Source organism: Mesocricetus auratus, unplaced genomic scaffold (genome assembly GCF_017639785.1).
Source record: "Mesocricetus auratus isolate SY011 unplaced genomic scaffold, BCM_Maur_2.0 Super-Scaffold_100676, whole genome shotgun sequence".
NCBI lineage: Eukaryota > Metazoa > Chordata > Mammalia > Rodentia > Cricetidae > Mesocricetus > Mesocricetus auratus.
Window position 1 is genome coordinate 10151292 of NW_024429266.1, and position 72089 is coordinate 10223380.

The 72089-nt window shown below is 44.1% G+C and overlaps 1 long non-coding RNA gene across 2 annotated transcripts; it reads right to left on the bottom strand.

Moving 5' to 3' along the window:
- Positions 1-13985: 13985 nt before the first annotated feature.
- LOC110343192 lies at positions 13986-26154 on the bottom strand. 2 transcript variants are annotated; one of them, XR_005874020.1, is made up of 3 exons: positions 25704-26154; positions 16059-16177; positions 13986-14681 (listed from the first exon to the last, which is right to left on the bottom strand). It is a non-coding gene; the product is annotated as an uncharacterized LOC110343192 (long non-coding RNA). The 2 variants fall into 2 exon arrangements; XR_002385397.2 differs by lacking the exon at positions 25704-26154 and adding an exon at positions 16490-16827.
- Positions 26155-72089: the final 45935 nt, after the last annotated feature.

Consider the following 72089-nt stretch of genomic DNA (forward strand, 5'->3'; position numbering starts at 1 on the left):
ATTCCGTGTGGTTGTCAGTGTATACTTTGTGGTTCTCGGTGTAAACTGAGTGGTTCTCAGCAAATACTGTGTGTTTCTCAATGTATATCTTGCCTCATTGAATTGAAATATGACCCAAATGAAAGAGACTCCTATTAAGTCTCAAACCCTGGGACAACTGGCTGAGGTACATATTTAACACATCAAAGTGGATCTGGACCCCAAGTACTCCCAGCACCCCTTAACCTGTTACAGGGCCCTCCTGGCTGGCTCGCATATATTGTGCCCCATGCTGAACTAGGGATCTCTTCCTAGATATTGTGGAGAAGGAGGTTTACTGTAGATAAAAGGGTTAGCATAGCCAGGGGCAGGGACATCTGGGAGGGTCCAAAGTGGACATGACCGGGCTGAGCTGGGCCACGTGGGGAGAAGGGGAGGTGGAAAAGAGCGGGGACCAGGGAATATTGACAAGAGTGCGGCATGCTGGCATGCAGGCAGACATGCTGCTGGAGAAGGTGCTGAGAGTCCTGCATCTTGACTCACAGGCATCAAGAAGTGGTCTGCATCACTGGGCATGGCTTGAGCCTATGTGAGACCTCAGAGCACATCCCCACAGTGACACACTTCCTCCAACAAGGCCACGCCTCCTAATAGTGCCACTCCCTTTTGGGGGCCATTTCCTTTCGAACTACCACAGCTACAGAGTAACTACTTGTCCAAAATAAACAGATGAACAAAGCCTGATTCTGGATGATTGCAACTTTTCATGTAACATATTAAGAGGTCTACATACATTACAGGATTTAATATGGTCATTCTGTGATGCATAAATCCTTACTTGCTCCAGTAGAGAGTTGAGTGTTAAAGAAGTAATTAGCCAACCTGAGGTTACTAAGTAGCTGAGAAAGTTCAGTCTCAAACCTCCATGCAATGTGTTCTTTAACCACAGAGACTTAAGCAGAAACGATTTACATTGACATACCCCCGCTCATTAGCATCAGTAATTGGATCCGCTCGCATATATATTATGGCAGTTATCAAAACTGAAAACCCCACATGAAGTGCAGCTATCGACTGCACATGGCGATACATTGTTGTGCTTTGGACAAACACGCCCTTCCTGTTTTTCCTCTGTTGTCACATTCAACCTAGGAGACACGTGTGGGCCCAAAGCGTGTGGGGTTCTTTCCCAGTAGCGGTACCTAGCAATCAAGTCTGCAACAGTGGCCAGCTGGGTGTTGTTTGACTCAGTTCAGCTCTGAAGCTGTGTGCCTCTGGCTGAGGTACCCATTCCCTCCAGGCTTGGATGCCAGTCGTTTCCCCTGTGCCTCACTGAGGGACTCTAATTGGGCTCTCTCAACCCCCTTATTCATTCAAGCAGCTCACAGAACCCAAGGAAATACTTTTATTTGCTGGTTTTGTACACACACACCACACACAGGATACAGGCTGCCAAGTCCCCCCCCCCCCGTATGTGAGTGACCCTTCAGCAACCTCTGCTGTTCTGTCTCCTGGAAGCTTTCTGATGCTTCCTCTGTGGTGTTTTTGGAGATTTCAAGGCATGGACATAGCTGCTAAACAGACAGGTGGGGAAGCTCAAGGAGGCTTGTCTGTTCAGAATAGCCTTGGACCTTGCGGCATCTTTTCCTCCACTGAACAGGGCAAGGGCATTGGAATGAAAGAAGCACACTAGGAGACAGGGCGGGCAGAGGGTTTCTTCGCAGTCATGCCAAGGCCGGGGGAGATTAGGCTTGGCTTCCTCGGGAAGGGAGCAGAGTTAAAATTCAGGACTGCACAACTCCCTAGTGCCAGATTTCTCTGTGAACCTATAGTGGCTCCCTCTATTGATGTGTCTCTTTCCTTGGTCTCGTCTGTTCATCTCCCTACTCCGTCTCCCTGATCCCTCATGTTCTCCTACCCCTTCCTCTTTCTCCCACCTTCCTCCCCTTCCTCCCATGCTCCCAATTTGTTCACGATGACCCCAACTAGGACTCTAAGCAATAGTGGAGAGGCTGTCTTAAATGCACTGGGACCTGGGATTGATGTGTAAAATAAAATTGTTTCTAATTTAAATAAAATTTATCATAAAAAATCCAGGACTGTGGCGGGAAATAATACATGGATGTTATGTGATCATAATGTCACTATTATACAATGATTTTTCTACACTCAGCATTTGCAGAAACGCCCCAGTCTTCTTGGAGAGGGCCTCTAGGTCCCTGCTTCCTCTCTCAATTTCCATCTCCTTTCTTCCCTTTCCCCACCTCTGGCACCGGAAGCCTGTTTTAACTCATCCTGCAGTTAGCGGGATTCAGTCTGATTCCTCATATGGAGACCCACGAGGCTTGAGGGCATCCCAGAACCCAACTGGTCGCTCTAAAAGCACTTTACGTAACAGAAATAGAGGACTGGTCCACAGACCCATCCTAGAAATCCTGCTGCTGTTGAGAAGACTCCAGCAAGGACAATTCTGAGAACTGTAGGGGGGTCATGACCTTTCAACTTCTCACTGAACTTCAGAGACCCTCAAGCTGAGTGCATGGAATCTGGGCTAGGCACAGATTTTGTGGGAAGCAAATTACACACAGATTGTTTTATTCGCGCCTGTGAGACACGGAAGCCAAAACAATGAAACTTTGGGCACCCCGAGGACATAGCATAAGGAGAGCCACGTCCACCCATGGCTTGCCTTTGATGCATGAATGATTTAAGAAACCACAGCAAGGCTTAGATCCATCAAGACTTTGGACAATTAACAAAACACAGACTCCAATGTGGCAGGACTGACTGTCACCACTGTGGCACCAGAAACCAGACATGCAAGAAACCATGGTACCACTCCTGGTCAGGGGAAGATGCCACGTTTCTGAGGCCCAATGTAAAGTGTCAGCAGAAATGGGTCCCTTTGTCCTGTGTTCTCTCATGTGATTTTCCACGTGATTTTGGTGTATGCTCTCTCTCCCTCTCTCTGTCTCTCTCTCTGGGTGTGTGTGTTTGTTTGTCTCTCTGTGTGGGTGTGTCTCTGTGAGTGTATGTGTGTGTGTCTCTGTGTGTGTGTTTGTCTCTGTGTGTGTGGGTGGGTGTGTATGTTTCTGTGTGTTTGTGTGTGTGTCTCTGTGTGTGTGTTTGTCTCTCTGTGTGTGGGGTGTCTCTGTGTGTGTATGTGTGTGTCTGTGTGTGTGTGAGAGAGAGAGAGTCTGTCTGTCTGTCTGTCTGTCTGTGTGTGAGCATTTGAGAGACAACTCTTGTGATGACCTAGGAATAAGTGACACATGTAAAGGGTGTCTGAATTTCCTGCAGGATGTGGAGATGAGAAAGAAAGGACCTGCTGGGGAAATGTCTGAACTCATTAAGCAATAATAGCTTGTATGGTTATTTCTCTTTGATCTTTACACCTTAGCATTTCCAGAAAATATGTTCGTTTTTCATTATGCTTGTGAAGGTGCTGAGCAAGGGAAATAGTTCAAGCTCTAACTGCTGGAGAATAAAGGCGCAGGGTCTCCAACCCTGGGCGCTCTGGTCTCCCCTCCACCCCAGTGACTCTCCCACTTGTTACAGCCACATGAAAATTACTGCCTTGAATACAATCATGTTTCCTTTTATCAAGTAATTGGGCTTATATAATCATGATTTCCCTTGCTGCCCTGGCTGTTAGAAGTCTGAGTCAAATTTATTAGTTTATTCCACTGACAATATTAATCTAGGTGGCTAATGTGTTTGACATATTTTCTCCTACGATGGCTCAGCGTTTCTGTTTGTTTTAAACTGCCCCTTGGGTTGCCTCCCTTTTCTGTAGCCACATTAGTACCCCTGGAAAGCAAATGAATGTCCTCTTTACATTAGTAAAATTGGAAATGTAGGGGTTCAAACTATTGCCTTACGGAGGGTGAATCAGTTTGATTATTTGGGGGGAAGGGTGGGACTAAAAAAATCACAAATCAAATGGAAGGTGTCATATAAACTGCCACCCCCAAAATAGTCATCATGACTTTTTCTGAGCTCTTGATATTCAACAAAACACGGCACTGACAAAAGTGCCGGGGGCAGAGTGAAAGTCGGTCACCCAAAAGGGATTGTAACAAAGGACAGACAAGACATACCGCCAGAGGCCGGGGGACAGAGGCCTGTCTGTCCAACATTTCCCAAAAACAACAGAAGAGGGAGCTCCAGAAAGATTAAAATGATAAAAACTCTGACTCCAATCTGGTGCAAAAGAGAACACAGACAAATGGGTGGGAAAATGAACCGCAGAGAAGCTTCAAAGTCAAATATTACCCAGAATTAACATCAGGAAAAAGGGCAAGAAGCAAATAACACGCTCCTGGACAGCGAAACCGCGGCAAAGGAGATGCCCCCACATTAGAGCAGCACTATTACAGGAGTTTTGGAAACCAGCAGGGGAAGTTAAGAAAAGACAACATAAAAGGCATATAAGTCATAAGAAGACAAAGTCATAAGTAGGTGAAACAACTCAAGGAAGACTTTAAAATAGAAGAAACATCTCTATAAAACTACAAGTCCAGATGACGTGGAAGAGCAAGTAAACAGAACAGTGCCTGAGAATAAACAGAGAGGAGAAAGTTTAAAAGCATAAAGTATAGAATGCAATAAAACTTGCAAATATCGGAGAAGGATAAGAAGGGGAGGAGCAGGAGGATGAGGATGAGGAGGAACAGTAATGAACATGGCAACGGTAATGGAAACCTAAGCTACGGGGGCCGGAGGGCTGGCTGAGGTTAGCAGTGCTTCCTACTCCCCCAGGGGACCAGAGTCAGCTCGCAGAACCCCCTTTATATGCGGGTAACTTCAGCTCTGTGAAATTGGGTATCCTCTTCTGGACTCCATAGACAACCACACAGGTGAACCCCCTCACACACGTATCAATCTAGGCTATGGAAGAAGTCTCCAAAGAAGAAAGTGAAAACAGGTTATGAGAACTTTCCCCAAAGTAAAAACTAAGAAAAAAAGAACATATTAAAAGAGTGTGCCGGATCTGTGGAGTGTTGACCCAGAAAGACTCATTCTAGTAAAGACAGGGCACGTTCCGACCAGTGGTGGGGAACTGGCTCGTGAGGAATGTGCTGGCCATACGATGGTAGAGGTTTGGGACCGGGAGTAAACGAAGAGATGACAGGCCATGCTGATGTTCTACAAAAAGTAGACAAGAAGCACCTGGCTAAGCAGTGGGTGGTTCAGAGGTAGGGGCAGAAGGCCAAGGGCAGACATAAAGCCATCCTCCCTGTGCACACATCTGGAAACACCCTTTCCCTGAGTCCTACTGAAATATTTTAGGAACTGAACTTGAACTGATCAAGATGGCTAGAGAGACACCAACTAAAGGACTAGTGATGGACACTACTAAACTTCAAGTGACCTGCAACATGAAGGTTAAATGACTCAGTCCCCAGAACCCACATTAGAAAAGAAGCTGGGTATAGTGACACACCCTTATAATCACAGCAGGGGAAGTGAAGACTGCTGGACCCAGCCTGGCCTATTCAGTGAGTTTCAGGGCAGTGAGATCCCATCATGTGGTAGACATCTCCTCCTGAATAACAACTGAGGTTGTCCTCTGATCCAGTCTATACACTTGTACACACACACACACAGAGTCATGTACACATGCACACATACCCATACACACAAGAAACCTTTTTCTATTTAAGAGAAGAGACTTTTGGCAATGAGGGTTTTGAAGGTTTTGTATATGTGAAGCAGAGAGGTCAAGAAAGGACACATACTCTCCAGTTTCACCTCTGAAAGACGTCTAAGACATCTACACCAGTCCAAACCACAGGCACAGGAAGGAGGACTGCATATCAGTGGAGGATGTCAGTTTTACAAAATAGAGAGAGAGAGAGAGAGAGAGAGAGAGAGAGAATGAACAGTAATGAGAACTCACTTAATACTAATGAACTGTTCTCTTAAGAATGGTAAATTTCATGTTGTGTGTATTTTTAAAAGTAATTAAAAGACACATAAGCAAAGGACATTTTTTTTAAATGAGGGTATCAACCTTATAGCATCTTAGTCACCATATCTTAAAGAAGATGATAAACACAAAAAGACTTGGGTTACATTTGGCAGCTAGATGTTTCTGTGATGAAGATACAGAGAAGGGAGCTGGGAGGAGGGAAAAGGCAAGTATTGACATAGGCAGAGCTTATAAGGCCTGAGTTTAAATCATAATCTATGCTTTTGATTTGCATACTTTTCTATATCTCTGTTACTTTGAAATAAAAAGGCCAAAGAAGAGAAAATGCATGTTATGAGTGTAACCTGGTACTCACAATGAAATTAATTACAGCTCCATGTGATTTGTTATATTAAAGCTGGGTTGATAATAGACTAAACCTCTAAACTGTGAGCTAGCCCCAGTTAAATGTTTTCCTTTATAAGAGTTGTCTTGGTCATGCTGTGTCTTCACAGCAATAGAAACCCTGACTAAGACACAAAGCAAGTAGTCAAGTGTAGATGTGAAGGGAAGTTTGCAGTGAACTCTGTGATGTTGGGTTAGAGTCAAAGGACAGCTGTAGATCTGTGACTACATACATACACACACACACACACACACACACACACACACACTGCACACACACAGGTAGATTCAGAAAAATGTAAATTATATAGAGGATGTATGTGTAATTGAGATAATGTAGACTTGAGTTTCCTGGAAGACCAATAGTACTACCCTTTCAGGCCTAGAACAGGCCGAAACAACAGCAACCTCATCTTCACTCAAGTGTGGGGAAGAGTACAAGTGTCAAGCTTGGATCAGCATCCAAAGTTCCACCCAATGTTCCCAGGGACCCCAAGGTCTACCTGTAGGATGAACTTTAAGATGTGAGGATTTAGGCTCTGAGGAGGAAGGAGAAGAGCCTAGGGAAGTCTGGTGGGTGGGAGATAAAACAGCAGACCCTACTGTGAGATTGTCTTTTTCTTTTCTTTCTTTCTTTTTATTTTTGAGACTGAGTTTCTCTTTGTAGTTTTTGGAGTCTATTCTGGAACTTGATCTGTAGACCGGGCTGGCCTCAAACTCACAGAGATCCTCCTGTCTCTGTCTCCCAAGTGCTGTGATTAAAGGCATGTGTTGCTGCTGCCCGGCTTTGAGAGTAACTAACTAACAAAGTTAGCTATGAGGATGAGCAGAGAAAGCCTCAAATCCAGAAGCACATGTGTCAAGATGTCCACTGCCATGCAGAGAAGATAACTGGGTATAACTCGTTCCTGTGTTCAGAATGCTAGAGTGGATAAAACCATGTGACCAAACAAGCATAAATGGAAAGTATGTTTTACTAACTGTTCCTGAGGGCTGGGAATGGAGATAGGTGGTACATCATTTACTTAGTGTATGTAACCCAGGGTTCAGTCCCCAACAATGAAATAGCTCCAAAAACCTTCTGTACTGAATATGTGCATTATTCTTATTACCTGAGCGATGAAGAGCATAGCTACTTTCATAAAACTGGCACTGTCTTAATCATGTAGGCAATCTAGAGATGGTTAAAGTCTACAGGAGGGTTTCCACAGATGTCAGAACATACCATCATTGTACATTAAGCACATGGACATCTGCGGGGTTCTAAAGCGAACATCCTGAAGAGAAGGGACTGGTGTGCCTGAACAGCCTGAAGAGAAGGGGTGAACATGCCTGGGAGACTTGAAAAGAAGCAAGAATGGATTTGTTTTAGATAATCAAGTAAAGAAAATAGTACCCTAGAAACAAAAGTCACATTTGCAAATGAGTTTTCCTTTCTGTTAAATCTTACAAACTGTCATTTAATAAATTTTGCACTGTAACTAAAGCTAAGCCTAAAAATCATTTTCAATTTTCCTTCTTTGAAAGGCATGGGCAAACTTGACTTTTTTTTATATCTTTTCATGATGACATTCCCTCTCCCTCCATACATATATCAGTTTCTACTTCCTTCCGGCTCACTGGGCTTAAACATGAGTAAAGAATACAAATAATTGCATAAGACACCAAGGTGGTGATGACTGACAGTGAGTCTATAGACAGCGCACGCCCCCCAGTAGAGCAAGTCAGAATTTGAAGAGCCAAAGATGACGTAGATGACTAGTGAGGTGTAGCCAATAGTCTGCTAAATTGGTAGGCTCACTGTGACAGCTAACAGCACCCTCACAGAGAAGCTGACCAGGAGGCAGACGCTCCTCTTGCTCATGCTGACATGGGGAAGACCTTAAGGGCCAATTAACAGGCAGAAGCTGACTGTGCCAGAAGCCGCATCAGGTTCACTTGCTACCTTTAAGCTTCTGGTTCATAGAAACCACCGGTAAATGACTGAACTTCAATTAGGCAAGAGACAGTTTTTCTCTTTAGATGGAAGCTACGTGAAGACAAACACTCTGCCTGGACAAGGCAGGGCCGGGTGTGGGCTCCTTTCCAAGCCCCGCGTCCATTTGCGTGCTGACCGTGTGTGGGGAAAGGAAAGGATATTCGAGAAAAAAAAAACTTGAGACAGAGAACCAGAGAAACAATGTCTATCCATTCAGAAGTGCTGACTCTTCTGATGATAAAAAAAAAGTACTGGCAGGAAAAAAATTCATTTATAGGGCTTTTTGACAACTGGTGGATTTGAATTGTGAAAGCCATGAGATACTTGTAGAGCTAAGCTTAAGATCTACTTAAACTAAACATTCCATGTATATCTCCCTTGTTAAAATACTAGCCATACACACTGGAAAAGGTGGTGTCACAGAGAAAACTTTACATCTGAACAAGTGGCTGACAGCTACTGTAGCATGACTTCATGCTTCCGATTCCTAGAATGTTGTCTTTGTATGTGGATGGAACACAGGAGCTACAGTGTACATGTGGAGGTCAGAGGGTGACTGGTAGAGTCGTCTCTCTCCCTCCACCATGTGGGTACTAGGGTTGGAACTCAGGAAGTGAGGCTTCTATAGCAGGCACCTCTTCCCCATGGATCCATATTGTCAGCCCTGCTTCTGATTTTTCACATGTATAATAGAACAACAAAATACCCTAAAAAAACACAGTGCAGGAATCAGAGGTATCCAAGGCATTGTATCTGGGCTCTTTGATATTTAAGGTAGACGTTTGGGATCATTTGGGATACTGTTGGGTAGTTGTCCCCCTGTCCCTCTATGAGTGAGTTTTACTCCCCACATCATTGATGCTATACTGCCTTCAGGACTTGCTTTGACTAATGAAGTCTCAATGAACATGACCTTGACAGAGCTCCAGAATGCATCCTGGCCATCTATTTTCCTGTCCACGACAATGATAGGACGGGGTTGACTCAAGCTTAGGCCCAAATAAACACAGATGGAACGCACAGGATCCCATGTCCGGTTGGATCTAAGCCTGTGGCTTGAAGCAGGGTTTCTTTGCCTTCACCCAGCCTGGATCAGCTAAGCACAGTGTGCTTGAGCACTGAAGAATTAGAAAAGACATCTTACTGCTAAAAAGTCATCAAGGTGATAGTTTGTTTCATGGCATCTTAATATCTCCAGCAGGAGTTATCACTGAGCCATCATGATTTCTCTTTGAAATGAATTCCCTAATTCAAAAGAGAGCACTGGCATGAATCGCTACAATGTCTTTCCCCTCTTACAGGGTTAATAGCCATTTAGCCTTTGATTTGAGCTGCTGGCCAAAATATATTGATAAACATGGTTGTGGCTATGTGGGGGCAGAAGTTTATAGGAATCAAAATTTATAAGGTGAAGAGATATATTTGGAAACATTTTAGAATATTTTCAGTCATGTAAGTGAGAATGACCTTGACTAAGACAAAGGTTCAATTATATGTGGACTTTGAGATATAATAAGATTTCAGTTGGAAAGCAATTGGGGACAGCAGTCTGTCTGTTGCATTCTGGGAAACTGTCTTCACTCTACCAGTCTTTGCCTTTGGAGACATTGCTCATGCTTGCCTTTGGGGTTAGGGATGTGGCAAAGTGACAAAGCAGTGTGTAGGCTGGGGATTGATGAGCTCCCTGAAGACCACTTATCACCAATTCGCTGTAATCAGAGACCTCATTTACACAAAATAAGGACTGACTCAATTACATCTTAATTATAACCTCTCCCAACTTAGTTGGATTTCAACGTTGAGGTCAGCAAAGTCCATTTATTCTAGAAAGATCTTATTATTTCAAAGTGGGCTGGGAGATAGCTGTCAGTAAAGAGCTTGTTATGAGTGTGAAGTCCTGAGTTCAGTCCCCAGATGCCATGTGAAAAGGATAGCAGTAGTGGCATGTGCCAGCAATCCAGGTCCCCGAGAGGCAGAGACAGGCAGAACCCTGGGGCTCACTGGCCAGGCAGCCCAACCAAACAGATAAACCCCAAGTCAAATGAGAAGCCTTGTTTCAAAAGACCAGCTGAACAGTATCTTGAAATAGGGCACTCAAGGGTGACCTCTGCCCCCACACACCCATGTGCCCAAATACACACATGTATTAACACATATGAACACACTAATAGCCCCCCTACTCACAGGAAGCGACAGATCCAGTCCAACGTGAATGATCCAGTACATGGAACTGTGTTAGACTTTTCACAAAGGCGCGGGGAGAGATGCGGAGGGCTTGGGAAGGCTGCTAGGCATGTGCAGGGGACCCCAGCCAGCACGCTGGTGAGTTCGCACATCAGGCGGATGCGGAAACCAGAAGGTCGTGCTGTAAGCTACAGATGTGTGGGTTTTGAATGAGAAAATGAAACAAAGGGAGGATGACATGCTTAATCCTAAAGTACAGGGAAGATTTCTGTTGTAGATAGAAGGGAGAAAGCAGGCGGGAGGACGGAGTTCCGTCTGAACGTGACCTGCAGACTAAACCGGACCATGAGAGGGCAGAGTGGGAGGAAGAGCGAGAGAGGAGCCATGGACGCACACACAAACGCACGCACACACAAGTATAAATAATAAATAAATAAATGTATGTTAGAGCTCAAACACCCAGCTCTTCAATGTTGGAGAAGAAAAATGAGAGGACTTGCAGCTTGGAATGACATAGCTAAGCTGAACCACACACGAGGCAGGACAGGGCTCTGGGGAGGACAAAGCAGGCATCAGCAGTAGCTTCCCGCTGGCTCCCTCGAGCCCGGCACACAACGCACTGCTGCCTTTTCCCCTGACGACCTTTCCAGCCTCGTGAGTGGTTATGCCTTTCTTTATACACATTCTGGTATACAATGTGTGTAATTGCAACAGACTGGATTATGAGTAAGGGTAGCTTCTGAGAAAGACTCTGCCTGTTCTGGGAAGGAGTCTGTGTCAGGTGGATAAGAGGAGAATGGTTGTCTACACCGACAAGGCCAGGGGCTACAGGTGACCCTTTGCCCTCAATCCTCAGTCAATCTACCCTCCACTCTGGAGGGCACACTTGGCTTCACTTAGTCATCTGTTAAAGATAATGTCTGACTTCTTGCTCTAATTGTTCTGCAATATGGATTCCTTTCCTTCCAGAGCAAAAGAAAGGAAAATAAATATGGTTATGAGGCGAGAAGCCCATCCAGAAGAGCAGGTAGGGAACCCATTAACCATCTCCCTGGGGGCTCTGCGGGATTGTCATCTTGCCTGTCCTGAAGCCTCCCCCCCAGACCTATTCCGACAGAGCTGCCCTGGTTAGTGTGTGTGAGACCATGCCTGTCTAAACAGCGTGTTTGTTGTCTGGGTCAAGTGAGCATGCCAGTGACTCCTGGCAGGTGATGATTGCATAAGCAATCCACCAGCACCCAAGTGGAAACAATGCCCAGCACTGCTGAGAGAAGAGAACACGCTAGGGGCAGCATGGGTCACGCGCATTTGGGTACGCACACCGCACCCCCATGCCAGTTGGAAATATTCTCCAGTGTAGTGGTTTTTATCTTACTTTTTTCTACTCTCAGAAGAAATAGGAGAAAAGGCTCCTTCATCTGTTAGACTTGGGGTGTCCTAGCTAAACTGGGGGATGTGTGTTTATTTTTATCATTGTTTATCTTTTATTCTCATTCCGAGTGGCAAGTGCTTTGTTCGCTTTTCTCAGTGAAGCGAGAACAGACTGATTGGCCCTCTGGGTGTCCAGGAACGAAAGGTCATTCATCCACTTTGCAAACACATCCACTGGGCCGGAGAGAACCCAGACAGCCTGTGACCTGAAAACACCCCTCCTGTGGTGCCCCTCCACATTCTGTCCTCTCAACATGGGCAGGCTTGGGGACTGACTCCCGGAGCCACCCTGCATGGCCGGGACATGGGTCGTGGTCTTTAAGCCACACATGGACAGAGAAAACTGTAGGTTCATAAATACACCAGGCAGAGGAAACTGGGACATGATGACAGTGGAAAAGGTTGGAAAGTGGATGGTATCCAGGGAGGGGCCTTGGTTTTCTTTCTTTGGGAGCTATTTTTACCTGGAAAACAACTAAGCCAGAAGAAGACTGGACAGGGGCCTGGAGATGGCTCAGTTGATAAGAAGACTTGTTGCTTTTATGGAGGGTTGGTATTTGGATCCTAACACCCATGATGGGCAGCTCACAACTACCTGTAACTCTAGCTCAAAGCTATCTGTATACCAACAGAAGGATTCTAAACTAAGGGTTATTTTCAAAACATTGGTTGAAGCACCCATGCCCCCAACTCACATAGACATGGGATGAGGAACCCAGAAATGAGTGGATAGTGAATTTCACCACCCCATGATGGTATTTCCATGTCTGTGTACATGCAAGCAGGAGTACCTTCACTCATGTTTGTGTATGTGGAGGTCAGAGGTCGATATCAGGTCTTCCTCCATTGTTCTCCACCTTATATATTGAGACAGGGTCTCTCACTGAAGCAGGCACTTGCCAGTTTGGCTAGACTGGATGACCAGGAAGCCTCAGGCATCTTCCTGTCTCCACCTCCCCTACACTGCTGCTGGGTTCCCAGCAGTCACTTTCCCAGCTGGGCCATCCTCCTGGCCCCTCATGTAATGTGTTCTAGAGTTGCCTAACAGGAAGGAAATTAAAAATGACATTCCAGGCAAAAGGAAGGACAAGTGTTCCTCTTCAAGGACAAGATGGCTCAGTTAACAGAAGAAGCACTTAGTCTGGGTTTCCCTAGTCTTCCCAGGGATAATGGAAAACAAACGATGAAGGGGCGAGAAGTGAACTAGCAAGCCCAGTGCCGGGTTGCTCACGTCATTATACCTGAGGAACCAAAAAGGAACAAATTCACCCTGCGGACGGAGTTCCTGAGCCACAGCATTGAGACAGCCATGCTAGAAGCCTTGAGGAGGTCTCAAGTGAATCCTTGGACCATCCTTGAGCAGGAAAAAGCTGGTACAGGACTGTAACACTGGACTGAAGTGGCCTAGCTCAGAAAGCATGCCCCTCAACTTCCATGTTCCTAGGAGACCTGGCAGGTCAGATTTTGGCTGGTGCAATCCTGTCCCTGAGCCTGTGGTATAGAGACCAGAGCAGCACATCTTCAAGGGTCTCCTCCGCCAGGCTCTTTACTTGTGCATGAAGTGCATGCCAAAAGGACAAGGAAGAATTATAGCGTTAAAGAAATCAGTGTGAACTTGTGTGAAGAGAGAGGTAAAATCCCAAGAACAATAGAATTTTTAAAGGAGAACAACATGCATGCTAGCACAATGCAACAAAAACCAAGCTGAAAGAATTGGGGAGGAAAAGGACTCTTTTAAAGACGTATTTAGAGTATGAATGAGAACAAGAAAAACGCAGCTCCTTTCTTGGGAAGAACACTAAGATTTTTTTTACCTACTTAAAATACATTGAATATACCCCGTTGCATCCTGAGAAAACTGCCAGTCACTGAGGAGTAAAATAAGAGGAGATTTTTCTCCTTTCCATCCACATTTTATAGGACCATAGATTCCTAAAAGGGTCTGATCCAGCCATAGTTGAAGTATGGCTAAGGGCTTGCATTACAGTAAGCAAATGGAGAGATGGGGGAGAGAAGGAAGAACGAGAAAAAAGGTGGGCAGATTAGCTAGAAAAAAATTGCTTATGAAATTCATGAGCCCCTTGAAAAGGGACATACCTTTAATTCATTTTATTTAGTTATTCGTTATTTTGAACTCCAAATCTCAAACTCTTAGTTCACCAGAATCTTTTCTAATAGGAGAGTGACTTTTTCAGATAAAGACGAATCAAGCCAATATTCACTAGAGTAAGTGAAAAAAAAGTAAGCTAACAGAAGCCGTTTAATCTGTGGATTGTGACAAATGCCACCTCAGAGCACCCAGAGGTTCTATATAAGTAAACCCTGCCAAGTCACAGTCTGTCTCCTCCAAGAATATATGACAAACAGCACGTGTGTTGGGTAGATGATAACACAACATTTCTAGGGTGGGAGTGCAGATAAACAGGTAAGCATATTAGTGATTGTCAGCTATAGACTGTGTACATTTAGAAGCAAAGATGCCAATTAGCAGGACAAACTAATCCCTCTGTTCCTCTGTGCCAGGCTAGCACACAATGGCAGGTTACAGGAATAGACTAATAGCAGACCTATAATCGGGCAAAAAAGACATAGATAGCCCAGTGTGCTGGACAGAGCAGTAAAAGCTCACAATGAGGCCAGCAGCATATGCAGATGTCCGGTGGATGAACTCAAGGAGTATCTTCACTGGAGCTGCTTGCTCTATCAGGGACATGGTGAGGTCAGAAATAGCACGTTGTCATGGATGGTGAATGGTACTTCCATTGCGGGGTGTTACAGCTGATACTGTCACTAAGGAAAAACAAAACAAGAGCTAAAGTTCATGGATTTAAGCTGTTGTTAGTGAACAAGACACACAGATCAGAATGATGCTATTTTATTTCACACAGAGTAAGACATGTTTCCTATAATATTATGTGTTCTTATGGATGCCTACCCCTTTAAACAGTACAGAGACTGGACAGGTTGATTAAGTATGTTGAAATAATCTAACACAAGGAATGAACCGAGGAGAGCCAAAAGGCAGAACTACTTTAGGACGCCTGCGCTGTTTAAATAATTCAGAGGGATGACATGAAAAGGAAAGCCGTGTGCTCTCTGTGGCACTTGAAGAGAATGGGACAGTTGAGAGCACATTGCAGAAAAAGACTGACTTAGCCAAAAGAGCTTCTTTTAACAGCTAATTGTTGAAAACAAGTATGCTTAGGAACTATGCAAGACTCTCCATCGCTGCGTGTTTAGAAACTATGGAACACTCCCCATGACTGGGGTTTCCAAGCATATTATCAACTGGACATCACAAACATTGAACACATTGGTAATGTTTCACGGGATCATACCCACAATTTCCTTGAATTAAATGCACATTAAAGTGCACAGGGCTGAAGGAACTTTGGGTAGAAAGAGTGGTAAGGGAGCCTGGCCTTCCATCTCCTTCATGAATAAAGGAACAATCATTAAAGCTCTTTCAGACAAACAGGTTTGATTCTAATGCACTCTGGAAATTTAAAATTCATTTTCACAGTCCTTAATCAGTTAGGATAGCATAGACCCCAGCAACTAACAAATCCCAGATTTCCATGGCTTCATACAGCTCATACTACATATATCTGTCTTCAGTATAGTGTCTTGAGAACTACAGCCAAGAGCACGACACCCAACATCATCTTCTGATTCTCTTCTGTTTTCCTATCTCACAGATGTGCAAACACTAAACACTCACACACACACAGATACACACAGACACATACACACACGAGCGCGCGCGCACACACATACTGCAACACCACACATATACATGCATACACATGTATACACACACAGAGGCACTTACATGAGCACACATGCATGTATACACATGCACACACAGTACATTGTGCACTGAGACTCATGAGACTTCCCTTTTTGAAACTAGTCACAGGCTCACTTGACTACGAAGTATGCAAAGAGGAAGAGACAATGCGTTTTTTCATTTACTCATAGGAGAAAAGCAACTTGTGCATTAATGTGTGTATATTCATGTATTGCAGCTGTGCATGCATGTGGAGAACAGAGAACCACCTCAGGGGTCATCCCCCAGGCACCACTCACCTCCTTTTTCAGACAGCGTCTCACTGGCCTGAAGCTCACTGAACAGGTTAGATGGGACAGGGACTGACCTGTACCTACCCAGCACTTGGGTTGCAAGCCTGCCGCCTCACACTCCTGGTGTTTATGTGGGTTGTCAGAATCAGACTCAGTTCTTCTTACTTGTGTGGCAGGCACTTCACCAACTGTCTCCCCAGGCCCTGAGAAAAACAGTTTTAATGAGCAATAACTAAGGTTGATTAAATTACAAATACATTCCAACTTTCACAGAGCAAAACAAACAACTAGAGGATCGGCACTGCTTCCTGTGCTGGAACCGGCACTGCCCCTGCTAGGAACGTTCTACATAGCCCCGAGAGGCAGCTTCTCCTTTCCATGCTTCAATTTCTATAAAATAAGAACAATCTTTCTGTATCTCAGGATTATTGATTCAGTGCCACGATACAAATGTAATTTCCTATAGCATTCAATAAACATAAAAACGGAATGTATAATAAATAAGTGTTCTCAACCTCAAACCAGCCCCCTGTGTGTCCGACACGTCTTTTGTGATTGTTTTTATATCCTTTGAGTTGTCTTCCATGTCTTCTGAAGAAGTTGTTCAAAGCAGTTGTCCTATTCCATGTCACACAGGCAGGCAGAGTCACAGATAGTATTCTGAGGATACCCAGAGCGGGTATTGGGTTCAGAAACAGACAGTCCCAGCTCCCGACCTATACCACGACATCTGTGTCCCCTCTCTTTGTTTGGCACTCACTACCCTTCCAGTCAGTCACTCTACACTGTATCGGCAAGGACAGCAGAGAGTGTGGGCTACTATGCAGAGACCTTTTGGCAGTCTATCAGTCAAAAATAACTCTAGTGCACTGGCCTGTCCCCATGAGAGGCCACATGAGAGAGGCTGGGCACATGATCCAGGGGGTTTGAGTCACAGGAAGCCCAGATGTTCCAGGCACCTGTGCTCTGTGTGCAGATGGCTGCGTAGTAAGTGTGGCATCTGGGAATGTGGGCCCAGGTCCACTTGCACCCAGTCGGGAGAGAGTCCGCTCTGCAGGGGCTGACTGTGACTTGGAAGGCAGAGTGGAAAGTCTGGAGGCACAGGTCAGGGACAGTGTGTGGTAGAGACAGATTCCAGGGCTGTGCCTGCCAGCGATGTCTTCCTGTGGGGAGGGGTGGGGCAGGGCACAGTGGTCACAGAAGAGTAGAGGGGAATCCTGACAAGGTCAGGAGTGGTGCATGTGCCTACATCCAAGATATGCAGCCAACACTTGCCAACATAATCAGAAAGGTCTATCAGAGGCTCTGCAAAGATATCAAAGGCAGGATCGTACTATTTGTAGTGACTTCCTTTAAGGAACTCATACATTCAGGTTTTTTGTTTTTTGGTTTTGGTTTTTTTTTTTTTGAGGGGGATAAAGCACAAAATTGCACAACTAACAACAAGATAGCCAAAACAACAAGACACTATAAAATAGCATTAAAATGCAGAATATTGATGAAGCGGAGTTCAGAAGTGTGTGTAAATTATTGAGCAAGGTTTCATGGCCTTTCATTTATATTGCGGCCTAAAATTGTCCTCTTACACAATTCCAGTGACTTCCACTCCCATGTAAATAGTTCATATTTAACTGTGAAGAAACCTGTGCTTTGGGCAAGCCAGTATTCCCTTTGCACTCCTGTAGTTCCAGTCACCTGTAGGCGGCTGGTCTGTGGACCTGTAACTGTGGCCATACCCCTTTGGGTGTGGTTTCAGGAGGACAGAAGCAGAAAGAGGAGCTTGAGGGGAGGCTTTCCTTTGCTCACTGCTGGTGAGTCATCGGATCCAGCAGGAAGAGCAGGAAAACGCTCCAGCGGTTCTTTGCATTTTTCTGTGTAATTGTCTCCAACAAACACCCATTTATCATTTATCTTGGGTCTAGTGATATAATTACATGGTCGCCTTCAGTCACCAGATAAGCTATGGCAGGAAGGTCGATTAGGCTTGGCAAGCCTAGGCATCATGACACTATCCTATCTTTAAGAAAAAAAAATCAAATCTAGGTAAATCAATTCATAAGGTGCTTGCTTCAAAAGCATGACGCCCCAACTTCAATCCCCAGAACCCGCTTAGAAATGCCAGAGGCAGTGGTGCACAATTGTAATCACAGGGCTGGGGAAGGGGATACAAGCAGATACTCGGAGCCTGATGGCCGGGCAGCCTTTTCTAATTGATGAGAGATCTTGTGTCCAAAAACAAGATGGACAGCACCTAAGTAATGACACTCAAAATTGTCCTCTGTTCCCCATATGCAAGTGCATACACATGCACCTGGACACACACTCAGAGAGAGAGAGAGAGAGAGAGAGAGAGAGAGAGAGAGAGAGAGAGAGAGAGAGAGAGAGACACTTCATACATACTTACACACATACCTACCACACACATATACGACTCACATATACACACTCATACACATATACCACACACACATACCATACACACACACACACACACCCTAAATACACCCAAAAGCAAAAATAAATGAACACCACCATCCTCCCCTCAAAACAACAAGCCCCTTTTGAAGAAAAGTTGCTAATCATTCTTTTATAAGATTAAGGCACGCTGAAGTCTTTGGAAATGATTAGGGCAACACTTTTAATATTGACATCCTATCCTTTGTAGTTTCAAATGATAGCCAAACATCAGACAGCAGCCTTGCCTTTGGGCATTTAGCAATAAAAACTAATTCTGTCTTAGCAGTGTAGCAGTTCTAAACTGTCAAATGGGCAGGTGGGACAGCACCGCCTGTGGAGTCCCACTGTGCAGGACCTGCCTCCCACGCTCAGAAAGAGTATAGTAGACTTCTCACACTGCCTGACCTGCTTACACGCTGGGCAACACCAGCTTCATGGAGTGTTCCCTGCTCATGTCTTCCCTGAACACACTAGTGTGTGCCACTCACTCCAGACCAGCTCATCCAACAGCTCTGATTTTGGACTCCTGTGGAAGAGGGTTTTCCTTTCATCATGAAAATGGGAAGCAGGAAGGGTCCAGTGTGTCCTCGGGGACAGACTAAAACCCTAAAGTCTCTAGGAGCATCCCAAATGATTGAAAGGTCACAGCTAACAAAGGCTGACAGGGAGGAGGCAGGGAAAGCTTGCCTGGAATCGCAGAAATGGACGGCTGTCATGCAGAAAAATGGGTCTATCCTCCCCTCTCCCCCGTTCAGAAAAAGCTTCAGGTTAAAGCTCCTCAAGATAGCGCACATGGATTATTCTGATCAAAGTAACTAACTGCTTTTGCAAAGAGTTTAATGCAGCTGTCAGTGTGGACATGGGAGTTACAGTGTTGAAATTCGGTTGACGGTGTGTGTTCACAAGGTGAACATCTTATTATAGTCCACCTAGAGGGCTGGACGTGAGACCCTTCCTTTCTTGGCCCTATTTTTAGAGAACTCATGTGACACACGGCTCTTGCACCTGTCAGCAGCAGGCTCAGCCAGCGGCCACCACCAGCACGTCTGCGCTGTTACTGTACTTGGGGGCACATGAGGACACCCAGGTTGGGGCTAGGGCTGTGTGAAGGCTACTGTGGCCTGTGACCTTCAGACAAGGATGCATAGCTGCTTGCTCTTGCCCAGCAGCTTGGACTCAAACCCTCACTTCCCATGGGGGTAGCTACAACTGTCCAGCAGGAAGGCAAAAGGTTTTCCAGTTTGTTCTTCAAAACAAAACCCAACAGGCTAGCAATGAAAGCACAAATATACACACACGTGTGTGTACTACATGCGGGAGATTTAAAATGATGTATAGACATGACAGTTACAGGCTAGACTGAGCAGGAGCAGAGAAGGTCAGAGAAACCCTGGAACCTTTGCCCTCTGCGCCTAGGTGGAGCTTATATTTTTAACAGATAGAATGCTTCCTTGTCACTTGTGAAAGTCTTTTTGTGTTTTGTCTGTTTGGTTGGTTGGTTGGTTAGTTGGTTGGTTGGTTTTTTTTTTTTTTTTTTGGTTTTTTCGAGACAGGGTTTCTCTGTGGCTTTGGAGGCTGTCCTGGAAGTCACTTGGTAGTCCAGGCTGGCCTCGAACTCACAGAGATCCGCCTGCCTCTGCCTCCCAAGTGCTGGGATTAAAGGCGTGCTCCACCAACGCCCGGCTGGTTGGTTTTTCTAAGCTCTTTGTGCCAAATCTGCTCTTAATTATTGTTTTAAGGAGAGAGAAAAAAGGAAGAGGAAGATAAGGAGAAAGAAGAGAGTTAGGAAGAGAAGGACTAAGAAAAAGAGGAGTACAAGGGGAAGGAAGGAAGGGAGGGAGGGAGGAAGACAGAGAGGGAGGGAGGGAGAGAGGGAAGGAGGGAAGAGGAGGGAGGGAGAGGGGGAGAGAGAGGGAAAGGAAGAGAAGACTTGCATTGACAAGAGTCAAGTTCACACTATGAATATGTGGAATCATTAGAAACACATGCGTTAACTCTCAAAACCTTCAAGAATGGTTGTATTTCAGCAGAATTCATTTATAATGTTTGCTTGCTTACATCATTTTGTAAAATGGCATTGTATAAGTACTACAATATGTAGTAGAGCACAGAGAAGAAAACAGTATTATCAGTAATCCAGCCCCTCCCCCAAATCAACTAATACTGAAGCTCTCCTTTGTCCTCTTCTGTGTTGCTTACACCCTCCCCCTTTTACAGACAACAAGGCATGGCATAGGAAAGAGGGTGGGAGTAACCCCCATGCACATGCACACACACACACACACACACACACAAGAAAGGACCATTGATACCTGCACCTCTGACTCTGGAGCTTCTCTTGAAGGCTTTGTATGCACACACACACACACACACACACACACACACACACAAGAAAGGACCATTGATACCTGCACCTCTGACTCTGGAGCTTCTCTTGAAGGCTTTGTATGTGCGCGCGCGCACACACACACACACACACACACACACACACACACACACACACACACACACACAAGAAAGGACCATTGATGCCTGTACCTCTGGAACTCCTCTGGAAGGCTTTGTCAGGGAAAAGGGGGTGGGTATCATTTGGTTTTGAGAGCCCTTCTCACACAGATTCTGTAGGAGTCAGTCTGAAAGCAGCAGGAGGCACATGCGGAAAACAGTCAGAGGAGCAGCCATCACTTACTGAGAGCTAACGTACTTTTAATGTGCTGAACAGGAAGCCTGCATTCCCTTCACTCACCATCCCCCACCTCGCAGAGAGAATGATTTTTTTCAGTGCTGTTTATTTGAGGGAGCTGGGAGTGGAACCCAGACCCTCGTGCAAACTAAGCACACATTTTACCACTGTTCACCCTCAACCCCTGCTCGTCCATTTTACAAAGGACAAAACAAGGCATGGAAAAGTGAGGGAGCTTCCTCCAGGGTGTACAGCTTAATCTGAGGCAGGTGATTAGCCACATACCCCAGGCTCTTAGCTGTGAACACATGGGCACATAGGGAAACTGAGGTTATCCTGTGCACCTTCCCCACACCAAGAGACTGTGATGCACTAGTTCAGAAATCATCCAGGCACTCTGTAAGGTTTGCAGAAAGGTGGTACCAACAGAAATTAGACCACTTTCCCAGAGATAATGAACAGGCAGCTGCCCATCCCCTGCCTTGATCCCATCCCAAAGATACCGTGCTAGATGGTCCAGTGTGGGGAGAGATCTTTTGTCTTGCCGAGAGTGAGAACACTGTCCAGAGTCGCCACTAGCGAAGACCATTTAAGGTTATATGAACAAAAGCTCTGACTTCAGGACTGCTGTGTGCCAGGGAGGGGTTCATAATCTTCCCATTCTGAGTCATCTCAGTCAGAACTAACCACCCATAGGACTCCCTGTCTCAGAGATATGTCTGTTGATGTTAGCCTCTATACATTTTTCCCTGTATTTTTTTCCTATATTGCTTGTGATGTTTGTGCAGCTGCTTCAGAACTAAATATGCAATCAGGGTGATGCAATTAGATGCCTTCCTTATCATGGAAGGGAGAAAATGCCAACTCAAATTTGATGCAATTTTCAAATGCTCTATGATACAAAATGATAAGTTCACTTAATTGATGTGATCTTAATTGGAGTCACAGGGGAAACTAAAAGACACACTGAGTAGGGTTTGTGTTTTTAATAGCACTGTTTTCCTGAGATTGGACCATTATCTCCCTCTGATTCCCAAAATGATGAAGAGTTTGTATTGCTGAAAGTTTAATGAGAAGGCAATGCCATGGTGCAGCACTTTTTCTGGCTTTTATCTGATGTGCTTCTGTTCTTAGAATATTTGGATTTTCTTGAAATTCGCAGGTAAATGGATAGCACTGGAAGAACCCATCCTGAGTGAGGTAACCCAGTCACAAAAAGACAAACATGGTATGTATTCACTCATATATGGATTTTAAACATGGATTAGGAGAGTGCCAGTCTGCACTTCCACTGACAGAGAGTCTGGGAAAAGGAAAGAACCTAAAAGATATACATGGTACCCAAGAGAAGAGAAATGAGGCAAGATCCTCTGAACAGATGGGGAACATGGCGAGGGGTGGGGAGGAGGGGAACCTGGGAAATAGAGAGTGGGAGAAGTGGAAGAGAGAGTAGGACTTGGAGGAACAGGAAGGTCCACTGGGGGGTAGGATAGGGGGAAGAGGGAATCATAGGTTAGAAGACAGATCAGGCACCATTGTGACCTCTAGTGATCTAAACGGATGACACCAATTGGCAAGCTAAGCAATAGTGTAGAGACCACCTCGAATGCCTATTCCTGATAGTGAACTTGATGTCTATAACCATCCGGGAGCCTTCATCCAGTGACTGATGGAAGCAGAGGCAAACACCCACAGTTAAATACTGAACAGAACCCAAGGAACCCAGGGACAGAGAGAGAGGAGCGAAGAGAAAATTGGCAAAGAATGGGCTGGCAAAACCAGCAGAGACAGCTGATCCAAACAGGGGAGAGCTATTGGACCCCAGACCGACAGCAGGGAGGCCAGCATGGGACCGATCCAGACCCCCTGAATGTGAGAGTCAATGAGGAGGCCTGGGCTACATATGGGGTCCTGAGCAGTGGATCAGTGTTTATCCCTCGAATACTAACAGACATCGTGTGTCCATAACACAAAGAGGGTTGCTCTCTCTGCCTGGACTCTTAGGGAAGTGCCTGGCCCCTACCCTGAATGAAATGATAGACTCTAGATATCCCCTATGTGGACAGAATTGGCAATAGGGTGGGAGGATGGGGGGATGGTGGGAGGGTGCGTGAGGAGGGGAGGGAGAGGGAACTGGGATTGACATGTAAAACAAGCTATTTAAAATAAAAAATGTTAAAAAAAGAATATTTGGATTTTATGGGCTACATATATTGAGGATGGGCCACTAGGAAAAAGTACTTTAGACAACTCTGCTCACCTCTCAGTGATTAGAAACACAAGGATAATCATTCAAGTCCATTACTACCAACTGGTGACATCTCTCTTTCATTAAAACTCATTCAATTAATATCTATTGAGCCCAAGACATCTTCTTAAAAATGTTATAAGCATAGAAGGACCAATGAACATCACAAAATCCCTGCTCCAATCACACCAAAACTACAAAACCACATACAAGATCCTAGGATAGATCAGAAGGCATCCTTGGACCTGGATTGGTCAACAGATTTAAAGCCTAAGGCTGAATTTTACCAGAGGGTGGACGTGTGGTGACCACAGTCAGCCGGGGCTATAGAGACATAGCTCTGCCTTTAATATGCCTTCTCAAGTTCATCCAACTGAACAACTTTATGTGTATCATTCATTTTTCATAGCCAGCATTCTTTTTTTTAATTTTGTATTTCAAGAGCTTCTCTTGAAAAGAAGATTCAGAGCCAGGCTTGGTGGTATGTCACTGTAATCTGAATACTCTGGAGGCTGAGGCAGGGGGCTTGTTGTGGATTCAAGGCCAACTTGGGCTACATAGTAAGCTGGAGACCAGCTTGGGTTATAGAATAAGACTTTGCATCAAAACTAAAATAAGGGGAGAAAGAGAAAACAAACAGAAAGGATGAGTCATGCAGCATACTTTATTGTTAAGTACACAATGTTGTATGTTTCCATTGAGAGCATGCTCTATAAAGCACTGTGTCACTTGTTTAAGAATGATTGTGTTACTTGGTATAAAGTAATGAGAATCAATTAATTAGAAGTATTTAGCTGTGAAACATGCCCAGTTTCTCACTCTGGTTAAGATATACACTGGGGTATCAGTTAGCCAAATTAATTTAATGTTTGACAAGAACTCTTCAGTGAATTTTGGACTGGTCACCCACAAATAATATCACCCATTGGGAAGTCTGAAAATATATTGTCACATCTGCAGCGTGGCCTGTGTCCGAGAACGTGCGGAGGGTGTCGGGGATTGACAACACAGAGACTCATTCAACGATATAAAGAGAACTTTAAACAGGCTCCAAAAAGGTTCAAGAAAAACTTCCTAAGAAAAGCTCCCACCAGAGAAACTTCTGCTCTCTCCTCTCCCCTGGCTGGTTCTGCTCTGACACCAGAGGTGGATGTGTGTGGGTTTTTGAAGGTGCGGTTAGTCTCTGGACAAGGTCGAGGTCAGGGCGGTTTCCATGGGAAGGCCTTTCCCAGGAACTTATTGTATCGTTTTTAGTAAACATGTTTTTACTAAACATTGTCTTACAGCTGCCTACTCCCAGGCAGAAGGGGAAGTGGGTCTCTGCTCAAGGTCTGGTGTTCCCACATATCTAAGACAACTAATTACTTTTCCAAGTGGAATAAGGAAGCACAGGAAACACCATCATGGTATCATAGTGTTTCTTAACTTTTGGAATAGCCATGAACACTTGTTAGCTGTGTTCAATGCTATGGAAGTCATGAGCAAAGACATTTAGCTATGTTCAATGCTTTGGATGTCATAAACCGAGACATGTATGATGGGGGATGTCCTTTTCTATGCTGTGAATATATGTTTCTCTTATTGGTTGATGAATAAAGCTGCTTCAGCCAATGGACAAGCAATATATAGCCAAGCAGGAAGTATAGGCAGGGCTACCAGACTAGGAGAATTCTGGAAAAAGGAACCAGGAGAGAGAGTCATGAGGGGGACACCCTGTAGCTACTGGGAAGATAGGATGTGCTGTCATTCTCCAGTAAGCCAAGACTACACGGAGATACATAGATTAATAGAAATTGGTTAATAATTAAGAGAGAGAGCCAATAAGAAATCTTAGTCACTGACCAAACTGCTTATAATTAATATAAGCCTCTGTGTATTTATTTGGGACAAAATGGCTGCAGGACCAGGTGGGACGGAAATTTCCATTCACATATTGTAGCTATGTTCAATGCTATGGAGGTCATAAACAAAGGCATGTAGCTATGTTCAGTGCTATGGAAGTAATAAACAAAGACATGACCATAACATTCATGATAGAAGACAGCTCTGCCTTGTAGGAACAATGGATAGAACAGGAATATGTTATGATTTTAGCTTGCCACTATCAATATGCCTGAAGAGTTCCTCAATGTCCCTGATCCTTGATTACTTCATCCAAAATCTAAAAGAGTATTATACATGGTTCATCATCTCTAAAATCTGAATTCTAGTAGGAATACAAACAAGACATGATTGACTCGGATTTTCTTTGAATCCATCAGTGAGGTCGTTATGAAGGGAGATTCTAGCTTTTGATGGAAAGTCAGGCCAGATTTACAATTCCAAGTCTCTACTAACTTACCTCTGTGACAATGGGTTGTCCACTTCCTGTGTCTGTAATTGCCTTTTCTATGAGCTAGTCTGGGATCTGTGGTGGAAGAGAGGGCCTTTAGGACACAGGCAATGCAATTCTCCCACTGTCTTTCATTCTCTCTTCCCATGGCTTCACAACGGTCAAGATTCCCTTGGGGAATTGGGGAGAAGGCACAGTGAGCTAAGTGCTTATTGCACAGACATGAAGACTGAGTGGAGTTGCCTAGAAGACACATAAAAACTGGGCCTGGTGGTGAGCACATACAATCCCAGTGTTCAGTACATGGAGGAAGGCGTATGCCTGGGCCTCTCACTGTCCAGCCACCCTGGCCTGATCAATGAGTTCTGGAGAAAAGAGGAAGACTCCGTTTATAATATCAAGGTGGACAGTGTCCTAAAGAACAACATTTGAGGTTGACCTCTGGTCTTTACAGACTTGTGCGAACACCACACACACACACACACACACACGAGAGAGAGAGAGAGAGAGAGAGAGAGAGAGAGAGAGAGAGAGAGAGAGAGAAGTTCGCTTAGGATTATCACTAGATCTTCCGTTTCCTTGAAGTTGGATAAATATACTTAACTTTTGTAGTAGGAAAATGTAAGATGAAGACATCCATTTTTACAATGCTGAGTGAACTTTCACAACACAATTTAGATTTTGAAGCTCTGTGATGCTGAAACTACCCAGGACTGTTGAATGCTCCAGCTTTAGACCTTGTCATAGATATAGTCATTTGCTGTGTGAGGCAGGGCTTTCTTGCTTCTGTTTTGTTGTATATTTCCCAAACTAAAGGGCTTCCAGTGTCTTTGAAGACAGTTCGTTTCTAGAACCTGAGTTGCCGTGTCCCACAGTCTCTTCTTCTCTGAGGCCCACATGATCATAGTGGAATAGGAAGATGAAGAGGAGTCTTGTAAGTGTTCTTCAGACCCTCAAAGTGGCACAGGTCCAAAGCTGCTGCATTTCCTCCCGTGGAACTCCATTCTCAAATATCTCAAGCACTGGTAGAAATTTCTTAACCTTATACTGCAATCATCTCTTGTCTGCTTTCTGGGTTCAGTATGAGGACAGAGGATGTTTCTTATCTTCCTTCAAATATCTGGTATTAATAATTATGCCTGTGTAGTAGTTGTTTCCTACAAAAAAGGGAAGAAGCAAGAAGTGAGGGAGGAAAAAAGGAAAGGAGGGAGGAAAGGAAGACAGGAAAACTGCTGTTTTGTTTTATCAGGAACCAGTAAATTCCCAAGCACCTAAGCAAAGTAGCTACTTGGTGCACAATACCTACACCAGAGTCATGCAGGGGACACTCAGGGACTGGGCACAGCTGGAAAATGAGGTGGATATGGAAGGAAACAATGCTCAGGTGCATTCTAATATCTGAATTTATCCAAATACACTAATTAATCTTGCTTTATACAGAATAAAATCTTGTTAGTTATTGTGTATTTGAAGCTTGCATTAATAAATCACGGAGAGTTAGTTTCTTTGACTTATGGTGATTAAAAGTTTAAGTTATTTATTAACAGAACTTTATTTTTTGAATAAATGGCTGATAAGCTCAGTGAGTGGATTTTTCAGGGAAGTTAACACTGGACATGAGTTTTAGTGGTGAATTTAAGTTGATGTTCTCTGTCCACCAGGCTCTCTGTCCACCAGGCTACCAGATCAATCCTGACAACAGCTGGTACTACCTATGTGAATGGCACCCACTGAGAGCAGAGTTTAGCTTTTACATAGAGGTCCTACCTACTTAGTCACACTTCCCAGCAATGAGTATGTTCAATATCTTCCTAAAACCACACTCTGGAGAGTAGGAGAGACTGAATTCAAGGTCTTTACTTCTCTGCCTCAGGCATCATACTGTGTTCTATTGCACTTGTGAGGACCCAGACCACTCCCCAGGGTCCAGTAATCTCAGCTGGGACCACAGCACTGTTTTTAGATTATTACTCTGCACCACTGTCAGAACAGCACATGGGTCACTTTCTGCTCGTATCAAATAATGGCAAATATGTTGACATTCTCTCTTTCTCTCTCTATCCCTCTTCCCTCTCTCCTGCTGCTCCTGTCCCCAGAGGCTGGTCTCCTCCCTCCCCTTTCCCTTTTTATGATCCTTTTCACCTAATAAAGATCCCCCTGCTTGAACCCTGTTACATGGCATCTTTCTCTCACTCTGCTTTTCTTAAATTACAACTCTCTGTCTCTGTCTGTCTGTCTGACTGACTGTCTGTCTGTCTCTCTCTCTCCCTCTATGTGTGTGTGTGTGTGTATGTCTTGTAGTGAGAGACTGCTTAAATAAATAACAGCATAACAAACAGCAAAATCCCAATAAATTAGTGCTAGGAAGCAACTTCTGACACATTGATTGTTACTTACGAAGATGTTCTACTAATGTCACATTTAATAATTAAACACTAATGTTTTTCTGATAAAATTGTAAACAAGGGGTATTTGCTCTCATCTCTGTTTAAAAATGTAATGGAGATTCGAGCTATTTGTCTGTGTATGTGAAAGAAAAGTTTAATGAATTTCCTTTGTGCAAAGCACTCTGATCTCTCATAATTTATCATATTTTAATAATGACTGGCCCTGAACTGCTAAATAATTATGGACTCTGCAGGTTGAAATTTCTGTGTTTATGGTGGTTGAACCTGAGTGATGGGAACAGAAAGATTCATCATATTAAATTATTTATTTGTCTAAGTTTGAAAGTTTTCATAATAATAATTTAACAAAAGAGGCAATCAATGCACTGCAAGAAAATGATTTAAAAATACCTATCTGATATATAGCTCATAGTCAATGTTTCTAAATAACTCTCCAAATTCTGCAGAAAAATGTGGGCAACCTGGGATGCTCAGTCTTCATTGTCAGGTCCCTGGATATAGAGTCACCAGGAGGAACACATCTGCACAGTCCATGAGTTTGTTTCCAAAGAGGTTTAAGAAGGAAATAACCATAATAGATGTACGTATCATCATCCTATCCTATGAGCTAGAATACTGGGATCAAATAAACAAACTATCGTTAGTGCTAACTGGGCACTAACGATATTCTTTCTAATTCCTGAGTGTGGATACATCATGACCAGCTGCCTTGAGACCCCACCATGATGACATTCATCCTCAAACTATGAGCCACAACTGACCTTCCCTTCCTTAACTTTCCTTTGTCACAATGAGAAAAGTTACTAATAAACTACTAAATAGTAAAATATTTGAAGCAGAAACTCATAGGGGAAATACAAAGATAGGAAATGAGTACATGGAAAGATGGTTAAGATTGTTTGGCGTGAGTGAAATGCAAAATAAAATCAGTGAGATATCGCTGTACCCCCTATGCTGTTTATGATTGATGATGACGCAGTCACTCCCTCTCTGATAGACTACGTGAGGGAATGTGAATTGGTATAACCACTTTGGAAAATAGTTGTTTTACCCAAAAGTTAAACATTTAATAGATTTTTTTGCTTTTAATGTCAGCCTAAATAAAATATTCATATTAATACACATAAGACTGGTGCTCTCAAACATTCAACACTCATAGTAGCTTTATATGAAATAACTTCAGACTGGGAAAACCCACATGATAGCAATGGGCATGTTTATTATCTTAATCGTGGTGTTGGTCTTGTAGCCCTATGTTGGAACTTATTAAACTGTGTAATTTAAACAAATGAGCTTTACTATATGTCCATTACAAGTCAACAGAATGCATGCAATTATTTCCATGAGTCATCCATATAATTTATTACTGGGTTCCAGAATACCTTGGTTAAGCTTCCCCCTGAACTATCATTACTTTAATGGCCCTTACTCAAGCTACTACTTAACTCAAAGTGAATCAGTACCTATGCTAGTTACTTCTCACTGCTGTGATAAATACCAAGAAATTTCGAAAGGAGAGAGCTTTCTTTGATGGCTCCAGAGGTGTGGAGTTCGTAATGGTGGCAGAGGAATGGCAAGGGGCAAGGAAGCTCAGTGATCACATCCCAGTCACACAAAGGAACCAGAGACCAGAGACAGAGAAACGGACAGGGGTGAGGCCATAATGATGTTGCAAATTTAAAAAGTAGCGTGAGAAAGACATCATGCGACAGAGCTCACATGGAGGATTTTTTTTAATTAGGGGAAAGGGAATGGGGAAAGGGGGCGGGGTACGGGGATACTGGCCTCTGGAGACAGGAGCAGCAGAGAGAGAGAGAGAGAGAGAGAGAGAGAGAGAGAGAGAGAGAGAGAGAGAGAGAGAGAGAGAGAGAGAGAGAGAGAGAGAGAGAGAGAAAGGGATGGTATGTAGGGTGCACATGGTGAATGTGCACAGTTGGTGCTCTTAGTGGCTGCAGCTGAGGGCGTATCCTGTCAGAGCCCCAAGGACAGGGCAGTACAGATGCCTGGAAATGATGTATTTCCCCAGCAAGGATGCACAACCTCTCCAAATGGTGACACCAATTGGTGACCAAATGTTGAAATATCAGAGTCTACAGTTCTCACTCCATGTGATATCCAAGAAATATGACTACATTTCTAAAAGGCTTGAAGTGGAAGTCAAGAAACTACTCATGTATTTACCCATTTGCCTGAGATGAGCCCTTTTGGGGGTGCTTATGATTAAAAGATAAATACTATTTGGGGTCCATATATGATTATTACAATGCATGCAAAAGATTATGATGAAATATGTATTAAGAACTGGGTTAGTAAGCCACATCAGGTCAAGAGACTTTCTGGTGTGGTGGAATCTACATGAGAAGTAGTGGAATCAGCCAGCTAACTATCAGTCAGTCAGAGGAACATTCTATGCAAAGGAGATTAGTGTAATTGGGAGTGGAAGGTTAGTGATGGGGCGTGCCATGGGCAAAAGAGTTTGGAGCAGGAAAGACCATGTGAGCGTAATAAGTTTGCACTTACTGTCATCCAGAGTGACGGAATTGATCCTGTGAGAAATAACTCAGTCTGTAACAAGACCGAAGGTGGAAGACCAGTGGACAGAAGCTCAGTTAGGGCAGTAAAACCATCACCAAATTAAATAATGCTAATGAAGGCTATAACCCTGAACCACAGTAGCAAAAGTAAGGCTAGAGTCACAATAGTTAATAATCATCTCTCCTCCAGGACTCAGAAGAATTGCAAGTTTAAGGTCAGCTCAAGACACCCTGCCTCAAAAACCAAAACGCTAGAAATGTAGGTTAACCATAGAGTGCTTGCCCAGCATGCAAAGACCCTGGGTTCATCACAGAACCACGAAAAGAAAATGTGTGTCTTGCTTTCTGTCAAAGAAACTGAGTCAAGAAATTGAAGAAGAGGCTGGTCCTGTGCAGCTCTGAGTACCTTGAGGTGCCTATGGGGCTACAGGAGGAGGTGAGATAAAGGAAAACGGTCTTAATCCTCCCTCTGTGTTTCCCTTCAAATATCAGAACCTGTAGAAGGCACAGGGATCCTTGTTAGCATAGAGGGTTGTTCCTTTAAAGGAAGGAAAACAAAACCTGTTATCTGTCTGGAAGCCTGAGAGCAGATGTGTTTAACAGCCTGGTGGACTTAGTGCTATCTTGTGATCAGAGACTACACTGGACCCTTCCCCAGACCATAAGCTTTTTAAAAGAAAATCTCAGTCAATAATAGAACCTATCTTTATGGAAAGTGTCACATGCATTTTGCAACATGGGGTTGAGTTAATTATCACCAGGAAAGTTTTCACCAACTTGTGCTGTGCTCAAATGTGCCTAAATTTAGTAAGCTACCAGGATCAGGTTCCAGAAGTTCAAACCAACACTGGCTAATTAGTCGAGCTGAACTGAACTGTCTTCTTGTCTCCCAAGGATCAGCACTCTGCTGGCTGTGGAGGTTCACAGAGAACCCCTCACAAGAGCCTGGTGAAAACAAAACCACATTATTGCTTGCTGTTCTGGACATTTAAGACATAAAAGTGTGCATTACTGATACTCTTCATTTTGCTGTAAACTTGAAATCTTTCCAAATTTTAACAAGCTGGACAGAGGTGTAGTACCAAATGTGTTCCGAGTCACCATATTGTAACTCAGCCAAAATGTGGGTAAGTTAATATGCTGTCCTGTTAAGACAGCGACTGACACAAAGCAAGAGAAGGAACTTGAAAAGCTTTCACCATAAAGAAGTGATGACTGTTTGAGGAGACAGATATTTTTCATATGATGTAAACATTATACTCTACATGCAAAATCTAGCCATTATATGTTACCCAGTTACTATGTATGATTCTTACATGTTCAAGTACCAGTTAAAAACAAATATAATTTACCAACCGAAGGAAATTAAGTTAGTAGCAACAGGTGTACCTGATAGGGTGTGAGAGGCACAGGAGGGACACTGTCCTCCAAGTCTTTTGCAGTAGTGTTAAGTTTGGAAGCATGTTCTTGATCTGCATGTCTTTATTGCATTTAGTGTGTGTGTGTGTGTGAGTGTGTGTGTGAGTGTGTGTGTGTGAGTGTGTGTGTGAGTGTGTGTGTGAGTGAGTGTGTGTGTGAGTGTGTGTGAGTGAGTGTGTGTGTGAGTGAGTGAGTGTGTGTGTGTGTGTGTGTGTGTGTGTGTGTGTGTGTAGATGTTATAGAGAAACTTTCAGCTGCTAGGAGGCTAACTGTGAGAACACAGGACAGCTATCAGAGCTAGCTCTAGACTTTTGTTAACTATAGCCATGCAGAAATGCGCTGCTAAGTTTCTGGATCCTTTCTGAGGGAATTCTCCCTGAGGCTATGCACTGATTAGACTGCAGGCAACTTATTTACCTCCCTGTCTCCGATTCCTCCCAGGGCGAGTGCAGACAACATGTCGTGAGGATTGAAGGGGTTCATATTATCCTCATCCTAAGAAAACAGTAAGAAGCTAATACCTTGTGATGGTTAACCTTGATTGTCAGTCTCTTGGGATTAAGAACCACCATGGAGACAATCCTCTGGGCAAGTCTACAAGGGCGTTTCTAGAATGATTATCTGAGCAGGGAAGACACCCTGCATGTGGGCAGCACAGTCCCATGGGATGGGCCTTGGGCTGAATGAAAACTGGAGCACAGCCATGCAGTGGTGATGCACAGCCTTGCAGTGGTGATGCACAGCCTTGCAGTGGTGATGCACAGCCTTGCAGTGGTGATGCACAGCCTTGCAGCGGTGATGCACAGCCTTGCAGCGGTGATGCACAGCCATGCAGCGGTGATGCACAGCCATGCAGCGGTGATGCACAGTCATGCAGTGGTGATGCACAGCCTTGCAGTGGTGATGCACAGCCATGCAGCGGTGATGCACAGCCTTGCAGCGGTCTCACACGCCTTTCATCCCAGCACTCAAGAGGCAGAGGCAGGTGGATCTCTGAGTTCAAGACCAGCCTGGTCTATACAGTGAGTTCCATGTCAATTAGGGTTGCACAGAGAAACCCTGTCTCAACACCCCCCCCCAAAATGCCAGGCAGAGTAAGCTGAGCACCAGGTTTATTCTCCATTTCCTGACTGCAGATGCCGTGTTACCAGCTGCCTCAGGCTCCCGCCACCGAGCTTCCTCCACCGTGATGGGCTGCTCTATCAAGTTGTGAGCTGGAATAAACCCTTCCTTCCTCAAGCTGCTTTGGTCAGGCATTTTTTCCACAACAAGTAACCAATGCTTACATTTAGTTATTGTTTGAAAGCTCTTTCACGAAGTCCTTTGAACGATGGGATTTACCCTTTGCGGAATATTCTTCTATACTGTGGGAAGATGTGCCACTGTGATTGGTTTAATAAAGAACAGAATGGCCAATGCTAGTCAGGAAGAGGTTAGGTGGGACTTTTGGGAACAGAGGGGTCTTGGGGAAGATGAACGGTAGAGTCGCCAGCCGGTCGGAGAAGGAACAAGACACAGAGAGGTAAAAGACATGAGCCACATGGCAGCATGTAGTTGAATAGAAATGGGTTTATTTAAGCTATCAGAGCTAGTTAGAAACAACCCTAAGCTATAGGCTGAGCTTTCATAATTAATAATAGGTATGCAGGTTGTCTTCTGTAAGCTGGTGGCCCACAGAAAAATCTGGCTTCAGTTTTCTGCAATGCAGTCTGTCACCACCGTCATTCACCTGATCTCTCTCTTATTAGCCCATCAGCTGACAAAACCACACCAAGGACATTAATTAAGGCATCGAACCCTCACCACTATCTAGAAGAATTCAACAGAAATGTGCCTATAAACTAGACTCTGGAAAAACAAATCTTAAAATGCATGAAGAGGAACTGCCCAGATTAATAGTGAATAAGGTTTTTCTGTCTGACAAGGGTATAGGTGGTGAATGATGAGTTTTTTGAGCTCCACTTTAAGTCCCAAATATCTATCTCACCTCCTGAAATGCCTGTGGTCTGAATGACAGTGGCCCCTATAGGCTCATATATTTGAGCACTTGGTCCCCAGTCGGTGTAATGGTTTGGGAAGTATTGGGAGGCATGCCCTTGTTGGAATGTGACTAGGGGTGGGCTTTGGAGGTTTCAAACACCCAAGCCATCTCCAATTAGTTTTTTTCTGCCTCCTACTTGCAGATGAGGATGTAAGCTCTCAGCTGCTGCTCTGGCACCACACCTGCCTCCCTGCTGTCATGTTCTTCATCACAATGCTCATGGACCCACCCTCTGGAACCGTAAGCACTAATAAACTCTTTATTCTATAAGTTGCCTTGGTCATGGTGACTCTTCACTATCATAGAAAAGTAACTAAGAAAGCCTGTTTATGTTAGATGCTTTACTAAGGAGATTGATTTTAGTTGAGTTAATACAAGACATGTTAGAAGGGACATTGTCACTGCATCCAAATTGCATAGATCCTTGCCCTAGCTGGAACTTTCTGCAAGATCCTTAATTTTTATCAACAGGTGAGTGAGCAAGGCCTAACTCATACTCTTAGTACAGCTGTGTATGTTCAGGGCTCAAGTCTACTCTTAATATTATCCCTTTGTACATTTCTCAAAGAATTAATTAAGAACTGCACTATGCTGATAATTATGCTAGGTGCTGAAAATATTGCAAAATTGATTATAAGCTATTTGCAGAAAACAATGAGTAAAGAGAATTAAAAACATGTACACTGTCCTGTGTCCAATGAGGGGAGAAGATGAGAAGAAAGAGATGATAGAGGTGAGAACGTAAACATGGGGTTTGGCTGCATAAAAGGCATCTCTGAGAATTGGAACTTTGATCTGAAGCCTCAATAACGAAAAGATGTCAATTCCCAAGGAAGAGGAGGAGAAGGCTTCCAGGTGCAGGGGGTAGACTGTGGAGTCCCCCAGGAAGAGCAGCACTACTCGTTGGCTTTCGCAGGTGAAAACATGTGGGTAGCTGGCAAGGAAGGCGCAGGTCATATGACAGATGGTCTAACAAGACATGATGGGAGCTTCAGTATGATTTTATGGGCCCCATGATGTCACTGAATAGTCTTCAATAGGACTGTGTTTTAACATTGTCAAACATACTCCCTGCCTGCCACATAAAATTGTGTTGGAGTAAGGACAAGACAGGATGCAGGAAAGCCTTTCACAGAGGGTCTGGCGGCCGCATGCCCTGGACTGCACAGACCACCAGGACAGTGATCTGGTTGAGTCTCATGGGCAAAATGCATCCCTCTGTACTTCAGGGAACCGGTCCAAAGTCTCATGGATTCCAGGGCTTAGATCATTGACGTTCCATCGGGCTCAGGGGGAGAACATACTTTATCTGTTGAATAATATCTAGGATTGGTTACATGTGGCTCTGATCTAGTTGGATGGGAACCTAAGCCTGTCTAGCTGATGTCATCTGGACAGCCTCTTTGGCATTCAAAGGCTGAACTATCCCACTTCAATACTTTATTATGAATAAGATTTTTCTTTCCTATGGACACTTGAGAAAGCAATTCTAAGATTCAAACCCTCACAGGACAAGTTGCTGAGTAGTTAAGGTGATGGGATGCTAATACTCAAAATGTTTGCACATTGAAATTTTCTGAATGTCAGTCCTTTGAGCAGGTTGCTGTGGTTTTGTTTGTTTGTTTCGAATAAAGGTGAGAGGGTGCTAAGAATAACACCGGACCATTAACCAATTTGATTTTAATTTTCACTGGGGCCCCTTGGGTGTTGCATGGCAGTTTTGATGTATTGCATATCTGCTAGTTCCTTTTCTATCTCTTATTAGCCATAGGAGTTTCTGTACCTTCTCCTTGGCACATACATATGGTACTGCTTGGTGTCTTCATTTCAGGCTTTAGGATGGTGGCAGAGAGCACAGGAGATGGAAGGGTCGAGCATTGTTCTCTGTAAGTTATGATGTCACTAATATGTTCCAGTTGGGCACTTTGAGAATTAGATGCTGAGGTGCTGTATCAATTTGAATCTGAAATGTTCCACCACAGACTCATGTTTGTGTTTGCATGTGTGAATTCATATATATGTGTTTGTGCTGGTGCAAGGATGTGGAATCACATGTACACATGTGTGAACTAGCATATAGAGATCAAAGGAAAGCTTTGGATGCCATTTTTCCGGTATTGTCTGTCTGTCTGTCTGTCTGTCTGTCTGTCTATCTACGTATGTATCTACCTACCTACTTTAAGACAGGATCTCTCACTGGCCCAGAATGTGCCAGTAGGCTAGGTTGGCTGACTAGGGGTCCCCAGGACTCTGCCTGTTTCTGTATCCTTAGTAGGATTACAGTATGTGCCACCACACCTGGCTGTTTTGTGTGAGTTCTAGTTTGCTATTATTTCAACACTAGAAGTTGAAAAGGGATGGTGTGGGTGAGAACGCAGAGGAGGACACAGAAAGAAGAAGTAAGGAGATGGAAAAGAGAGGGAAGAGAGAGATGAGACACAGAGAGGGGTAGGTGAGAAAAGAAGGGACAGAGAGAGCGAAAGAGAGAGAGAGAGAGAGAGAGAGAGAGAGAGAGAGAGAGAGAGAGAGAGAGAGAGAGAGAGAGAGACTTGATAGAACAGCTGCAGGGACACTTTGCTCCTGGGAAGATAAACTATGAAAACAATTGAAGGCTACTGGGTAAGTCAGTAACAGATCATGGGCTTAGTGTGCTAACCTGGGGCTAATTCCCATGTCCATAGCGCCTTCCCCAGGCACACACAAGATTCATGTAAACAATCAATCAAACGGACAAAGACAACTTTCAAATTACATTTAAACATTATTAAACAGGCCAGGGGCATTGAAAAACATTGACTGTAGATCACTTGGACCTGTGAGACACTGGGGATATCTTGAATAACCACTAAGCAGGAAATTGGTTCAATAATTCAAAGTATTTTAACACAACACAACATTTTAAGTTATTAATGCAAGCAACTCACTATGTTCACTGACTTTCTAAAGGAAGGAAATAAAAGAGCCATGTAAGTGGCACACTGTTTCTGCAGAAAATAAACCATATATGGGCATTAAAAAACCTAAGTGTTGAAAGGTCATTGGTCAGTATTATTATGGTTATCTTTTGGGAGGCAAGATTGTGGGTATTTCTCTCTCTCTCTCTCTCTCTCTCTCTCTCTCTCTCTCTCTCTCTCTCTAATAAGGAAAGGTAGTAAAAGTTAATTAAATTCCAAGAAAAGAAATTGAAAGCACAAAGAAATAAACATTGGAAAAATACAAAGCAAAATTAAATGGCCATTATCTCTGGTTAGAGTAATCCTGTTTCATTTTTATTTGCCTTTTACTTGGAAGTTCTCACAACTTTTTGTAATAATACCATATTACTTTAATAATAAGAAAACCCTATAAATGTCTGTCAACTTTTAGTGAAATGTGTGTGATGGCATGGGAGAAATTGGGAGATTATATGCTGCAAAACTCCAAGAGCAGTGATTTATGCTTTCTAAAACATCTGTGAGCTTTTACAAAGAGTCTCTAAGGAAAGGAAGAAGATATTATTTTAAAAATAGACTTTGCCCATCAAAACAGAGACAGCAGTCTCTAAATGTGCCTTTGAAGAGTTCATGGAGTGGTTGAGTGAACTGTAAAGATGGAAACAATACTTGGTTTTACTGAACAAGCAATATATGCATCACAACTCTAGGACAACAGCAGGCAACATAGTTATCAGAACTCCAGGACATATCAGAACACTAGCAAACACTTACACTCTAAGTGTCACACCTGAACTCTCTAGTCACTTCTACCTATAAAACTGTAGCACAATTTACTTTTTAAATACACACACACACACACACACACACACACACCAGATTGCATCAAATTCACAGCTTTATGCACTGCTAAAATTGAGTATGTGGGCCTTGGAGAGACTCCTCCGTGGTTAGGAACATTTGCTACCCTTTCTGGGAACCTGAGTTTGAGTCCCAGCACCCATGTTTGGAACCTCACTAGACAGCCTGTGCCTTCAACTCCAGGGGATCCCACATACTCTTCTGGCCTCTGTAGGCAACTTCACTCATGGCAGGAACACCCTTTGCTGGACACATCACAGGTCTGTGTTTATGAATCTCAGCAATGTCTAATTCATGAAGCTCTGTCCTTCCCTTCTTGTCGGTATACAGCTCAGGTACCACACATGAACTAGGATGACAACGTGCGTCCCAAGAATAAGTATGCCACTTTAGAGCAGCATGAATCATTGCTAGTGTCCTTTATGGCCGCATTTGGAGTCGGTGAACGTCGCAGCGGTAGAAGACTATCGCGGAATCATAATTCTAGTGCATGTCATGCGATGACTGCTTTGCTATCAATCGTCGCCAAGTAGGACCCGACTCAAAGAAGTCGAGAACTTAGCAGCACCTCACGTGGCGAGCCAACGTATGGGACACTTTCCTGCTTGGTTCCTTGAATCCAGTCTTCTCAGGCAGCAAATTGCCAGCTTTGCACAGGACGTGTGCGGAAGAGCAGAACATTTGGCCTTGACCTTTTGACTCCCAGGCCCCTCGGCTTCACCTCCTGTGAACTGACTGAAGAGCACCACCAACAAGGTGCTGCCTGACATGGGTAAACCATCTCTCAGGTCGTGGAGATGTGCACCTGATGCTGCCATCCACATTTCTTCCCCTTAGCATTCTTTCGGATGGAGGCCGCAGAAAGCCGCGAGGAATGGTTGTCGTCATTGGGTACACACCTATTGACCGAGGCTGCAATGGGCTGATGGGGCTGTGATGTCATCACTCGCTGCTTTTCTGTTGTACTGATAAACATCTCGACAGAAAGCGAGCTAGGAAAGAAAGGACTCATTTTGGCTCCTGGTTCCAGTGAAGATACCTTGGAGGGGAAGCGGAGGCAGACGGAGTGTGAGGCCAGCGTGGCAGTCAGGGGCAGAGTTCTCACACTTTATGCATGCAGGAAGTAGAGAAATGGAGAACAGGAAGTGCAGTCCAGCTCTGAGTCTTCATTACCACCCCAAGTGAAGTACTTCCTCCAGCAAGATTCTGAAAGGTTCAATAATCTTCCCAAACAGAACCCCAGAATAAACAAAACCCGTTTTAGGGAAGCAAAACCCGTTTTAGGGCAAGAGGAGCCATCGTTGGAGGCCATTATGGCCATAGACCACATTCCCTTACAGGGAATTCCCAGCCTACATTTGCACCCAGGAAGGAAACCTGCCCTTCCTCTGCTGGGGAAGAGGAAACAAGAAAATTCCCATCCACATGGTGGCAATTTTTACTAATCTCTTGGGTAAAGTTTCAGCTATTCTCAGATTTATAAATGAGTCAAGTGTAGGTGTCTGGGGTCGCAGATGATTGCATTTATTAACACCATTGAGTTTGAAAAGGAAGCATGAAGAAAAATGGAAGAAAAATATCTTTAAAAATAATAAATTTATTTATTTTGTATCCCAATCAGTTTCCCCTCCTTCCTCTCCTTCCTGTCCCTCCCCCATCCCCTCTGCCATCCCCCAATCCACTCTTTCTCTGTTTCTGTTTAGAAAGTGCAGGTTTCTCATAAGTATCAACAAATCTAATTTCAAGTTTCAGTAAGACTAAGAATCTCCCCATGTATTAAGGCTGGGCAAGGCAACCCCGTATGAGGAGTAGGGTCCCAAAGGCCTATAAAGGAGTTGGAGACAGCCCCTGCTCCCACTGTTAGGTGTCCCACAAGGGGACCTAGCTACCCAGCTGTAACATACATGCAGAGTGCAGAGTGTCTCCATTTGTTTCCAGAAGAAAAAAATCTTAAAACCTCACGACTTGAAAACAAAAGGATAAAGAAAAAGCAATGCCATTCCTTTTTTTTTTGCAAAAGAATAGTTGGGGGCTGCATGTAAAATGATTTTGATTTGTTAATTAAAAAAAAAACAAGATTTAAAGTTAGAAAATACCGGTGCTTGGGAAGGCAACTTGTATTTCCTCTGTCATACTGGCCAGATTACAGTGACAGTGAGATATGTTGAGATGAATAGTTTGGGCTCCAGAAAGGGAGGTCACCATAATAGACGGCTAATAGCTGCTCTAGCTCATTTCTGTAAATGTACTTTCTTCGCATTGTATTTATTTATTTTGACTGTACACGTGTGTGGACATGTGAGGCATATGTACAGGCACATATGGCACACTTCACTCGCTGAGGTATCTTATCATCCCCACCACTGTAAATTTGAATCATAAAATCTTCAAGCAGTCAGATGAGCAAACAGTCGTAGTTCAAGTTCTGCTGTTTCCCTGTCTTCACAGGCATTGTGTCTTCACTGTGTTTTCTAATCTCTCGGGTCAGTGTTTTTTCCTGAGACTGAAGGTAAACTCCATGCAGTGCAAACTGGGAACTAGAGAGATGTATCACTTACTTGGCTGTTGCTGTGATAAAACACCAGGAGCAAAAGCAGCTTAGGGAATTAAAAAGTCTATTTCAACTTATAATTGCAGAGAGATAGAGTCTACCTTGGCAAGGAAGCAAGGGGGCAGGAGCAGAAAGCTGACCGACGACATTTTCATTGTGCACAGGGAGTTCCATTACCTCCTCAGGCAGGACTACAAACTAGGGACCCAGTATTCAAACTCATGGGGCCATCTCTCATTCAAACCACGACAGGAACCGCTGAAAACTTACTTTCACAAAATAAAACCTCCCAAAACCAAATCGTTCCATAGACTGAACAGAGAGTTCTCAAAAGAAGAAACACAAAATGACCAGACAAGATTTTCTTTTTAATGCGCATCATTCTTACCTATTGTGCAAATGCAAATGAAAATCTCTTTGAGGGCCCATCTCTTCCCACTGAGAACAGCTGTCACCAAGAAAAGAAGTGACAACAAACGCAGGTGGGGACATACAGACAGGAGAGCTCCAGTCACTGTTGGTGGGAGTGCAAACTTAGATGGCTAAGTGAGTGTGGATTTATGTGGGAAGCCAAGGGCTTCAGAATACTTAAAGCCACCTGAAGAACAAGGTGTGAGAAATCAGTCTCCATGATATTGAGACCCGTGAAGTGGCCACAGTAGTTCTGATAAACATGGTCAAGGGGACAGTAAGATGGCTCCGTGAGTTAATGCCAAAGCTAACATGACCTTATTTCACTACTGGATGGCATATGATGGAAGGAGAACCCATTCCCTGGAGTTGTCCTCTGACCACCACACACATGCAGACAGAGACAGAGGCGAGATAGGAACAGACAGACTGACACATTAAAATAGATGTAAACAAACCTAATCACTGCTCAGTTGATTTTTTTTTTGCCTGTTTGTTTTCATTTTTTGTTTTTCCAGACAGGGTTTCTTTGTGTAACTGCCATAGCTATCCTGGAATTAGCTCTGTAGACTAGGCTGGCCTCAAACTCACAGAGATCTGCCAGCCTTTGACTCCCAAATGCTGGGACAGCATCTTTCATGCATGATAATTTCTTGGTGTCAATGTAATGATGCTTAGTGATATTCTGCCATACTTGTAAATGGGTACCTAACTCGATTGTCATCAGAGAGGCTTCATCTAGCAACTCATGGAAGCAGATTCAGAGACCCACAGCCAAACATTAGGTTGAGCTCAGGGAATCCTGCTGAAGAGAGGGAGGAAGGATTCTAGGAGCCAGAGGGGTCAAGGACACCACAAGAAAACTCACAGAATCAATTAACCTGGGCTCACAGGAGCTTAGAGAGTCTGAACTGACAACCAAGGAGCCTTATTGGGACTGACCTAGACCCTCTGCATATATGTGACAGTTGTATAGTTTGGTTTTCTTGTGGGACTTCTAACAGTGGAAGGAGAGGCTGTCTTTGACGCTTGTGCTGGCTTTTGGAACCCTATTCCTCATATTGGGTCACCTTGCCCAGCCTTAATCCAAGGGGATGTACTTAGACCCTCTGTAACTTGATATGTCAAGCTTTATTGATATCCTTGGGAGGCCTGCCTTGTTCTGCATAGAAATAGAGAAGGAAAGAATGGCAGGGGGCATGTAGGGGGTAGTGGAGGGGGGCTTTGAGGAGAAGAGGGAGGAGAAACTGTGATAGGGTTTAATTATTTAAAAATTTAAAAAGAAAAAAGAAAAACTATTTTTCAAGTCAACTGATTTTAGTGAGTTGCCTACACTTAGGGAAAATAAAAGACTGACCCTGGGAAGTTTTATCACTCTTTTATATGTCTATACACAACATACGCTCTATTGTCACCCTGTGGGCAGACACCTTATGAAGCCCACTCCTGCACACGGGAATGGCAGCTGCCCAGGTATTTGACAACCCGAGCCTCTGCACCCCGGCTTGCTTTGTGAGCCCCAGCGAAACGAACAGGTTGTTCCCCTGAGTCACAGGCTGACGTCACTCACTGCCTAATCCCACACTTTGCTTCTGACTCACAGGGTCACCTCTGTGGGGCATCAAGGTGCCTTGTAAACATGGCTCTCAAGCTGTGCTCCTTTTCCATTCAGTCAGCCAACGGGCCTGAGCCCTATGCCCACACACACTAGTTTAAAACAAGGACAGTGGCTTCAAGGGAGGTAGGTGCAAGCAGTGACATTTTTCCTGTCTGATTATTATGCATTTTCTTGGGCTTAGTTTGTTTTTTTTTTGTTGTTTTGTTTTGTTTCGTTTTTTCATGAAAAATTAGGGTCAGCCTATCTGGCCGTCTGGGAACACCCGTTGAGACTTAGGTTGGCTTTTGTGTGCACTTCCAGATAACTTAGGCAAAGATCACCACCCATCCCTCCCACCTTGTTGTTGGGCGCTGTGAGTGACAGACTAGCTGACCAATGAAGCTCCTGGAACTCTCCTGCCTCCACCTCCTGTCTTGTTTCAGGAGTGCGGGGACTACAGATTCACACCACTGGATCTGATTTTATGTGGCTTTAGGGGACTCACTCAGAACCTTGAGCTTACACAGAGCACACTTTACCCGCCAAGCCATCTCCTCAGCCCTAATTATGGCAATGCTTTAAAGGCTTTATTTTTATTTATGAGTCTGTGCATGGGCATGACCCTGTGGAAGCCAGAAGAGGGTGTCTGACCCCTTGAGGCTATGAGCTACCTAATGTGGGTGCTGGGAACCAAACTTGGGTCCTCCCTTTTTAACTGCTTGGTCATCCCTCCAGCAGTTAATTGATATAGTGAATTTTATTTCGATATAACAAAATAAACATTATATATGCAGACCTAACTTTCTCCATTTTAATAATGTTTTCCATTTTTTAGTGTGGGGGGAAAACCCTCTTTTTAAACTAACTCCTTTCTTTAAAAATTTCCAATTAACTTGCCAGGTGTTGGTGCCACACAACTTTAATCCCAACCCTTGGGAGGCAGAGGCAGGTGGATCTCTGTGAGTTCCAGACCAGCCTGGTCTACAGAGTGAGTTCCAGGACAGGCTCCAAAACAATACAGAGAGAAACCGTGTCTCACATAACAAACAAACAAAAATTCCAATTAACTTACCAAATATGCTGACAATGTCAATGAACTGTGAGGCCTAGCATGTCTGAATCAGAGAACTAGCTTGTGGCTGTGAGCTTAAAGTGTCAGCCTGAGGAGAGAGGCTCTAGGGAAAGTCCAAAAGCCTCCCAAGTTTGGGTGGCAGCCGAAGACTGTTCAGAAAAATCTACAACCAAAAAAAAAAATCCCACACATGCTCAAAGATTTGAGGAGAAAACATAAAAAAAGCAACCTAGCTGGTCAGGCAGGGACTCAAGCAGGAGTCCAGCCTGCAGCTCAGACTTGGGCCTGGGCCGTTGGCCTCAAAGGGTCTTTTTCATACTTTAACGTTGGGTACCAACTGTAACACACACAAAAAAAGACCCAGTGACAGATATTGGGGTTCAAACTTGAAGCTGAAGATCAGAAAAGAAAAGTGCTAACTTTTCTTACTCCACCTCAGACTGAAAAGTAATCCTGGCTCTACCATACCTTACACTGCTGCCTCTCCTCAGTGTGACTGGAGAATCCTGAGACTTCAATGTCTTCCTATCCTCATTGTGGCTGGAGAATGAATGCCAGCTCCTGTCTTATATAGCCCCCAATTGCTGGGATCAAAGGCATGAGCTCTGTTACTCGTGACTCTTGTATGGGTCATGGTGGCCTTGAACTAACAGAGACTCAACTACCTCTTAATCCTGAGTCCTGGGATTAAAGGTGTGCACCACCACTGTCTGATATCTATAGCCTCACGTTGACTTTGCTTTCTAAATCCTCAGGCAAGCTTTAATAAATCATAAATAATACATCACCACAAAGGGGGTGGCTGTTTTTCATACGCTAGTAACTTCTGGGGTGATCCTTCAAGGGTTCCAGATTTCCATAGTTAATTCAGACTCTGATTCCTGACTGGGAAGCCAGAAGCTTCAACTCACAACCCTGAGGTTCTGAATGCCAGTGAACCATTCAAACCCCTTTCCTGTGGGATTTTCCTCCAGGAAGTATTTGCCTTAATCTTGCCTTGCCAGACATGCACTTTAGCAGACTTTCAAATGACCATACTTAATTAGGATTTACATTTGTAAATGGACAGCAATATTTTCCTTGCTTTGTGAGGATTTTCTTTGGATCAGAACAGAATTCATATAAAAATCACTTTACAGAATATAAAGTCCTAAGTAAACACCAGCACTTGGCAGCCACAGTGTGCCCATGAGTTCATTGTTTACACAAGAATCTCCAAGAGAAGACCTCAAGATGCAAAGATCCCAGCTTCGGACACTGGAAGAATCGTCTTTCAATGATTTCACAGCTCTGGGTCTGCTCCTGCCCTCTGTCACCACTCAGACCTGTGAAAACACTGGGCCAGGGGACCAGCTGATAGCCAGAATGGTTTTGAGAAAAAACAGATTACATCATGCTTGCTAAAGTTCTTGAATGTGGCTAGGAGACCCTGTGACAGCCTGGAGGAAGAGATTTTAGGCTAGCACAGGTTCTGCTGGTCTCATCCTGGTTAACTGTTACCTGCCTCTGTGCTCCTCATCTTTCCCGACGCCCTGCCAGCCTGTTGCTTCTGCTCACTTCAACAGAGGGATTTTAAATTTTATTTTAATTAACATGCAAAGAATTAGGTTTCAAGATGGCACTTTTTTTTCAAGCAAATTTTAATTTTCTTCTTTGTCCTCTGCCTACTCTTCAGCCTCTTCCCTTTTTTTGTGCCTCCCCCCCATGACCTCTGTCCCTGTGCCTCCCCCACCATGGCCTCTGTCCCTGTGCCTTCCCCCCATGACCTCTGTTCCTGTGCCCTTCCCCCCCATGGCCTCTGTCCCTGTGCCCTTCCCCCATGATCTCTGTCCCTGTGCCTCCCCCCACCCGTGACCTGTGACCTCTGTCCCTGTGCCTTTCCCCCCATGGCCTCTGTCCCTGTGCCCTTCTCCCCCCAGTAGTGTTCTTGGGTTTTTTCTCTCTTTTTATTCTTTTGACTCCACCCAGTTTCCAAATAAATCACACAGTCTTACTCTTACTTATGAATGCCTGGCCTTAGCTTGGTTTGTTTCTAACTTGAATTATCCCCTTTCTTTTGCCTCTGGGCTTTTACCTGTCTCTATTTCTGCCTCTCCTTCTTTGCTTCTCACCCATGGCTGGCTGTGCAGCTGGGTGGCTTGTCTCTGGAGTCCTCCTGCTTCTCCTGCTCCTGGATCTCTCATATTTATTCTCTCTGCCTGCCAGTCCCGCCCATTCTCTCTACTGCCTAGTCACTGGATGCTCAGCCAGTCCCACCCATTCTCTCTACTGCCTAGTTACTGGATGCTCAGCTCGCTATTAGACCATTCTATTAGACAGGCAAAGTAACACAGCTTCGCAGAGCTAAACAAATACAACACTAAAAGAAGGCAACACATCTTTGCATCATTAAAACAAGCGTTGCACAGCATAGGCAAAGGCAGCACATCTTCAACTCATATTCCACAACACAGTAGCGTCTCTGTCCCATTTTTACACCAGGTGTTCTTTTACCCTCTAACTTTTCAGTATCCCTTGTTCTGATCTCGAGGTCTCCTTCCTACATCCACAGTCTCTATCCTTTCCTGCAATCCTGTGTTTACATCCATACAAACACTAGAAGCTAGGATCCACACGTGAGAGAACCTGTGGGTTTCATATCTCTGCATCTGGGTCACCTCATTTAGTATAATACTTTGCACTGCAGAAAACGTGCCTGCTTGGGTACTTTGGAACTGGAAAGGGTGATGTGTCAGGCAGAGTGAGGCTAGGAAAATCCTCACTGGTCCATCTGCCCAAAGTAGAATGTGAACTATATTGAAGGTTCACAGGAGGGTCTCAGGTAGGGTGTTGTCCTTTGCAACCAGGCATCGCTGCCTGCACAGGGAGTGAGGAGAAGGAATCAGGATTTCATTATCCACAAAGGGAAGAAGCAACATCAAACAGCAGATGCCCGGGGCTCTGCGAACTGGTCCACAGTGTGAAGCAAGACTAATCCTAAGAAGTGTGGTGGCACAGACAAACCACTGAGGCCCTGATAGATGAGTGTTCACAGTCAGGATCTCAACTGTCACAAACCAGGACACAGACACCTGAGTTGGCAGATGCCCAGGGGCTCACAACTCTAGGGACCACAGACTATTGAATTTTGAGTTTTGATTTTCAGGAGAATACTGAATTCCAAGTGATAAGATATTTTTTCTAAATTTTCAGACTGAATTGGGGACAAAATTGGATGAAGACGATGTCAAGCCTTCAGGCTTTGTTATAGGTATGTGGTATCCCCAGAGTTACCAGAAGGCACGAGATGCTCTAAAAATGGAGGATTCCTTATAGATTTTACCTACCAAATACCACAGTATCAGCTTCCTCTAACTAGAGGTTCTCAACTTGTATGTCCTTACCCCTTTGGCAAATCTCTGTCTACAAAAATATTTACATATTTCATAGCAGTAGCAAAATCACACATATGAAGAAGCAATGAAAATAATTTTATATTTGGGGTCACCACAACTGTATTGAAGATTCAAAGCATTAAGAAGGTTGAGAACCTCTGCTCTAACTGTTGGCATTCCTGTTCTAGCTCGCCCCACAAGGCAAAAGTCCTGGCACTCTCTCCCAGAGCTGTGTGTAGGCCAGGAATTCACATGGTTGCTGGAAGGATGCTGGGAAGTAAAGAGCATCTTCCACTTATCACTAAGCTGTGCAGGAGGAACTTCAGTGCTTTGGCTGCTGCCCTGGACCTGCAGTGACTTGACCTCACAGATTACATGTCTGATCGTTGGTCAGTGAATTGGACCTTCCTACTTGAAGTTGCTACTCAACTTCATGTTAGTAGCATATGGATTCTAAAAAGAATTTCAGAAGGGTTCACTGCTTTTTATGAAGCTCTGGGTCACAGAAATGTCGGTTTCAGAAGGCATGTCTCCTGGGTTCAAAACCTATCTGCATAAGGCTCTAAACGTAAGAGTGGGGTAGGGTGGGTAAGACCCAGGTTTGGTCCAACAGGAAGAGAAAGGAGCCCTCAACTCAGACAGTCCAAAACTGGATGATTATAAGACTCAAAATGGTCAACAGAGGCCAAATATGGCAGAGAACACACCATATAATAGACAAATTTTAAAAACAGACAGAGCAAAGCTAGGAAACTGTGTTCCCATAGTCCCAGTAGAGACAGGAGAATTTTGAGTTTAAGGACAGCTTGAGATACATAGTAAAATGATCTCTATAGAAGAGGAAGAAGAAGGGGGCAGGGAGAGGGGAGGAGGAGGGGTTGAGGGAGGGAGAGAGAGGGATAGAAAAAGAGGAGAGGAGGAGGAGAAGAGGAGAGGGGGGAAGAGGATGAGGAGGGGAGGAAAATAAAAGAAACAAGCAAAAGATAAGACAATGACCATCATTACTAGAAACAGAGAGTGGGAGGTGACTGCCATTGCTGAGCTCATGGCTGTAAACAGCAAGAGGTGAGTTCATCGTCTTCAGCAGATCCAGTGTCTTCTCCTGAGTGCTGGTGGCATGCTGATTATGTAGGTGTGCCATTTTTCAAGATCTGGTCAAGCTGTAATTTATGACTAATCTGCACATATGCTGTTTCTCAATCTAATTTGCCAAAAACTAATAATCACTTGTGAAAGCCCACCTGTCAGTTCTCACTAGTGAGGAGCACGGCCCTGTGCTGCTGAGATTGCTTTGAGCCTTCAGTTTGTATCTCTTTAAGTATTGGATAATGTGCTTAAGGGACCAAGGAAGAAAAGGAAGGAGAGAACACTGTGGTGCTCATGACGTCCATCTAAAGGACCTGGACTGGGTGACTACACACACATATGCTCTCAAATGAACTGCCCAGTGAGAATTCCTTAATGGTATAAAATCAAGATAATTGGGTGGATCCTGAAAGTATTTATTAGATACGTTATATACTTAAACCAGAGTGAGCCGATGCTAGAGTCCCGGCCGGCAAGGAAAACCTACGCTCAGAGTGGATTCTCACGAGACAGTGACAACTCTTGGAGACTGTAGTGATGACTAGGCAGGGGGGAGGTCAGGTGCGATTCGGTGGGATTAGAGCATCAGGACTAAAGAGGGAGAAGTCAGGTGTGTAACCGGGATTCTGGGGGCTCCTAAGGATACCGCTGTCGATCTGATTCTGCTCGGGTTGCAGTTTCTAAAAACACTAAAAATGCAGAAAGCAAGCCCTGTTCTCGTTGAACTAATAGGTCTAGTATGGACAATTAATTGAAGCTTCCCTGCTCAGACAACGTGTGGAAAGAGAATGAACATGAGTAAGAAAGGCAGCATGGGGGTGCATGCCTCTCATCCTAGCCTTCAACTGGGGGAGGGGAAGCAGGAGAATAATAATAATAATAATAATAATAATAATAATAATAATAATAATAATAATGAGGTCAAGTCCTCTTTGGGCCACATTGCAAGACTATCTCAACATACAACAACAAAAATATGAAATTCTATGTGAAAATATTTGGAAGAACAATGTGTCGGTTTGATGAAAGTCAGATATCCTGGGGAAGGTGTGTGCTGGGCAGTCAAAGGATTACACTAGTACTGTCAGATGTATAAGAGATGGGAAGTCTTAAGGGCCGGATCACAGGGACCTAGGAGTCATTATGAGGTATTGTCTGAGAGTGACAAAGTATGAAGAATAAAGACACACACAGTGTGCTGTAAAGACTCACTCTGGTTGCTAGCTTGAGGGTCTTCTATGGAGGAATGAAGGCAGAAGCAGGGAGGACGTTGGAGAGTCATCCCTAGGATGCAGCAGAGTCAACACAGAGGTTCATGGAGCCAGTGGGAAAGGAAGTGAGGGCTGCCAGGCTTTAGGGGGCTATCAAGGAGATGCTGACAGGACGTTCTGGTGGACTAAAAGGGGGTGCAGGAAAAAAGGATCAAAGAAAACAATGAGTTTCTTGCTAAACCACCTTGTCTTGAGTTCAGCAGACAGGGCAGGGCTAGTGTGAAAGGCAAGACACCAGTGTTTAAAATGAACCCTAAAGCATAGGGCAGAGATGACTGAGAGAGGCCATCCTTCTGTGGTGCACATGTGCAAAGCCCTTGGCCCCAACCCCAGAAAAACCAAAGAGAAAGACAGGGAACAGAGGCACGTGAGGTCACTTGAACAGCTGGTATAGGGAGAGGAGTGTTGGGTTGACTCCTGAGGTCAGGTCAGCGTTCTTCAGAGGAAGGGAGACAAACCTCCAAGGTGTTAGGATGGGCACTGAGGTCAGAAAACCCTGAGAGACCCAGAAGTCACATCCAAAGGTGCCTGAAGATGGAGGGAGCACCAGAAGATGGAGGGAGCACCAGAAGATGGAGGGAGCACAAGAAGAAAGATGGAGGACGCACCAGGCATCAAGGGAGAGAGGGAGGGAGGGATTACAGAGAAAGAAACAGAAACTGACTGTTATAGAGATTGTCTCTCATAGCTTCTATAAAGAAACAAAAACAGGGATCTCTCCCTCAGTCTCTGTCTCTCCCTCCCCCTCTCTGTCTGTCTTCCTCCCTCTGTCTCTGTCTGTCTGTCTCTCTCCCCTGTGTGTATGTACCTGTACATGTGTGTACATGTGTTACCTCAACTTAAAAACAACCAGAGTGAAATTCTTCAAAGAATACTGACCTCTTTAGGGTGGGTAGAGCTTGTCAGTAAAAAAAAAAAAAATACCGTGGTAACTGTGGCACTGTGAGCATATCCAAGGGGGCTGATTTGAAGGGAAGTTTTCAGGTTGGAAGTGTGTAGAATATAAGATGTCCTAAGGATGCCTATCTGTGCATATATAACAGGACAGTTTCTGTTAAAATGGTCCCCAGTACGTGTTAGCAAATATCTTTCAAGAGCCTACAACGTGTTAGGAGCTCCTAGCATAGAAGATACCCACTGATCTCTAATTTCACGGAACAGACTGGAATCAGCAGCGAGTACAACAGAGGCAGGAACAATCTGCTGCCTATATGATGTGGCATATAGGAGGCCAGCAGAACCAAGTTCGCACCCTGGGAATGTTGTTTCTTGGTGTGTGATCTTGGAGAGGACTTCAGCTCTGGAGAACTCCTCTGTAAGAGTTGGGTGCCTTGTCTATCCCAAGCAAACTACGGCAAATGTTCTAATGGAACTTTGGTATGGGGGAACCATCAGGGGCAGTCACCATTTTTAGGTCTGTTACAAGAAGAGTTTTCTATAAATATATTTAAAACTCAAGCTTTTCTTTCACAACAATCCTCTAATGGCAAATAATTGTAGTAAGTTCCTACAATGCCATTGTATTAGTTACTTTTTCATTACTGTGACAAAATACTTTACACAAGGAAGGAGGGAGGGAGGAAGGGAGGGAGGGAGGGAGGGAGGGAGGGAGGGAGGCAGTTTTGTGGCTTACAGTTTGAGAGTACAGTCCATCATGGCAGGAGTGTGAGTGTCTGCCACCAGGAAGCAGAGAGATGAATTCTGAGGCTCAGCCCACTTTCTTCCTTTCACTCAGTCTAGGGATGGTGCAGGCCAGAGTTAGAGTGGGTCTTGTCACCTCCAGTAACCCTAATCTGGAAAAGCCTGTTGAGTGTGTCTGAGGTTCCTAAGGGACTGTAGACCCCAGGAAGTTGACAGTGGTAACCACAGAGTCACTGGGCTAGACTGTCACTCATTCCCCAGCACCTTCTCTGAGCCTTTGCCCAGCACTCACCTCTCTGTCCTCTCTTCCAGTGTTTCACTTGGCTCCTTATTTGCAGTGCAAACAAACTGAGTGTTTGCAAATCAGACAAGTTAGAACTGGTCTTCCAACCTATGTGCACACATTTGCTCTGGTCTTTGCATGAGATTTAATTTTGTGAACAAAAGAGAATCTATTGGCACATGAAGGTAGGGACTGAATGTGAACTTCCCTGTTTCATCCATTTGTCTACAAAATCCTGGGGTGTTGATAATCTACTATGATATCTCATGTTCTTCTCTGTAGTGGCCTTGTTTTATGCAATTTCCAAGGTTAACAGACACAGTCTTTGTCTTCTCACACTTTCCTATACCCAACCCCAACCCTACAAAGGGTGCCAGAAAAGTGTATTGAGATTGAAAATGATAGTTCATGTGTGAAAAGTACATATTTTCTTCCTTATAAATGTAAGTTCCAAATTAGAAGTCTAACCACAACTGATCATTTTCCAGTGGTAGAAAATAATTACAAAATATGTAAAATTTGGGACTCCTCCTAATGAATTATTGTTTTGTAATAAAAGTCTAATGGGTTTGAATATCATTTACCAATTTCTTGAGTCAATTTGTCCATAAACCCACTACAAATAAACTAAAATATCCACTCCCCATTTTGTTAGAAAGACGGAACTCACTGAAAGAAAGCAGTTCAATTTGTACCTTAAATCATTTTGATCCTCTGCTCACTTGGCTATGGATAAATGGGTTAAGTCTCTCCGCAAGTGATGACTTCAAACCCCCTCCAAGGGTGCCAGGGGAGGCTTTGTCTACTGAGACTCATAACTCTGGGGTCTAGTGCAAGAAACCCTGCTTCACCAACCAGCTGAGAGTCATGCTCCCTGCTTCATCAGCCAGCTGAGGCCAGGCACCCTGCTTCACTAACCAGCTGAGAGCCATGCTCTCTGCTTCAGCATCTCTGGGTCATGAAGGGAATATTCTGACTGCCTGTCATCTCTTTCCCTCCATTTTCAGGGTAAGAGACAGTGCTGAGTAGCTTGCATGCAATCCCATCCTTCAATACATTTTAAATGTAGCTGATCCCACTAATCATAGCATTAACAGTAACACTTCTGAGAATGTCACTCAAACAGGGGGTGGGGTGTGTATTCTACAGCACAAAACATTGCATCCTGTGATGTAATCTGTTCCCACCAGGGGCACAAAGCCTGTGGGCAGCATTCCATCGCAGTGAGAGATGCTCAGACCGGCAGAAGATCCAAGTGTCATGCCTATAAAATTCCCATGGCCCTGGTTTCAACTAAGGCATGATGAAAAGATGATGATGGCCCCAGAAAGTCCAAGGAAGTGTATTACCATACTAGAAAGGAAAGTAGCAAGCGCCCTAAGTAAGGCAGGAGAGAGCCATAGCACACAAGAAATGGCAAGGACCAGGCTATGGATCCGGGAGAGGGCAGATGACTGGAGGCAAGTACTGTTGATGGCACATCAGTGGTGACCAGACATGCTTCCTTAAGGTGTCACTCGGGTCATTGCAGACCATTTGTCAGGAGGAGCATGGAATCTATGAATAGGCATTTTAGGCATCTGCACAAGATCCCTTTGAGGTGATTAGAGTAAGAGAAGGGACCAGAAATGGTTTCAGGGAAGGTGGTGTTGGAAATAACTTCTGGACACGCAAGGCTTTGTGTGTGTCCTGGATGTCACACTGATAACAACCACTCTGCCGAGTGTGGTAGACGACTCCCACCAACTCCCAGATGGACAAGAATGTGAAGCCTTGAAGTATGCAGGGAAGGCCGACATAGAGGAAGCACTGCTTGGGGGTGTAGGACAGTCAGCGGGAGGTTGTGGTGGTACGGGCACTTGCGCACTTGTATGAGGGATATGTATGTGTGCATAAACGTGTGAAGGCCAGGGGTCAACGTTGGGTGTCCACCCACATTACCTTTTAAGACGAGACCTCTCGGAGGAACCTGAAGCTCGCCGACTTGAGTAGACTGCTTGAGCCCAAGAACTCCTCTTAGCTCTGTCTCCACAGTGCTTGGGTTAAAAGTGCTCTTCACGTGGGTGCTGGGATCAAACTTCAGTCCTTAAACCACATGACAAGCGCTTCACCAACTGAGCCATCTTCCCAGCCCCAGGCAATTGTCTCTTGTGGCCATAGAAAGATGGTCAGACCCTGGGTATATACAAAGTGTTAGTTTACAGTTTGGGAGGCATGACCCCACTTTGGCAAGGGCTTTTTTGATGGTGTCATCTCATGGTAGATGACATCATTACTGGCATGTGTGCAAGAGGAAGAAACCACATGGAGAGACATATAATAAGGGAGAGAAGGGGTGGAGGCAGGCTTATTATTTTAGTAACAACTCTATAGAAATAAAACTAACTCAAGGTCCTGGGAAAGTTACCTAACTCCATCTAAGGCCTTTATGTTTTCATAGATTTCCACTAGGTCCCATCTCTTAGAGGTTCCACTTCTTAACATTGCCATAGTAGATCATAGGGACAGCCACGTCAGAACTATGGTATAGACCTGGTATTTCAGCATGAAACAATGATGCAGAAATAGAGAGGGTGGTTCTGTCATTGTATTGTAGGCTCAAGGACCCCAAGAGGACTGGGACAAGCTTGGCATACACCACTGAAAGCAAAAGTCAGGCCTTCAGCTACTTCACACTGCTTGATCTAGTTAGTCCCAATAATCCCAATGCTTGTCAAACAAGAATTATCCTACAGAAGGCTGGGTCTTTTGTTAACCCGAGAATTATCTATCCAAGTTTCCCTAAAGTACACCTAGGTACTTAAGTTTCATACATCAATAAAAATTCTCACTAAATTCTTATCGTTTAGACAATGGGGAGAGAGTCACTTGGGCATTTAGGAAGGGCTTGTACATATGGAGTAGAGAGAGGCAGGCAGAGGAGTAGGGAAGGAGAGAGGGGAAAGAAGCTGTGGCACAGTGTCCAACCACAGTGGCTTTGTGTGTACCAAATGAAGTCATTGTTTGTACTTGCTTAAAAGAGATGTTTGCCCAAGGAGCTGATAGCCACATGAGACGCCGGCCTGACCTTCACGAGTTTGCTTAGACAAGGGGCAGCGGTCAGTACCACATGGTGCTGCAGCAAGAGTCCTCATGAATCCCTTATTTTGACCCTCTGAGCAGGACATCTGCTCTCTTCAGACATCTTATCCATGGCCAGAGCAATCCCCTGCATTTCTGGAGCTTTCTGAAGGGATCAGTGGGACCCTGGTCATTTGATATCAGATAAGGGAATGGTCCAAATTATGGGTTCATCGAGACTGAATGAAGGATAATGGGCATCCATGCAGGACTACCCTTCTCTGAAAAACTAGACAACATACCATTAAGAAAACCCTCTCCTTCTCCTGCATAGAAATTAAATACTTGTATAGCCATGTCTTATGATGTCTCTAGAGAAATATGTTCATATAAAAATCCAGTCTAGCATCACAATAAACATTTTCTCTCACTGAAACTGAAACCTTGGGGCTACATCTTAGACCAACTCTGAAAAGGCAGATGATGAGCTCTAGCAAAGGTCTTGGCCGTCTCACAAGCTTGGGCATGTCCTTCAATCACTTGGACATATGTAGTACATTAGACTAGGCAGCATGTGGCCTGTGTCTCCATCAACAGCCATGAGTAGACACCCAACGGGACAGCAGTCGTCACCATGTCTCCAGGATCAGCAGACCAAACTCTTCTCCATTCTGACTGCTGGGATTCTGCCTTCACTAGACAGGTTGCCCCTGCCTTTCCTCTCTGGGGTATGTCATGCTTCTCCAAAACCAGACATGTTTCCTCTCGGTGGGACAGACATCACACTGTGTGTCTTCATTGTAGTGAGATATATGAACTTTGGGTTCTAAGTAAACCTCTGCCCGATGGGTCTCACGGCCCCTTCCTTGTCAGCAGGGAAGTACCCTTACATGGTCCTTCTACTTCCCGCCCTTCGCCGGCAGGGGAATGTCAATCATCTGAATAGCTCAGGGCCTTAAAACTGGAACAATTCACTTTGTCTTTGGAGATAAATTACAGAGGGTTGGCAGCTACCTGCAGCAAAGCCCCTGCCACCAAGGGAGGAATGTTCTGTCCTTCAAAACACATTGATTTCTTTTGAATTGATAGGACACAATAGCGCTGAGAATGCTCAGCCACCACACTTTGTCCTTTGTCCCTGCAACACTAAGTACTTGCGCAACACTTTGAGACAAGCATTATGTGATAGTAAACTTCCCAGAAAGGCAGATTTTACAGATACTGTGCAGCTTTAATCTCCGATTGAAAACATACAACATGTTCTGGAAGGAAACACAAGCAACTGAGACAATAAAGAGATGTCCGTAATAAAGAAATGCTTTTGACTCCCCACGAGAAAGGAAGGGAGCATTGTTATAGGACATGGTTTAAACACACCCTGCCCCCAAAGAAATGTTCCCTTAGAATTAGCTGTGGCAATGGAGATACAAGCACATGGACCCAAAACTGTCTTTTCTCTGCCTCTCCTTGTCTCCCCAGCCTGAGGGGACTATCTCCTTCCAACTCCACCATAGAACAAAGGCCCCAAAAGAGTTTCGTGGAAATTTCAAGAGGTGTGGAAAATGTGAGAGGATACTTCTTACCCCGATGTTTTAATTAGCCCTTTAGGAAATCATGTGCTAAATTTTCATGTTTGATTTATTGTTGATGGATTTTGTTAGTCTATTTTATTTCTTAGGATCTCATTACACAGCTTTGCCTTGCCTGGAACTTGCTCTGTAAACCAGACTGGCCTTGAACTCACAGAACTCTGGTTGCTCTGCCTCCCGAGTGCTGGGATTGAGGTCGTGCTCCAACCACACCAAGCACTCTGTGTTTTGAGTCTTTGGTTTTTCATAGATAGGGCTTCTGCTCTGTCTGGGTCTTCTCCCTGTACCTGCTGATGCATTAAAATATCCTGACAGAAGAATAAACACATGAATCCTTGCTTGCTAGCTTCTATGCTGTTTGTACTTAGCCAGCTGTCTTTACTCTTATACAGTTCAGGAAGGATCCCATTAAATGGTGCCATTCACAGTGGGCTGGGTCTTCCTATATTAAATAACATCAAGACAATCACCTACCCCAGACATGCACACAGGCCAACCTGATCTAGACAATTCCTCAGCTGAAGTTTTATTCTCAAGGGATTATAGGTTTGTGGCAAGCCGACAATTTCCCTGTATGGTTTTACCACAAAGTAAAGCTACTATCTCCCAGGAGAGCTTGGTGTTGAAGTGGAGGAAACGAAAGAACTGGAAACTTCAGACAGGTAGCAAACCTGACTCAAGCAAATCAAATGTGTTACAGATGATTACTTATCTTCTTAAATGAAATTTTCTCATTTGTAAATAAATCAATAATCATAATTGTAGTACAGTCTGTGGATACAATGAAGACATTGAGTGGAAGCTAACAGTACTTGCTATGTCACTAGGCCACGGGGAAGAACCACGTGTGTTTTCCTGATATTAAATCAAAGAATTCTAAGGAAAATAGAGAGATAAACACTAGTAATGGATACATACCTCAAACCAAAAGCTATTGGTTTGCATAGTAGACAACACAATTAGACAAGAGAAAATCAAATACAAGTTACAGATATTGGAATGGGCCAGAGAAAGAGAACTTTTATGTAGATTATGTTATTCTTTTAACAGAATAACAAATTAAATTATAGTAAATAATACAAGATGGTTAAAAGTTACTGCGTGGCTCTCAGTTAAGTGATTGATTCCACACATGTCTTCCTTCTTTTGGTCTTCCTAAGGACATCACCTTTCTTTCCTCCTGTTTCGGGAATGCTCAAGCTTTGGGTTTTTCTACAAGAAAAACTCTACATGCAATCCATAAATTTTCCCACATCTCATCAAGTTTACGTTGTGCTGCCAATGCAGCTGAATCCATGAAAACAAGTATAATAGAATAGTGGGGAATTAACAGGGTAGACAGCGGCTCAGTGGGGGCAAGTACTTGTTAACAAGTATAATGACTTGGGTTTAATATCTGGGATCTCATTTGGTGGAAGGAGAGTTTCTCTCTCTCTCTCTCTCTCTCTCATCTCACACACACACACACACACACACACACACACACACACACACCATGGTGCACATACCGGCACACATACACACAAAATAAATTAAGAATATGTACCAATAATAAGGTCACTTTAGCACACCAGGAAAGGCCTCTTGATTCACTTCCACATTTCAGATTTGTTCAGATTAGTTACAAAACCACAAAAGAACCTGAGAAGGAGGGCTTCCCTGAAGACACAATGAGGCACTCCAGAAGACTGGCTGAGCTAAGCTCAGTGCTAGAATGGAGCATCGTGTAGAAAATGTGTGGGGACATATTAAAGGAAGGTAGGAGTGTCCCAGAAAGACACATCTTTTCACATTTCAAGATCTCAGAGACAAACATCTATAATATCCATGCATCATAGCGCACAGTGGCCGGCAGCATTCATGGCTTGTCTGTCATTGCACACCCTTGATTATAGCTGGTCATATTTTGCATTCGTTCTCTTGAAAAGCAAGCATTGTTGCTATTTGCCATTTAAACTGTTTTCAGAAACCTTCCCCTATAATTTAACAGTGAAATTTGGACGCAGAGATACATGGAAATAGATGATCAGGGCAGCACATTAGTATTAGCTGTATGTTTTCTCATTGGACAGAGAATCAGGGCTCTGCATTTCTTGCAAAGCAGCTGCCAAATGCTCTCCTGGATCTCAGAAAGGAATATATCCCCAAGTACATGGAGCCCTGTTACATTTTGTTCCTGATGTGCATGGAAAAAGATTATCGTCACACACTAAGCGGTGTTATTGAAGAAAAGAGAAATGACCAAATTTCTTGAAACAGACAGAAGAAATTTCAAAGCAATAAAGTGCTACAGTGTCTCATCCATGCATAATGCAAGACTATTGTCGAAGCATCAGATATCAATTGAACTAAACTTTCCTGATGATTTCCAACAGACACTGTCGTAGGTCAAGTTCCATGCTGTAGAGTTTGTAATAAGATTAAAGCACATGAATTTGCCAAATGAGAAATAAAAAAATACCAATGTGGTTTTGTTGTTGTTCTTATGTCCCTTTAAGTGATGCTGGGAATGCTAAGGGTGTTCGTTGAGGAAGATGACGGGCTCATGATACACCCGTCACAACTCCTGCTACATAATGCTTTGCTTAAATATCTCTAGCCCAATTTGCAGATATTTAGTTATAAACCACAAAATGGGCCCAGGGAATGAAGCTTCCCCAGAAGATGTAGTAACAGGATTGCACCACTAAGTGCATGAACGGGGCTTAGTGCTGGAACTGGGTGAATGTTTTCTGTGGCAAGATGTACTGGTGAGTCTTAAAGGGCAAGTAGGTACACCCTGGAACCGACTTAAGACGGCAACCAAGACAGAGAGGAAACAAAGCCCATTTGCAGAGCGGCTTCTCCGTGGCAAAGTGCCTGCCATGCAGACGCATGCTTAAAACGGCAGCTGAGCCCCCGATGCTATCCAGAGTTCTAAGAAGCCATCCAGAGGTGGCACACGCTGCATCCAGCTGCTTAAAGAGCCGTATGATTCTGGCTGCATCCCTCTTTGCCTAGAGCAGAGCTTAGTGTTGACTTGATACTGCAGAAAGATTTTTGAATTGAAATGTCAAAAAATCCTTACAGTTTCCACATTGTCCTGTAGAATACTGAACACATGGAAGGCCCCTAATACATTCATTCATTGTACGGTGGCCTGAAAGGCCAAACATTTACATGAACTCAGTCAGTAGAAACCACTGCAGTATATGTATGTGTTTTTCTCCTTACTATTGCTTGCTTTGTCCATCACGCAGTGGTGTCCTTCAGGGTCCTTTTATGATGCTGTGCTTTCTCCGGAGTCCATGCTGCTTCACCCCAGCTTGCGCTCCTCTCTGTCACCTCACCCAGGTCTCTGAGCAGAGAAGGCTTGGGGGCTTCTGGTCACTTCATTTCCTTTCTGTTAAATCTGTGACATTTCTGGGCAGTGAAAATGAATCATCATTTGGTAGGAAATTCTTTTAAGTCATCTTGGTTTTAGCAAAGGCATAGCTCAGCATAGCTCTGCATTTGGCTAAGTGGTTAAAGTGAAGCTCTTATACTGAAAGGAAATATCTGAATTAAAAATACACGGTGGGGTTGGGGGTGAAGGTTCAGCAGTTAAGAGTACTGTTGTTCTTGCAGGGAACTGGAGTTGTTTCCAGCACCTGTGTTGGGAAGTCTACAACTGCCTCTAACTCCAGCTCCAGGGGATCATGACCTCTTCTAGCCTCTGTATTCACACACATGCAAGTACACACACACACACACACACACACACACACACACAGACAGTGAGAGAGAGAGAGAACAAATGAATTTCTGAGTGAAGAATTTGTAGTCTAGCCAACATGATATTGAAGACATGACTAGAGGCAGAAGGGTGAGTAAAAAGAGAAACAAGAGAACTGGATGGGCAAGCTGACAGATATTAGACGCTTCGTGTAATAAATAGACCTGTGCTTTAGGATCAAGAAAATACACAGCTTCTTTAACAATGACGTAGGGGGGAAAACCCACAACAATACAAACAAACCAAAGCAAAGTAGAAACCTCTTCCATGTTTTCTGGATTTACTTTACTATTATTTAGAGTATTGGGAATGTCTTTGTTTTAAAAAGAACATTCTATTTCAGAGCTAAGACTGATTACAAGTTTGTACCGGCCAAGGAAAGACATTGAACACTGTCATCCCAAATTACCATGTCACTAATTTGGCAACAGGGGTATTATTCTTAATGGATTGAAAGAAAAAATATCATTTGTTTTCCTGTGTGTATCTAAAGCCAATATTTCATGCTTCTTAAATGTCTACGATATTGTGTCACAGACTTTACAGCGCTGGCAGGAACGTCAAGACATACCTATTATCAAATCCCCTCATTTCACAGACGAAGAAAACAGCTAAGTAAATTGACTAACACCAAAACTTACAAGCTGCCAATGGAGCCAAAACTAGAACTCCAGTTCCAACTTATTCAGCTCTTCCCAGGACAGGTTTATGGATCACATGACCATTACCAAGAATACCCTTCTTACCCATTGGACTACAGGCTGGTGGCAATAAAATGCAGGAATGCCAGGAACCCCTCCTCTTTCGACAGTTTCTCAAACTTACTAACCACAAGAAAAGTATATGAAGGTAGATTTTGATTGGAGGAATTCATACGTCAACCTAAGACATCAAAAGTCGTAACATGGTTGCCTGAGAAAGACAGCTACACAAGAGTGAACTGGGAGACAGTGGGTACCTCTTCCCACTCCTCAGGTGAGGACACACAGACTCACACATAGGCATAAACACACACACACACCACAGACACACACACCACCACCACCACCACCACCACCACCAATAACAACAACAAAATTACAAAACCTCATGGCCACAGACAAAATAATTTGAGGTAACTCTTTCTCTACACTGGGCTGCATTCTGCAGTTTGGTGCCTGTAGCACTCTGGAGACTTAGCTAGGCCTCTAGCCCAATCAATAAATAATGCAGAGATGAGAGATTGAGGCCTCGGCAGCTCTACCAAGACCTATTAAAGGAATTTCAGTTCCCTTTGGAATTGCAGTCCTACACTCTGCTCTGCCAAGAGGTTTTTATGTTATTTGTTCTTGCAGTTTGGATGGCCTCCTCCATTGGCTGCGGGGTGGATTTGATTATGTCATTTCATTTGTCCCTTCCCAGTCTGTTTCTGTGATTGAAGTGGGTTGGAAATGGACCCAGGACTTGCTGCCTGAATGGGAGTGAAGAGAGTTTCTCGACGACCTTGTTCCCAATACTTACACTGGGAGGGTCCCCGTGACCTCAGAACCGGTCCTGTTTTTGTCCCAGCCTTACTCATACCATAATTTCCTGTAGTGCCAGAATACCCCCAAAATCAGCTGCAGGCACTTTTCAGACTTAACTCTGTGTGTGTGTGTGTGTGTTTCACATTTGTGTGCATGTCAAGAAAGGATGCACATACCTGTGCACATGCATGCCGCTTTTTGAAATATGGCTTCTAACTGTATCAGTCAGGGCTACTGCTTCTGTGATAGAACACCATGACCAAAGGCATGTCGGAGAGAAAAGGCTTTATTTGGCTTCTGCTTCCACATCACAGTTCATCATCAGAGGAAGTCAGGGCAGGAACCTGGAGGCAGGAGCTCATGCAGGGGCCGTGGAGGATTCTGCTTACTGACTTGCTCCTCTTAGCTTGCTCAATCCGCTTCTTTTATAGAACAGGGCCACTAGCCTGAAAGATGCCACTAACCCCAATGGGCTGGGCCCTTTCCCATCAAGTGCTAATTAAGAAAATGCCCTAGAGGCTTGTCTAAGGGGTGGAGAGAGGGTTTCTCTCTCTCTTAATGGAGATTCCATCCCCTCAGACGACTTCAGCTTACATCATGATGACAAGAAGCTAACCAGCACACTCACTGAACCCAACGCTTGCCTACTTGACTGGATTGTCTGATTAGCAAGCCCTTGGAGACCCACCTGCCACTGCTTCTTGGACAACAGAGTTCCAGCAGCATGCCACAGCATTCCACCTTTTTATATGGGCTCTGGGGAGTGAGCTAGGATCCTCTCGATTATACAATAAACACACTGCTAACTGAGACTTTCCTAAGCCTCAAAACCCAACAGGTGAGGGGGGGAAGAAGCACCTGTTACTTACAGTGTTTGACGTCGGTGCAAGCCACAAGATGGTTCGGCACACCCACTGCAAGGCTTTCCTGTGAGACTCCTGTGCATCCTGCGCACTGAAGAGCCAGACCACGAGCTGATGAACTGTGGCTGAGAAGGGCTGAAGACACTGCTCGCCAGCTTCCTTAGCATACAAGGAGAGCCACTGACCAAGGTTTAAAATGAAAAGAGACGTATGCCCACTAAATCACTATCTGTGTAGAATCCGCCTTCACAAGCTTCCAGGACATTTTAATGTGACCTGCACAGTCCTCTGTTCAGGAACCCTGGTAACCACAGCAATCCACCCCTACAGTTCAAGACAGTCTGCCTTTGGCAGTAGGCAGCAGCCCTGCCTCCAGTTACATGGAAGGACAGGACCGGAGAGGCTTGCTGCCCGGCGGGGTCGGGAAGCAGGAGCCTCCTGCCAGGCATGCTGCAGCCAAGCTTTCTTCCAAGTCCAGAGCTAGAGAGCGCATCTGCTCCTGGCAGGCCCCCTGAGAATGATGCTGCTGGTTTTCTTCAGAGATCGTATCCTTTTACAATCCTGGAAGCGTGATTGGGACCCCACGAATGGAGGCTTGATTGCAGCTCTCATCCATCGGGTTCTGGTCCATGGTTCTGCAGAGGAAAGAACACACCACACCTGAGCCAAAGGCAAGGAAGGCACGCATCATGGAGTTATAAGATCCTGGGCCTACTACCTGGCATGCTGAGAAGTTTCCAGAAAGAGCCAAGAGCATAGCTGTGGTGCTTTGGCTTTAACTCTATACCACATTTTAGCTAAGTAAGGGCAAATTGCTCAAAGTTTCACAGCCATTCTCAGACCAGCTCCAACTTTCCTTCAGAACACGCAGGAGATCAGAACTGTTGGGCTAGCTTGTTTTGTGAGGTTTCTTGTGTGTCTGGAGTCAGGGGATTGCTCTGTTGTTCTGTAACTGGATAGTTCCCCGCCTCACCCATCCCAGTTGAGGGGGTTGCAGGAGTGTGACACCATCCCAGGCTAACATTTTTTTTCTTAATTTCAGTGTGGCTCTGAAGATTGCTCAACCTTGGGGCCCTGTGACTCTCATAAGGAAGTCAAGATTTGTGTTAAGGATGATAGTAGAGAATATGGAAGGACCAAATGCCAAGTTGAATGATTGTAGCAATATAGTCTTAAACAGTTTGGGAAAGAGAAATTCACTGTGGATTGTTTAGTGGATTATTTCTCAGCAACGTTAACATACAAAAAGAAACTTGGTCGGATCTTCAAAGGTGGGCTGGACACCACACTCAGAGTGGGGACTCCAGGCCTTCAGCGGGGAGTGGATGAAGAGGTAAATGGTTAGTCTGGGGCAGGGGCTAAGCTAGCCAACATGTCTCCACAAAGCCCAGTGCCAAAAGTGGCAAAAAGTCTACCAAAAAGACAACCCAGGAGAGTCTGGAGCGAGCAGCCTAAAGACACTTAACACAATTGGATTTCCCTTCTGACACTGCTAAGTGTTTCGTATAGAAGCTGAAAGCTAATGTCTACCAATTGGATCATCTTGTGTGGCAACTGAAAAGAGAAAGCATTTTCAAATCTGGAGTCTGTATAACAACTGTCTCCTGCCCGTCCGTCTTGCAGTTTTACTATGCAGCAATAGCTATTAGCGTTGCTGGGCACTGTTCTGAATTATAACAACGTTTTAAGATGAGCTATGGTGAACCAGAAGAGGCGGGTTAACACAAGAACTTCTGAGGGAGGCAGATGGAAGTGTGAATCCCAGCTCAGCTAGTGACCACCTGGGAAACCTTGAGGAAGAAACCGAGGCTCTCTGAGTCTCCAGACCCTGGGCAGCTGTTCAGAATTTTGGACTGCAGATGCAATAGGTCATTAGATAAATATGTGTGGGAGAGTACCTGTCACACAGCAGCTACTCAGCATGCAGGGACTATTGCTATTCTTACCTTTTCCCCTCTCGTTTTTATTAGCTCCTTGAGAGTGTCATACAATGTGTTTTGATCACATCCATCCCCTCCCCCAATCCTGCCATACCCACACTCCATTCCCTACCCACCCACCTTCTCATGTCCTCTTCTATATTGTGGTAGTTTTTGTCTTGGTTTCTTTAACCCATCAGCTACCCATATACTGGGTATGTGACCTTCTGTGGGAGCCTGGTTAGCCTCCCAGGGCCCACATCCTTAAAGAAACCGACTCTACCTCTCCTAGCAACTGTCAGATGCCAGCAGCACCCCAGCTGTGGGTGAGACTCCATGGCCACCTCCCCTGTCCACACTGGGATTTTGCCTGCCTTAACCTTGAGTGTACAGGCTCTGTGCATGCTGTCACAACTGCTGTGAATTCATCTGTGCGACTGACCTGCTCTTGTCCAGAAATCACTGCTTCCTTGTGGTCATCCACTGCGTCCAAATAGTCAATCTTGCCACCTCCTCTCCTGCAGTCATCTCCATTCTTCGGGAGGAGAGGATGTGACATAGCTGCCCCTTCATGGTGGGACACTGCACAGTCTGTACGCTCTGCATCCTGACCAGGTGTGGGTCTCTGTGTTTGGTTCCATCTTATCTCATCCTGTGATATCTTGGAGTTTCCTCTGATTTGTGTGCATCACAGATGGGGCATAGCGTCGCACTCTTTAATTATCTGTACTTTAGTTTCTGTTGCTTTTCATCTAAAAAAATAAACATAGCTGGGCGGTGGTGGCGCACGCCTTTAATCCCAGCACTCATGAGGCAGAAGCAGGCAGATCTCTGTGAGTTCAAGGCCAGGCTGGACTGACAGCCTCCAAAACAATACAGAGAAACCCTGTCTCGTAAAAACCAAAAATAAATAAATAAATAAAATAAACCCGTACGTGAAAATTATTCCTGAAGTTCACCCTTAGACTGCACAGCCTACATGATATCTAATGATGCCAAAGAGCTAAAATAGACTGAACCCAGATGATGCAAATACAAGATGGGGGATGTGAAACCTATAAGAATCAAGGCTTGCCAAATCTAGAGACTACAAAATGAGCTACTCATTTAACAGAACAACCTGCTGGACTGATGGAATTATCAACTTAGTAATCAACTGTATTTGAATCCTGTTACCACTTTATATGGGATGGCCAGAAAGTTCTAAGAGGTCAAATAAGCCAAGTCAGGGACAGTAACTCTGGTCAAAAACCTACGCGTGAGGACATCACATGAAAAAAATTAAGCGGTAGTTTGTTTTTATTTTTTTTAAAGACCTCAGGAAGTATAAATACAATGATATATAACCTAATCTTATATTTGAAGAATTGGTAAATAACAATAGAAAATATTAACCACATGCAAATTATGACATTTTATTGTGTTAAAATGGGCAATATGATGTTCTAAAACAGTATCACATGACGAAAGATGCCAGACCCAAAGTCAATAGAGATCTCAGAGGTTTGGGCAAGAGGGGCACCAAACGATCCTCATTCTCATAAGGGCCACACCAAACATTTATAGGAACATGATCTCTGGAGAAAGCACAACTCACAGAGAAGCATCAATCCACACACTAAACAAAATTGTTCAGAAGTTTAAGGAATGGATTAGAATTACATTAAAATGCACATGTAGATATCCCATGAAAGTACAGACAAAAAGGATCAAAGATGCCTGTCAAAGAAGATCAAATGCATTAGCAACCAGAAAAAGGCACCAAAAGTAGAGATCATATTTTATAAAAACAGCCAATACTTTTAAAACTGTAAATGCTGTAGCAAATTTCCTACCAGATTTAATATTCTGCAGGGAGAGAGACACGGTGTCAGGTTCAGCCACTACATTGCTGGAATGTAAACTGAGTTCTAGTGGTGGAATTGTGCTCTTATTCAGCATTCACAAGGTGAACAATAGACACCGCTCACAATTCTGCTGCGTTCCCTGTGTTCTCAGTGGATGGGAACTCACTGTCATGAGGTGAGGGCCGTTAGCCCCTTTTACAGTTGTGCGATCCAAAGCCCAGGGCTACTTGGGTCATCATGCGACAGAGATAGAACATAAACCCAGGTTGACTGCTCCAAGGGTCTCTGTATCTAATGAACGGCTCTGGCGGGGAGCTGAGCAATTAGTAAGAAAAGGGAAACCTGGAAGGAACTGTGCACCTAGAAATAAAAATATGAAGTTGGGACCCATTCAAGGGTGCTCATTTCCCCATTGTCCAAGTGGAGAGAGCAGAAGAAAATGAAGAATGTGTGTCACATACTCAACTCCCCTTTGAGTGAGTCTATTTTCTGTTGTTTCGTCTAGTCGACTGTTAGTGGGCTTGCTATACACTAAAGTTTTGATTTATTAGACGGTTGGTGGCGAGACCTGTAATGTGCTTGTAGCCCTTTCACCTCGTCAGTGTCAAATTACAGCTCGGAGGGAGCTGAGATGCTGGCAGCGCTTACCTCTTCTCTCTCATGTTTAATTGCTCTTTATGAGTTGTATAAGGAAGATTTGCCCATCCCATGTGGAATCACCTGTGTTTGCCTCTCAACATCTGTAGTTTTCATTTTCCCTTTCATGTTTACACCTGCAATTCATTTCCAGCTACTTACATGTAGGGTTTGAGAAATAAACTGACATTTGTTTAGATTTCTTCATCGGTGGAGAAGTACCCTTTAATATCACAACGAGATGCACCACAAAGCAGTTAAAGTAGCTAAGCTGTAAAGGGCTGACACATGCTGGCAAAGCCGTTGAGCACCTGGAGTTCCTATCTGTCACTGATAGGAATATAAAACATTCCAATAACTTGGGAAAATAATTTTGAGTTATGTGATGGTTGATTCCAGTAGTCAACTTGACTGGGTCTGGAACCGACAAAAAGGCCAGCTGCTGGGCATCCTTGATTCACTCATTTGAAATGGGAAGACCCACCATAAATGTAGGTGGCAACTTCTCGTCGCAGACCACACGAAAGGAGATGAAAGAAGGAAACTGATTTGTTTTCCTGTGTACCTTCACTCTCCCGGCAAGTTCACCTACCCTGATACTGCTACTGCTGCATTCCTTCCGTGATTAGATCCAGCTTTCTCAGGCCTCCAACGTGGGCTGAATCCTCCAGACCTTCAGTATCAGACTGAGGTTATGAGACGTCCAGCCTCGTGGACTGATTCTGGATTCTGAGTCTCCCTAGAATGAAGACAGCCATGTTGAACTACCCACACTGTATTGGGTAAGCCATCCCAATATATTCCTTTTTCAATACATATTTAGCGTGTCAATTCTATCCCTCTGGAGGACAGTAATACAAGCTGCTAGAATTCACTGAATGACCACTAAACATGAATCCTAGCAACCATGCATCCAATTATTTATGTAAAGCAAATGCAAAGATAATCTCACACCAAGACCCATGAGTATATCTGACATCTTTATCTATATATGCTTTGAACTAAAATTCAACCAAAGATCTGTCAACAGATGGATGGACTCTTTAATAAAAGATGGAACTGTGGTACACCTGTCATACTATTTAATAACACAATGTAAACTCCTGTTCCACATACACAAACACGCACATCATGTCTTACGTTTATTAAATGAGGCCAGTGGAGCAGCCTAAGGCATGGGGGGGGCGGGTGCTGACTGTGAAGTTCGGTGGCCCTTTGAGGGATGATGGGTGTCAACACCATGGCTTGGATGATGGTACCTCTGGATACATTAGTCACACTCACTGACATCTTCTAGTCAAAGAAAATCATACTTCAGTAAGCCAAAATAAAAAGGGAAGACCGTTGAATTGGTTTAAGAAATACAATACACAAATAAAATCAAGCCCTTGGCAAAGGAACACTCTTTGTGGGAATGCAGCGTGGTCAGCATGGTCTCGTGGGCTTCAGTGATTCTTGCCAAATCACTCCCAGCCTTTGAATCAAAGTGCCTTTTAAGATGAACTCAAGTAATCATGTGTTGTCTACAAAAAGGAGATTCTCAACTCCATTCATCTCCTGGGCGTGTATTACAGACTGCCAATGTGTTCTTGGGCAACAGCCTATGGGAGCTGCGTGATGTATACTCTCTGTAAGATGGGTGCTGATTTGCAGCTTCGTGGACAGCTGTGGGCTACTGCTATAAACTTAGCACATGCTAATGAAAACTATCACTAGTCTAAGAGGTCATTTATTAGGAATGTATGAGACGGGTATTGGACTCTGAGCCATGGAATCTCAGTCATCCCCACTCCTGGTAAGCAAGGACTTGCGACAGATGGTCAGCCTGCACAAGTAATAAGATTGGATTCCCAGTATTATATGGTGTCTTATGCTTGTGATCTCAGCACTTCAAATGTGCAGACAGAACATTAAAAGTTCAAAGTCATCCTCAGCCAAATAGCAAGTTACAGACCATCCTAGAATACACAAGACTTGGGGGAAAAAAAGCAGGAAGAAAGGAATGAAGAAAGGAAGGAAGGAAGGAAGGAAGAAGGAAAGAAAGAAGGGAGAATATAATCTAAATGACTTATGTACATGTTTGAAAACATCATAATGAAATGGTGTTGTGTATAATTAATATATACTAATAAAACTTACAAATCAAAGTTAAATTGAGGGATGGTGAGATTCCAGGAGCACTTGTCAGCAAACCTGATGATCTGGGTTTGATCTGGAACCCACATGACAGCAGGAGAGAATTGTTCCCTTGAGCTGGCCTCTAGCCTCTGGCTTCTGGCATGTTATGACATGTCGTGTCATAAAATAACAAACAAACAAATATTTAATAAACAAATAAAATGAGTAAGTAACTCACACAAAATAAAACTTGGCTTTAGATGAACAATCTGGTAGAGTCCATGAAGTCAGAAAGTCATATAACCACCATCACTATCTAAATCTCTGCCGTTCCCTTTCCCTACTCCTGGAAACTATTCGAGTTCCTTTTGTGTTGTGGGATTTGCCTAGTCTGGATATTTCCTGCAAATGGAACCATCTCTCCAGCTCTGTTTTACTGTATTTCTGAAAGAGAGATACACTGAAAAGTCAAGAACAAAATGAGAGAAAAAAAGAGGAAAGTGCATTTTAGAGTTGAGCGTGCCTGTAATTCCATGGCATGCATGCACTCACATTCGCACACATACATGTAATACACACATGTGTAAATAATAATAAATAAGTGAAAGTGCATTAGAGCTTTAAAGTGATCTTGAAGTCAATGTGTGGGTTTATATGCATTGAAGAGAGGGCTGGACCCTGGCTGCCTGTGTTCAGATGGGTCACAGAGACCTGAAGGGAAGGCACAGATGGGAACAGATGAGCTCCCATCATCAAGAAGAACCACAGGCAATAGCTCTGTCCCCACCCTTGACTTCCCTTCCTTTCCCACATTACTGCTTATGAACAGCCCTTGCAACAGCACCGCCAATAGGATTATCCTTTAATTGGACCAAAGCCTGGCTTTCTGTGCCTTTGCTTCTGGTAATTGGATTTAGTGGCTTCGCCTTTAAAAACAGAACCAATTTCTCAAGATTTCAAAGGTCTGCTTCGTAGCCTTTTTAACACCTAGTCTTTCTACTAGGCACAGAGTCTCAAAGGAATGAGAAATACTCAAAGGAAAATCTTATTTTCAATAATTAATGAAGCCTCTCAGAGTGAAGAAATGTGGACTGAATTACTTGTTCTTGGTCAAAGAGATTGCTGAAATGCCCACTCTGGGAAATTTCTGTGGTGTTCTGCCTCAGTAATGCATGTGTCTACACTATAGTTACTAAGACAGGAAACCACCCACTGAAGGGAATCATAGACCATTACAGCCTAAGAGTAAGGAAGGGTACCAAACAAGGCTAAGTACCTGCTGTCACAGATTGAGGTTAATTCACAGTCAGGAGCCAGAAATCCATAACTTGGTTAGGGTAGTATCAGCAAACAGTAATAGAATATGGGAATGTAGCTCAATGGTTAGGTGCTTGCTTGAATGTGTAAGACCCTGGGTTCCAGCACCACAACTAAAAAAAAAGAGGAAAAGGAATAGCCAAGTTGGATTTTGCTGTTGTTGGGTTTTGTTGTGTTTTGTTTTGTTTTGTTTTGCTGCACAGCTCTGATTCTAGCACTCATGAGACTGAGTTAGAAAGGCGCCAAGTCTAATTCCAGCCTAAGTTATACTGTGATGCTATCTCAAAAAACAAATCAAAATAGCCGTGACTGGAGAGAGGGTTCAGTGCCTAAGAGCAGCTGGTGCTCTCCGAACAAACCGAGCTCAGTTCCCAGCACCCATGTTGGATGGCTCTCAACCACCTGAACTCCAGTTCCTGAGGGGCAGCTGCCTTCCTCTGGTCTCCATGGGCACATGCACATAGCCATCATACACACACACACACACACACACAGAGCAGAGAGAGAGAGAGAGAGAGAGAGAGAGAGAGAGAGAGAGAGAGAGAGAAAGAGAGTAATATTAAATAGAAAAGGCAAGTACTGATGCTAAGCATGGGTTCAATTATCCAGCAAGTCCTTTGATGAGTAGAGTATTATGGACTAGAAAGCAAAGTTGCCCAAATACCACATGCTCTGCAGACAGGAGGTAGGGGGCATGTACAGTCATAAGAAATACGTGAGCTTTATATAATGATGACAAGTTGTCAGCCAATGGTGAAAGAGCAACTTAAAGGAAGCAGGAGAGATGTGTTAGAAGAGAAGAGGGAAGAGGCAGTGAGGTCAAAGGGGATGCTAATTAGAGGCTTGTGTCAGGTTTTCGATTTAAAAGACACCCGGGGCATATTCTTACTTGTGAAAATAACAGAAATTCCTTAATACTTAACAATATATCACATTTAATAAACAGAATATATAAATTTACAAGCTTCTGCAGTCTAAAATCATTTCAAGTGGCTATTAAAACTTCTAACTCCAGAAATACTTTTGGTGTTATGTTAAACAAGAGGCCTAATTACGAAAGTGTCTAGACAACACAGCCTCTATCAGGTCTAAGAAGACCTTAGAATACAGGTTAGGGAATAAAGCCATGATTCTGGAGAAAATAGTACTTTTTTTTCTAGTTTTCTATTTCAAATATCATGTTTTGTGGGCACATATTATGCTTCCAATCAAATCCTTTGTCTTGCTAAGGCTTGAGACGTTTCCCATTCTGTTCTTCTCTTGCAGGATGGAAAACATGACCTCGTTCTGCAGGCTTCCAGGAGACTGGAGACTCATTCATAACAACTCCACCAGGCGCTGCCAGGGCAAACCAAGATGAGCACAGTAAACCAACAGTAATGCCGTGCTGACTGGAGTCTGAGCCCTCACTGCTACACAGAGACTTGTAAGTCATCTTCAAGTCTGTCTCAGGATATGACGTTCCATTAGCGTAATAGACATAATTTGTCTAACTCTTCCTCAACCCACGATCTCTAAAATCGAGATTTAGCTATTAGGAATGATTACCATGTTGGTTGCTCTCCTGTTGCTGTCACCAAATTGTGTAACATCGACAACTAAAAAGGAAAAAGGAGTTCTTTTAGCTTGTGGTTTCTGAGAGTTCCATCCACGGTTGTTTGTTTCAGTGCCCTATGTGAAAACATCTTACTTCACTACTGAGTGGGAAGCAGGTGCCCCAGAGACCTACATCTTTCCACTAGGTCCCATGTTCTGAAGTTTCCAGAATCCTCAAAATAATGCCACTAGCTGGGACCAAGTGTTCAACACGTTTAAGCCCGAGAGGAGCATTTCATACCGAAACTGTACCCATCACTCCAGTCCAAAGCAGAGTGCGTAAGTGAAAGATGCAGGAAGTTCCTGGTCTCTTATGTTTCCGTACAACGAGGGCGTCCTCAGACTTTTACCAGTTTGAAAGCTCCTCTTTCTGCTATAGGAAATATGATAAAACATCTTCGCTAACAGTGGGCCTTCTAAAGAAGCTCAGAGATAGAAATCTTAGTATGGGGTAGGTAGAGAGAGTGGGGAAAAAAGGAGGGGTCCCTAACCACAGCCTTGGTGGAGATTCCCCTGGTGTCCTCAAAATTAACTCCACTTTGCATGTGCAGCCTCAGTATGGAGAACAGGTGCTTGTAAGCAGCAGTCTCGAATGAGCTTGAGCAGCCAACATCCTGCAGGTGCACCCCTGATAAGATCAAGGAGACCTCAACCCTGCAGGAGTTAATGCCAACTTGGTGTCTCTAGTACTACGTGGTGAATAGAGTCA